The sequence below is a fragment of the Aegilops tauschii genome, chromosome 7, assembly GCF_002575655.3.
Source record: "Aegilops tauschii subsp. strangulata cultivar AL8/78 chromosome 7, Aet v6.0, whole genome shotgun sequence".
Lineage (NCBI taxonomy): Eukaryota > Viridiplantae > Streptophyta > Magnoliopsida > Poales > Poaceae > Aegilops > Aegilops tauschii.
Window position 1 is genome coordinate 533535886 of NC_053041.3, and position 72089 is coordinate 533607974.

Below are 72089 nucleotides of genomic sequence, written 5' to 3' on the forward strand. Positions count from 1 at the left end.
CAAGCAACTAACGCTAGGCTATCACGGCTATTACACATATTACATCCATTGGGCATCAAAGTTCGCCACCAGTGCAAATATAGGGAACAAAGCAGCATATCATATACACTGGTTGTCAAAGTTGGCGACCAGCGCAAATAAACGCCGCAGCAAAACAAATCCAGAACTGAAACCACTTCAGAAGATCTCAAGAAACAATATCCTGGGTACCCATAATGCTGGCAAGATGCTTAGCAAGCTTATTAACTTTCTCTTGTTTGGCGCTTAAATCCTCCAGCGCTTGCTGTTGCACCAGAAAATATGCATCTGACTTCTGCAGGGACTTCCTCAGTCCTTCAGCTTCCTGTCGCAGCACATCTGATCGATGTCTTTCAACTTGAAGTTGAGACTCAAGAAGACGAACTGATTCAGGCAGCGAGTTCGAAGAGCTTGTGCCAGCAGTAGTGGCCAGTAACTCGAACACTACATCAAGATAGGACTTTTGGGTTCCCTCACTGTCGTCAAGATAGTTTTTATCAGCTTTCTTGGAGACCAACAGGGATGTCTCACTATCTTGAACCTTATCTGCATTACTTCCTTTACCATTGGATAACGCGGTACTGTTCTCCAATATTTTGTCCGCATTCTAAAAGAGAAACAAGCAGACACATCACATGTTTACCATGTTGTATATGAAACTCATTTTGGTAAATGAGTTCAGTAGTAAAGTGGACAGGATAACAACATGAAACAAACATATATCTATGTACCATGGTCACTTTATGGTCTATATCATTCTAGTTTTTGTTGCCAAATCAAGATAGAGACACAGTTCAAATAATATTTGTTCAAGACAAAGCAGAATAGACAGAATATAAGTGTGGGTAACTATAGAGCAATAACAACACTTGTAATGTGCATGACATGAGAACATAACTGTTTATTCAATTGAAACTGAAATCAACATAGAGCAGGTTACAACAGCAAACCAGTTAAAGAAACAGGTTTAAAACATACCTGTTGCGCCATTGGAGTTTCAATTCCATCCTTCAAAATTGAAAATAGTTGGTATTAGTAAATACAGTAATGCAAGAGCAAAGGAGTATGAACCATAGCTACAGAACCTGACCTGAGAACAAATATTCTTCTCCTTTAAGCGTTGAGTTGGGATTCGGAGTGGTGGTCCTCATGCTTTGGGCACTGCAGTTCCCTTACTAACTGCTCGTGTTTGGGTGCTCTGTGGTGGAGACGGTGCTGTGTCAACTTGAACTGGGTTACTATCTGCCGGGGTTGGGGTTAGAAGGGGTGTAGCTGGTACTCTGTCCAACTGGGTAGGGGTACAATCTGCGAGAGTCTGGGTTATGTGTGGTGGATCTGGTCCTTGGGCAAGTACAACCATGGTTCTATCTGCATCAACTGGTAGCACTATCTTTTCTGAAGACCGTGTTGTTACTCCCTTAGATACTGCCATCACGCTCTCCAATTCAAATGGCAGATAAACAAGAAAAGTAATTGAAAGTATAGACATTGTATGATAGACAGGTGCAATGGATAGTGGGAATAAAAGAGGGCATGAAATAATTCATATTTATGTTGTCTAACCAAACAGGATAGCATGACACAATTTCACATATATGATGGCTAACTAAACAGGATAGCATGACACAATTTCACATTATGATGGCTAACTAAAAAAGATGGAAAGACATAGTTCAAAATATGAGACTATGTAAACAGGATGACATGACATAACTATATAATGTGTTTATTAAATAGGTTGGCATGCCATAATTCACATACATTCACGGATAGAATGCCATAATTCAAAATATGATGACTGTAAACACTAAACAGGATGAGATGATATAACTATATGATGTCCTTATTAAATGGGTTGCCATGCCATAATTCAGATAGATGATGTGTATGTACTATGTAAACATGATGGCATGATATAATTCAAATATATGATTTATATAGTAAGCAAGTAAGCAGATGGCAATCCATATATGATGTAAAAACTAAGCAATGCAAGACAACATGCATGACATGGGTAATATAACCCTGCCAAGTTTGAGCATAGACCTCAGGGGGGAAATAGGACTGGTCATCAGTCTCTGAATCCTCCTCTGAGGAGCTCTCTGTAACCAGCAAGATGTCTGCTTCAGCAGGTAGCATTGTCTGCTCTGAATACCTTGTTTTCACTCCAGATACTTCCATCACCGCTTCAAATGGCTGATGCACAGGAAGAGTAGTTGAATATACAAACGTTGTCGACAAATGGAACACGTAATACAAAAAAATGATAGCATGATATAATTCACATACATGATGATTGGCTAAAAAGCATGGCATTGCATAATTCACATATATAATGCCTTTGCAACAAGATAGCATTGTATAATTCACATATATAATGTCTTGCAACAAGATGGCAATGCATAATTTACATATATGGTAATTAGACACTGAACAGGTGGCATTCACACAAAGCATGTCTAAACTAATCAAATGACATAGCAATGCGAGACACCATACGCACGATATGAGCAACATAACCCTGCCAAGTTAGAGCATACACCTCGGGGGGGATAGGACTGGTCATCTATCTCTGAATCCTCCTCTGAGGAGCTATCCGTAACCAGCGAGATATGCGCTTCATCAGATAGCATAGTCTGCTCTGAAGACCTTATTTTCACTCCAGAATTTGCCATCACCGTGTCAAATGGCTGATGCACACGAAGAGTAGTTGAATGTACTAACATTGTTGACAAATGTAATATGTAACGAAAAAAAGGATGGCCTGATATAATTTACATATAAGATGACTGGCTAAGCAGGATGGCATTGCAAAATTCACATATATGATGCCTGGCTAAACAAGATGGTGTTGCATAATTCACATAAACGATGAATAAACTAAACAGATGGCATTCGCACAAAGGATGTCTAAACTAAGCAGATGACATATTTGATGTATAAAGTAAGCAATGCAAGACACCATATGCATGATATAACCAACATCAGCATGCCAAGTTAGAGTGAAGACCTCAGGGGGTAAATAGGAGTTGTCTTCTCCTTCTGAATCCCCCTCAGAACAGATATCTTCCTCTCGATTACAATCCAAAATGCGTGGAGGGGGGATACCTTTGCGCCTACCATGGAGCGACGTCTGCATGAAATTTTATTGCCACGCAAGGCTCGTCTCTTTTGCTCTACATGTTCAGTTCCATTGTTTACAATAACTGTCATGCATAGGAATAAAACATAGTGAGATTATGTAAGGAGTGCATGCAGAAATCCAGAGTGATGGTAGCAACCTGTGGATAGACCCAAAACCAATAATAGCAGGCAGATAATGGCTTCAGTTAAAAAATACAGATAATGGCTTCTTTACTGTTTGTTTCCCACCCAACATGAAACTCATAGTAGACACCGGAGATTAACCAGATAGTAGATAGATACTATTGATAGCGGCCCCAATATGTACCCCACAATCATTTAAAAACTCAAGTTTGACCATTAGTTTAGAGCTGACTCAGAGTCTAATCGGTGAACAGGACGATAAAGTAGCATGTAATATTAAGCGATGCATAACGTAAGCAGACACGAAAGAGTGCGACCTCTCTTGCGGACCCGTGTAGTCCTTGAGGTCATATACTCGGTTGATGATGGTAATGCAGTTTTCATGGCTGCCAGCGGCGGGGAAGAAGATCTGAGGCGGCGAAAGACAGTCTGGAGGCCGGATCCCTGCTGTGCTGGACCCTTCTGTCGTTGGAGCAGCTGAGCTGGGGTGGACAACGGCGCAGCAGGAGCGGGACAAACCACGCAAGGTTTTCTTTGACAACTATCTGTAAGAGAAGTAATTCTGTAAGGGATCGTTTGAATTGGAGGATTCCAACAATGCAGGGATAGGACATAGACAGGAATAGGATAGGAATGCACGTGCAAAACAGAGAATTTAAAAACACAGGATTTCTGCCAATCTGGGTGTTTGATTCACAACAATTGGAAGATCACAGGATGCAAAGAAGCATGGTGAGATTAAGTCAAACCACAAGAAAATGTACGGTTATAATGCTATTATGCTACTATCTCTTAGTCTTGTGCTTCATGAATAGGAATTTGAAAAGGAGGACAAGTGAAAATTAAAATTCCTACGTTTTTCTTTCAAGGAGACACTAAAGGAACAAATCCGTGTGCTCAGTGGACAATATATATAACATGTAGAGTAAAAGAGAGATGCAACAAGTGTACAACCTCTTTGGCGAAGCCATGTTGATCTCAGCGTGATTGGGTTGGCCGATGAGGATGCTCCGGCTGACTTTGCTGTCGGAGGAGGGGAAGAAGATCTTAGGCGTCTGGAGATGGAGCCCGAGGTACTGCTCCGCTGTGATGGAGGGTTTCGTCGTTGGAGCAGCTCCGGTGAGTTGTACGACGCCGAGGTTGAAGCAGGACAAGAGAGACAACGAACAACGTTAACTAGAGTGGAATTCTAATAGCATCTCCAATACATGACGTAAAATACATAACCACAAAGTGCTAGATGTAAAATACATCAGCCGCTCATCTCTGAACTTAACTGTCGAAACTGAACTTAACTGTCGAAACTGAACTAAACTGTCGAAACTGAACTAATTAACTGTCGAAACTGAATTTTGCTCTCGAAACTGAATTTTGCTGTCGAAACTGAACGCACTAGCAAGGTGAGGCTACACGTCGGTCGACTGACTTTTTCATCTCTGGTCAGTCGATTTTGCAGCCGTTGGATACGAAATCAAGGGCCTGTGGTTCATCTTCAACCTCCACCCTCTGAGCCGCCAGCCACCACCGGCCAAACAGCAGCCCCCCGCCGCCCGCGGCCGGCGGTGCGCCGCCCCGCCCGCCGGTCCGCCGCCGCCCCGGCCATCCCTCTAGGCCCCTCCGTGCCGAGCTTTTTCTCCGGCGATCCCCACGCCACCGCCCCGCCAACGCCGGCGACCACCACCCGCATCCTGAACCCTAAGAGAGATAGTGGGGTACCTCTCCGGCGAGCCCCCCTCCCCACTGCGGCTGGTTCTTCCTTCACCACGGCGAGCCCCCCCCACCCCCTGAAAATCGACTGACCCAAAAGTCGATTCAGTCAACTGAAGTGTAGCTAAATCGGAGCAGCATCGCAAGCAAGAGCAAGAGCGAGAGCAGCAGCGCGAGCAAGAGCAATAGCAAGAGCAGACCAGGCAGGGGACCGAGAGCAAGAGCAGAGCAGCAGCGCGAGTGAGAGCTAAAGCAGCAGCAGCTCCTACTGATGTGGACGTCGCTGCCGAGGGAGCGACGCCGTGGAGGAAGTGGCCGGCGACGCCGCCGTGGATGGAGCCGCGCCGTGTCGGCTCGGGACCGAGCACCGGCAGCACCGTGAGATCGAATCAAGAAGAAAATGCGGCGATTAGTGTACAACCTCTTTTGTGGCGCCGATTAGGCCGCAGCTTCATCCGAGGAAACGGTGATTATGATGCTCTTCCAGTGGTGCAGGTGAAGACGGCGGTGTGGGAATGGAGGTGGCGTGAAAGACGAGGGGAACGTCGGGGCAGCTCCTTGGAGGTGGAGGACGGGGTGGCTGAACCGGCGGGACGATGAGATCGACGACGGATCCTCATCCGGTACGGTGGATGAGGGACGTCGAGGTGTTGCTGTGGACGACGTCGTCGGGGAAGAGGCTCCGGCTGGGTGGTGGACGGAGCAGGGTGTGGGTTTCATCGCGGGTTTTCGCGGCCTCGGTGTACGAATGGGTGGGCGGATGGGATGGCAGTGGGGAACCATGGCTTAGAGACGCGCTTGTCTAAAATGTGGGGTAAGTTACGAAAGTACCCCCACCGATTTGAGGCGGTTCTTTCGGTTCAGGAGTAGCACGGGCATTTCGCGTGTCGGGATTTCACAGGAGGTGGGAGTTTTCGCGCGCGTTGTAATTTCGGAATAGCAAGGCGCGGGTTGAGATGGAGGGAGTTGTCGGAGCACAACGAGACAAAGATATATCTTAAATATTTCGGGCTAACAAGGCGCGGGTTGAAATTTCCGGACAAGCCTAACGTGTACTGTACCAAATCAATGCGCACTACAAATGTCATTCAAAACTTTGAATTCATGTTATGTTCAATTAAAATATTTCGCTACGTGTATAATGCATGCAACCTACTACTCAAATGAACGTTTTAGTGCATTCCAAACGTATATACTACCGCTTCAATATGAACTAAATTTGAATTCGTTTCTCTATTTGAATAAGATCTACAGTAATGATTGTTGTGAAGTCAAAGCATTTGAATTCGTTTCTCTGTTTTAATAAGATCTACAATCATCATTATTGTCAAGTTAAACCATCGTTTGTGTATTATCTTCACAGCACACCACATGATTAGTCTCGAGTTACATATGAACTATGTGTACTATATGAACTCGAACTAGATTTTTTGAATCCACTTTATTTTGATTTCAAATCACATTACATTTCTAGCTCTAGCTAGATCTTCATAATCTAAACCATGTCTCATATGTATAATGTGTTTATCACATTATGTATGGTGCCCCGCCCCCTACGCCTACAAGTATTTAGATGTGAGTTGCAAACATCACACATTACCACAAATTCAAATAAAATGTGAGAATGTTCGATATATAGTATTGTTTAGATTGTTCGATATTTAGTTGTAAGCTGCAAACGCCACACATTATCAGAAATTCAAATAAAATGTGAGATTGTTTGATGTATAGTATGGTTTAGATTGTTCGGCATTTAGCTGTGAGTTGCAAACGCCATGCATTATCACATTATGGTATAACATGTGCACAGCACGTGTATCACCGCTATATTCATGCATGCAATGTTTAAAACACTATGATCTCCTATTCAAATATATGAATCCGCTTTCATATCAAATTATGATCTTTGTTAGTCTCTTACACCCACACAATCCTTTAACCTTTGTAGCTACCACTAACTTTCTCTCGTGCATGCACACGCCCTCCTCGCCCTCCCCCTCCCTCGGCATTCTATCCACCGGGCACATTCCTTTTTTTTCTTTAGGTCGTTCTCCCAGAGTCTCCACAACTCCTTTCCGACACACACCGATCGATAAACCTCTCCAGCGATGCCTGCCTACAACATACACACACACCTTCAATCTCCTCCTTTATGTGTCCTTGCCTCGTGTCTCTCATACGGTCAGACACACGTGTAAACTCTCGCCCCTCTTTTCATCGATCTCACAACCGCACACTCCTCCCCCTATCTAGCTAGTAGTTGGGCCTCTCGCACCACCTTCTAGCTCCATTCTCTCTGTCTATCCGTCTCGCTGGGCCTTATTTGCCTCTAACAAATGGACGTACACCGACCGATCTCTCGCTATACATATAGCTAGCTAGGTCCTTATAACTCGTTTTTACCCACACGTCAATCGATCTACCTCATTAGTTGTGTCTCTCCCTTCCTCCGACAAACAACAATTGATCTACCGATCTAGTTAGGTTTGCTTACCAAACACATTGTTCCCCTTCATCATCCATGGATGCGTCCCGACAGATCTATCACGCACAGGCACACACAGAAACACATCCCCACTCTTATTGATAACATTGGAGTTCCACCCTCAGTTTGTCTAGTAGGCCTCTCCCACCATCTTCGAGAAGCAACTCCATCACCCATCCAGCACTCTACCCCTCTCCCTCCCTCTCCCTCACTCTCTCTCTCCTCTCTCTCTGTCCCATCATATTTCCCGTCCTTCAGTTATGTATGGATGTCAACCGATATCCCTCAAGACATAGCTGGGTCTCTCCTTCTTAACACATATACGAGTCGTTCTACCTCTATAGTTAGGCCTCTGCCTACCCCTCCCCCCACCCCCTCCCCCCCACACACACCGATACATCGAGCGCTCTAGTCATGTCTCCCTGCCACACACAAACTTGACATGTGCCCTCTAACGTTCCGGTAGGCCAGTCGCCCTATATCTTTGACTTGCACACACACACAATTTCGATGGCTCTCTTCATCGATCTCGCACCCACCCACTTGATCCTCTCTTCGACTCTATCGATAGCTATGACCCCTCCCTCTCTTCTCGTGGATTGCCCGACCCTCTATGTATGATATGGATAGGCCTCCATTTCACACACATTGCATGCAAAATTTTGTTTGAGATGTCATCGACACATATTCCCACAAATAATTCACGAAATCAACCCCCCACCCCACCCCCACCCCAAAACAAAAAACACTCACGAACGCGGTTTGTATCTCTCACACACACCCACGTAAGTGGGGGACGTGCACGAAGAGAAGAGGTGCATGCACGGCGCACGTACTCCCGTCTCTTTCCCAACCACACCCGCGCGGTACACGGTGGAGCTCATTTCTGTACGAAAAAGGCAGCCCACGTGGTAATTTGGCACGTGTACTGGTTGTCCACTTGGTGGAGGGAGGATCGTCTACCACGGGTGAACAAACAAATTGCGACTTGGCGTGTTATGTTAAAAAAAGAGGCAAACCATGTGGGGCCTACCTTAGAGGCAAGGCTCTATACACTGGAGTACTTTTGATGTGTCCCGTCAACTCGCAGAATGAGGAGAAGCTTGCTTAGTACGCCGTCTCCCCCGCCCACGGGCGCGGTGGCTTGCAGGATGAGGTGAAGCTTGCTCTGCCTTACGCCCGCTCCCTCGCCCATGCGCGCGGTGGCTCGCAGGACGAGGAGAAAAATTTACTACTCCCTCCGTTTACTCCTCGTCCCTACTACCTTGGTTATAGAGATTATATCATATTGTTTGGAATATATATGTCCTTTAGTAGATTTCAATATGAACTACTAGTACATACTCCAAACACTGATGTATATAGACGTATTTTAGAGTGTAGATTCACTCATTTTGCTCCGTATGTAGCACTATCCCTCGCCCCACGACCCTCGCCCACGTGGTGGACGTGCAACAATTCATTCGGTCTCATATAGCCAGAACGATATATACTGCACTACCATTATTGCTCGACTTCCCGAAGAGGTGAAGAGCCAATCGCAAGGTTAATATTTTCGAGATGCCAAGCGCAAGGTTATAGGAGAACGAGTAGTAGGTGCCGCGTCATTTATAAATAAAGTTTTTTTTTCTTCAGTGGCACGTACGCAATATGATAGGTTCATATGGAGAGAAAAGGAAACCGCTCCACTATATACATAGTCAGGACGGGCCAGCCTACACGGTTGCTTGCTGGGGTTGCTCTCTTCACACTCTCTCGCACAAAACGACTGTGGCCACATCTCTAACATCCCGGCGGATCACGTCCGCTTGGGGAAGGGGTGGATGCTTAGTGTAGATGCGGTGGCCGTCGCCGACGGCGAAAACTCACTGTCGGCACGTCCCGATCAGGGGTCCCCGCCGTTCTCTCTCACAAAGCCGGTGAGGTTGCCTTCGTCCCTTGCTCACTGCCGCGACATGGGCAGTTGCCACCTCTCGCCGCCCTCCTCAAGGTTGTGCTACGTCCCTCAGGTACAACTCCCTTTACAGCCGGCTTGCACCACTGCTCCAGCTGCCCACATCACTCCCTGTGAATATTTATCTACTTCTTTGCCCCGCACATACCTCTACTGGCTTCTACGTACTGTATTTGTGATGAGTTTATGTCTGATCAACTAGTCCCAGTAATCTTATTCTAATCACGCTTCTTCAATTTCTTTGCCACAGGGATGCTCATCTCGATTTTGGTGAAACTGCACAAAATGATCCGATGGTCAAAAGGTTGTAAACTTCATTTATTAGGAAGTTCGAACGTTGCCAGCAAATTGAAGCCTGGTCAGGGTTCACGGTTCAAGGGCTAGGGACTGCATGGATCGTTTTTTTCTTTAGCTGCCTCTGTTCCAAAATAAGTGTCAACTTTAGTAGTAGTACAACTTTGTACTAAAGTTTGCACAAAGTTGAGACACTTATTTTGGAACGGAGGGAGTACATATTTGCTATGATCTGTTAATCATTGAGATGCAATAGCATGCATGTTAGTCTCCTTTGTATTTGATGAAATGTTGCAACGGGCAACCTTGGACGCAAGATACATGTAACAGAAGCTGGAAGCTTCATAGCATTGTACAAATTTATCTCGCTGATAAATTACAGTGCGTACTATACAAGTACTTCCTCCGTTCCTAAATATAAGTCTTTGTAGAGATTTCACCATGAACCACATGTGGATGTATATAGATGCATTTTAAGTGTAGATTCATTCATTTTGTTCCGTATGTAGTGGAATCTCTACAAAGACTTATCTACTAGTAATAGCTAGCCCCCACTACTAGGAATTCTCTATCCTCTCCTTGAGCCACATCATCAAAATTGATGTAGCTGTTAGATGAAGTAAATCAGTCCATAATAGCCGTCTGATCTAGACGTTGAGAGGCTCCGCACTAAGCCACATGCAAGCATGCAGAAATACCATGGCACATGCATGTGAGTGGGTTTTAAATCACATCAACATGTCTGCATGCAAGCATGCACCGGTAGCATGCATGTAAGTGAGCTTTTAAGTCCCATTAACATGTCAAAAAGAAAAATATAATCCCATTATGCAGTAGGAGTTGGCTGATCTTTTTTCCTTACGTGGGATGATCTAAATGATGATGGGAGTTTATTTAGTTTGGCTACCACATTTGTCATGCGGTTATAGAGTTTTTTTTAGTTCTATGAAATCAATAATTTTGCGCAGAGAGATATACCACTGTTCCGCGGCAACGCGCGGGGACTCATCTAGTAATATTTAGGAACGGAGGGAGTACTATGTAAAGAGTTAGGTGTCGCACGGTGATAGTGTGAGGTGGGCCATGTAATCACTGAGCCTGCGTGGTTTCACTGCTCTTGCACGCCTCCGCTGTAAGAATGGAGAAAATTGTAATCTAGTAGTAGTACCTCCTTTCGCCGAAAGCGTGGGACATCCAGCAGTCCTACCACCTCAGTAATAAAGACCAATGAGCCGTCAAATCACATAGACCCAGCAGTAAGTTGGACGGACGAAGCAACCATCACTCTTGCGCCAGTGAGAGGTCGCATCCGCTCTGCCCGGGCATGAATGCGGCACCGATTCTTTCGAGCGGCGCTGACCGTTACGGGCGGGAAGCGCGCGCGGGCGATGGAGGGGCTTTGGGTGGGCCAGGCTGGTCAGGAGCGGGCTTGGCAGTTGTCCACATGTCCCTACCGGACACGCCCGGAAATGAGAGGATGCACCGACTCTCGCGGCTAAAATCGTACACTACACAACATCTCTCTGTAGGAGTAGGTCGATTTGTCGCTCTCTCTAACACACACATGTTGTTAAACACACACACACACACACACACGCACGCACGCACCTGGTCCCGTTGCACCTTCTAACGTGACTTATTACACCTAGACGGAGGGAGTAGTAAGTATACGAGATACGGTGGCACACTGACTTAAGTCGAATACAAGTGCCCAAAATTTGTGTGCATGTTATAATAAGGATTCACTTAAAATAGTACGTGAGCGAATAGAGGGATCAATTGGACAGTGTTCCCGAGCAGTAGCGAGATGTGTGAGGTAAGATACATTGCTGGCGCTTTTAATTTTTCTTATTAATTTGTTTGTTTCACCCTCTGACTGGTGGGACCCAACGCACTACGTGGAGAGAGGTAAGGTGACTAAGGCTGCATTATTTCTGCACCACTGTGGATAGTCTTACCACCAAAGCCACATGACACGATTATGATTGAAATCCCAATGACTCCCACACACACAAAAAAAACACGGCATGCTTGTCACACGAATGCAGGAATGTATAAAAGGTTATTTCCCTCTCGTTGAACATAACGGGAGGGTTGTGTAGCTGGTTAGCCTGTTCGCTCATCAAACTTGAGGTCTCGGGTTCGATAACTACACTTGAGCATAATTTGTGCCAGGAGGATTCTTTGACTGGTCAAAATGTTTTCTAGGGTTTGCACGCTTCACACTCTCTCTCCAGTATATATATACACGCTGGAGCCTCAGCGCTTGTAGTTGCTCTCTTCACACTCTCTCGCCCTCTCTCACTGGAGCCTCAGCGCTTGTAGTTGCTCTCTTCACACTCTCTCGCCCTCTCCAGATCTAAACAAGACTTCGTTGGCCTCTCTCACCCCTCACTGCTGCTCAAAGAGCCGGCAGGATCCGTCCGCCAGGAAGGGAAGGAGGCTTAACGCTGTCGCCGTCGGCGAGGGACTACCGGCGCAGCTATTCACTTTCCACCCAGCGGTGGCGCGGGAGGGCCTCCGACCCCTTCTTCTTCGCCGTCGTCCCATCGCCCACCGAACCACGCCCCAAGAACCTTAAGGTATAATTTACTTACTCCACATGCATTGCTCTAGCTGCATGTATACCATGAATCTAGGACGTGGTTCAAAGAGGAAAGGAGTGGGGGAAAGTAGTGGGAAAAGTTGTATATAGCATGAATCTAGGACGTGGTTCAAAGAGGAAATGAAGGGGGAAAGTTATATAGCATGAATCTAGGACGTGGTTCAAAGAGGAAAGGAATGGGGGAAAGTAGTGGGGAAAGTTGTATCGCATAAATCTAGGACGTGGTTCAAAGAGGAAAGGAAGGGGCAAAAGTACTAGTTCAAAAAGGAAAGGAAGGGACAAGGCTGTAGAGTTTGAGCAGGACTAGATTTGCTGCGCTCACATAGGGAAAGGTGTCTAAAGATAACAAAACTGGGACCAACACAAATATGCTCCTTGGTTGTTTGTTCTTTGTTGCAACAGACTATGCATGACCACAGTACATCGGTAGATGCACATGGTGTTGGTGCATCCACTGTCCCGTGCAACTCATTAGCTGTTGTTAATCTAAGGCCCTGTTTGGTTAAAAACTCCCTAGTCCCTACCTGCTTGGTTCCAGGGACTAAACATGGACTAGATGTTATTAAATGACATGCTAAAAGACCATGTTACCCCTAGTAATGAACTAATAGAGACAAGGTGCGATGCGTGGCAGGGGCAACTGTTAGAAAAAGTCCCAAAAAGACTCCCTCGGGGTCTTCTTTCTTTAGTCCCAAATGCCCACTTTTAGTCCCTAAAAGTCCCTCTTGTTTGGTTTAGATGGGACTGACACGGAGTTTTTTTAGTCCCTACAACAAAATGTCCCTGTAAACAAACACCCTCTAATAATGCCGCTGGAAAATTGATGCAATGCCACAGTTAAAAGCAAATTACATGTTTTTTAACGAATTTTATTGTTAATATAATCTCTATGTTAAAATTAATCAATGCCACCGTTTGAGAAATGCTACTGTCTTGCTTTCTTTCCCATTTAGATAAGGTAGATGCTTCTTTTTGTTGGCTTCTCTGTCATCCACCGTTATTGACCACTAATTGTTTCCTTTGCACCTCTGTGTAAACAGGGTTATCTACTTCACCTCGTTGCCATTGTGACCTTTTGTTGCACTGCACAAAACACTTTTGTTTTAAGAGTGTTTTGTGCAGTTCAACCAAAATGTCACACCGACAACGTTGCTTGATTGCTTGATCTTAGTGGAACTGCACAAGAGGAGATCTTACTTCCTATCCGTTAAGGCGAATTTGGTTCAGATCTTCTTCTTGTGAGTTGTTTGAATTCCGCATCATGAGAGGTCAGTACTAGCCTTCTTTCACATGATTCTGCAGTGTGCTTTCATATGTTGTGCTATTTGTACGATAATGTTGCTTGATTTTAGTGAACTGCACAAATGGAGACAAGACTTCCAATCTGTATGTGCACCGTAATATCCCATTGAGGTAAGACAAGGATATTTCACAACGAGCAGTTGAAGGATGGTTACATTACTCCCCACAAGACCAAACTAACTTCAGCTCAGAAGGACTGACAAATCTCCATTTTTTTGCTGTGATGCGCGAGTACAATGTTGTTCTAGGATTCTTTCTGGCGAGTTCCATTTTTCTAAAAGTGTGCTCTACATGGACCATGTATGTGCCTGTTGAAACTGTCAATTCATAGTACAGTTTGCTTTATACTAATCACTTTTTTGTATTTGTGCAAACAGGGGTGCTCAGCTTGATTTCAATGGGAACTGCACAAAATGTTCATGAATACATCGAATCATTCATTTCCACCACAAGAAAGGAGGTGCCAATAAGTTCATGGCGTTGCAACATATAAGGGCGAAATCATACAAGCTACGCGCGAATTTGGTTGATTTTGGTGGAACTGCACAAAAAGAACAGCTGGTTTATTTAGCACGAGGAGCCATGTCAATGTCCGAACTGATGGCAAACCCTGCCCATTCCACAATCGTAGGCATTTGATATTTTGGAATGGGACAACCTTGTCAAATTTTGCTCATTGATTTTAGCAAGACATGCGTTTGATATTTTTGAATGGGACGCCCTTTGCTGTCAGCAGCGTCGATCAATTTTTTCTTTATTCTTTAGTTGTGAAGTAAATATTGCCTCTGACATGTGAGTAGCTGAGATGCATAATCATCGATTGTTTTGAATGTTCTCTATGAATTGCCAGGCCTGTGTGTTTGATTGCAATGTACAGAAACGCTAAAACGCTGCTCAAACTCTTTGTACTCCTTCTGTTCCTTTTTACTTCGCACATTGTGAAAGTGCATACTTTTTTGTATAAGATTGGTCAAAGTAGAGATACTTTGACTACAGACAAAACTTGTATGCAGACTAGAAAGGACCGGAGGGAGTACATGTGAAACTGCTGCAAACGAGGTGATCACCCTGGGAATAATGCTAGTACGTATTGTTTTGCATGTTCATCCAATGCCAGTGATACAGGAATTCGAACTAATCGAAATAAACTCATTCATACACGGTCGGATTTCATATAAACATGCCGTATTTCATTACATTTCATACATTCTTCAACTAAAAAGGGGTGCGCTGGAGGTATAATTAATTAACCGAAGCTACCCACCTATGTCCCGCTGAGCCGAACAGAAGCTTCAGTGACTTAACTACAGGTGGAGTTGCGTAACTAACATGTGGCCTGTTGGGCCCACGTGTCAGTCAGCCAACTGCACCAGCAGTTAAGTAGAAGCAGCGTTCTTCTCCAGCGCAGCTCTCCGACTCCACGTCGCCTCCAAGAAGCTAACCGGCCGTCAATGGTCAACCCGCCTAGCTTGGCTTCAACCGGAGGGTAGCAGCGATGGCCTTACTTGGACCCGAGCGGCGGGGACCTACCGTGTTCTACTCTTCCTTGTTTTCTGTGTGGCTCGGCCTCGTTGGCAGCGTGGCGGGGCCTCGGCGGAGCCAGCGATGTCCTCTGTCTCGTTGCCGGCGGGCGGTGCCTCAGCGGAGCGGTGGAAATCCTCCCCCACGTTGCCGGCAGGGTGGGGCCTCGGCTGAGCCGGCGATGTCCTCTGCCTCGTTGTTGGCAGGGCGGGGCCTCGGCGGAGCCGACGGTGTCCTCTGCCTCGTTGTTGGCGCCGCGGGGCCTCGGAGGAGCAGGGCCTCGTCGACGCCAGCGGAGCGGGGACTCGTCGGAGCCGGCATTGTCCTCTGCCTCGTCCTCGGTCTCGCCAAACAGCGCCTCGTCCGCTTCATCGCCCTCTTTGCTAGCCTCTTTGTAGGCGGCCGCAGCCTCCGCCACCCGCATGCGGTACCGCCAGCGCTCGAGGCGGCCCTTGCGGGCGGAGCGGTACGAGTCGAGCAGCGCCTCCTGCTCCGCCCGCTCCGTGGCGATCTGCTCCTCCGCCTGCAGGTGCTCCTGGAGGAGATGGTGGTTGTAGGCGGCGTCGGCCTGCGCCTCCCGGAACTGCTCCTCACGCATCTGCCTCACCCTGTCCATATATTGGGCATGGGCCTCGCCGATGGTCATGGTGCAATGCACCGGCGAGGATGGCGCGGAGGAGGGGGTTGGCGCCGGATCGTCGACTACCATGTTCTCCATTGGGACGTCGTCGTCCTCCGGCTGCCTGCCGGCCAGCCGGTCGGCAGCAATGGCTGCCATCTCCATGTGGTCCGTCGTCCGCCCGTCCCGAAGAGCGCTGGAACGTGAGGAAGCCATGGTGGGCAGTAGTGGTGTGGACAGGAGAAAGGGAACGGATGCGGATGACTGTGGCTATGGCCGGTGCAGCAGTTTATATAGCAATGGTGGGCAGGCGGAGGGACGGACGTGTGGCGCCGGAGTAGCCACCTCGGCAACCGCGTATCATTAATGTAGGCGGCAGATGGACGGACGAACGACACTTGTGTTGTTTGAAGGCGGAGCAATCGCCTGCACCGGGAAGCGGGGCGGGCGGCGCTGACTGTTTCGGGCGGAAAGCACGCGCGGGCGAGGAGATGACTTTACTTGGAGAGGATGACAATGGGGACCCACCAGGTCCATAGCCTCACGTACGCAAGTGCCTCCTTATTATATATATATATAACTATAATTTATTTTGCTTCCTCCTGGTTTCCTGACATCACGGTCCCACACCATTGTCAACCTATGTAGTAGTCAATAAACGAGAGAATTGCACAAGAAGCGGCCGACAGCTGGGACCAAGCAGCTCGAGCAGTATTTGTGTTTTTGAGGTGTGAGCACTACAGAGTTTTTCGATGTTTAGCCCAGATATTAATTTTTCTCCTCTGAACAACAACGAAAACATCGCTGCAGGTATTAACTGGGCGGGCTGTGGCCCGTCTAGCCCAGGCCAGATATCTAGCCTAGATATTAATTTTTTTCAAGCTGAAAATGGCTAGCCCAGCTATACTTTTTTTAGGAATACCCAGGCAAGGTCAAGTTGTTATTCTCCGCCCCGCTGGGCTGCAAATCTTTCCTAGGAGGGATGCATTAGGCTTAATAAGAAAATGGGCTTTAAGAAATAATAAATGGGATGTAATTATAAAAACTGGGCAGTAACTATAAAAAAATGCACCAAACACGTGATTACTTTATAAAATATTATTTTTGGATATTGGAAATTTTAATTTCATTAATTGTTGCGAGCGCAATGTTTTGTTGGATTTTTACGTAATATAAATTTATATTGAAATTGTATTTAATCTGACTAGAAATTTTGGGATAAAAATATTTCGGATCCCATCAAAATGTGGGAAATTTTATTGAATTCTGTTTTAAACGGTTGGTTGAAATGGGCTGTACATTTAACAAACTTTAAATGGGTTGTAGTAAATTCCATTAGAATTCAAAAATGGGCTACACATTCTTACAAATCTCAAATGGGCTATAAGTTCTCTGCCACACACTTCTGGCCTTACTAAGTTGACGCGTCCCCTAAAAAACCGAGTTGGCGCGTATGCAAGGCTTTGTCAACTTATAGTCAACACACAGTTCTAGCAGCAGTGGCCATTGGATGTCCATCCAACGGATGCCATGCTTCTTCTTCAATCTCGGATATTCTAGCTTCACCCGCCCAAAAAATGATTCCTCCCCCTGACATCTGGGGCGCACCGTTTCGAAAGCTGACCTGTGGGCCTACTAAGCTGATCTGCATGCATTCAAAAAAAAGTTGACGTACCAAGGGCTTTGTCAACTTAGTCAATATAAACGATTCTAGCTGCAGTGACCGTACGATGTCCATCCAACGGCCGTCGTGCTTCTTCAACCTCTGATCTTCTTGCTCCAGCCGCCCAAAGCAGCGCCGGTCGTGCCGCCTGCTCCTGCCTCCCGTGGCCGGCTGTGCTGTCGCGGAGGCCTCACCGCCCCCTACTACTCCAACCGCTGGCCAGGCCATCCCTCCACTCACCCACACCCCTTGTTATTATGCGGCAACGGCAGCCTCACACCGCAGTCGAACCAGTGAACGCTCGTACTCCTCTCCGCGTGGGCATCCACTGCCGCGTCTTGCTCGGCTCCGCGTCGTCCCCTTCCTAGGTCTCGCCGTCGTCCACCGCCTTGGTGCTCTCGGCGCGGCGTGGTCAATGTGGTCAACGACCGACTTCCATCGAAAGAGTACTGTACGTGGAGAGGCTGACAGCTGGGTCCACGGCAACCGCAAGGAAGTGCCTCCTTATTACGCGGAAAATAATTATTCCTCCACCTAACAACGGGGACCCACCGGACGGGCCACCAGTATTTTGCGAAAAAAATCGTTTCCCCCTGACTGCTGGGACCCACCGGACGGGCCACCGTATTTCGCGAAAAAACGTTCCCCCCACTGTCAGCTCGGACCCACCGGAAGTGCCTCCTTATTACGCACAAAAAAAACGAATACTCCCCCGGCTAGCTGGGACCCAGCTTGGTGGGAGGCTGACTTGTAGGCCTACTAAGTTGATGGGGACGAAGGGCTTTGTCAACTTAGTCAATATGAACGATTCTAGCTCCAGTGACCGTACGATGTCCATCCAACGGCCGTAGTGCTTCTTCAACCTCTGGTCTTCTTGCTCCAGCCGCCCAAAGCAGCGCCGGTCGTGCTGCATGCTCCTGCCTCCCATGGCCGGCTGTGCTGCCGCAGAGGCCTCATCGCCCCCTACTATTCTCACCGCTGGCCAGGCCCTGCGGCGACGGCAGCCGAACCAGTGAACCCTCGTACTCCTCTCCGCGCGGGCTTCCATTGCCGCGTCTTCCCCGGCTCCGCGTCGTCCCCATCCTAGGCCTCGCCGTCGTCCACCGCCGTGGTGCTCTCCGCGCGGCGTGGTCAACGTCGTCAAGGAACGACTTCCATCGGAAGAGTACTGTACGTGGAGAGGCTGACAGCTGGGTCCACGGCCACAGCCCAGTTTTTTTGTGATTTGCCAAGTAAGTCGCTTTGTCAGGCCTGTTGGGCTGCAAATTTTCAAGACAAGGAGAGCTTTCATTCGGCTGGCCGAGAAAATGGTCCATCAGTAATGAGAAATGGGTTGTACATTTTTAAAACACATCAAACCGGCAATTAGTTTCAAATATCTTTTTTTCATTTCAAGATTTTAAATTACATTAATTTTTATGCGTGGAGAATTTGTTGGATTTTATATTGATATACATTTATTTTTAAAATCAGTTTGAATGTGAGTCGAAATTTCGGGATTAAAAACAGTTCGGACCACACCGAAATATGCAAAATTTCGTATAATTTTTTAACCGTGGCCACAATATGGGCTGTAATGCTAACAAAAAGAATATGGGCTCCAAAAAAAACCTTAAGAATTAGCAAATGGGCTGTAAATTATTAGAAATAATGGCAGATGGGCTGTATGCTGTTTTCCACAGATTTGAGGCTTCCCTAAAAAAAGGTTGACGCACAAGCACTGACTGTTGGATGTCCATCCAACGGCCGTCGTGCTTCTTCAATCTCTGCTCTTCCTGCTCCAGCCGCTCAAACAAGCGCCGGCGGGACTGCCTGCTCCCTCCTCCTCGTGGCCGGCTGTGCTGCCGCGCAGGCCTCACCGCCCCACCGTACTCCCATCGCTGGCCTAGCCATCCCTCTACTCACCCACACCTGCTATTATTCTCCGGCGATGGCAGACGAACCAGTAAACCCTCGTACAGTCGTACTCCCCTCCGCGTGGGAAACAACTGCCGAGTCTTCCCTGCCTCCGTGTCGTCCCCTTCCTAGGCCTCGCCGTCGTCCACCGTCGTGGTGCTCTCGGCGCGGCGTGGTCAATGTGGTCAACGACCGACTTCCATCGGAAGAGCACTGTGCGTGGAGACGCTGACAGCTGGGTCCACGGCCGCAGCAAGGAAGTGCCTCCTTATTACGCGCAAAATAATTATTCCTCCACCTGACAGCGGGGACCCACCGGACGGGCCACCGTATTTCGCGAAAAAAACGTTTCCCCCCTGACTGCTGGGACCCACCAGCTACACCTCCGCACGCAAGGAAGTGCGTCCGGGCAAAAAAAAACAAAATAATTCGCCCCCTGACTGCTGGGACCCACCAGCTACATCTTCGCACGCAAGGAAGTGCCTGACAGTCAGGACCCACCTGGTCGAAGCGTATGTAGCGTTGTCATTCTGGTCGCGAACGTGTACGTACATATATACTGGTGGATGTAGAGGCGCGCACGTGTCGTAGTAGAGGCGCGCACGTAGCATGTACACGTACGTACAGCAGCAGGGTGCAAGAAAGAAAATACGGCCACGTATGTGTACATACGGGCGGGGTCTCGAACGCCTACTCGCGCATACGTACGGTGAGGGCTCGTTGATATGGCTGGGTCGAAACGGAGAAACAGCGTCGTCGTCGTGTTCATGGGGAGGCAACGGAATGCGTCGTGTTCATGGGGAGGCAACGGAATGCGTTGTGTTCATCGGGAGGCAACGGAACGCCTGGGAGCCAACCGGCTGGGTCGGAACGGAATGCGTGGTCGTGTTCATCGGGAGGGCTTGGACGGAACATGCAATAGAAACGAGGCCTGGCGTACCGCACAATGGAGGAAACGGACCTCCTACGTTCGAAACGGGGTCCTGTTGATCGGGAGGGGTGTGGCGTACCGCAAAACGGAGGAAACGGACCTCCTACGGTCGAAACGGGGGTCCTATTGATCGGGAGGGGTGTGGCGTACCGCAAAACGGACGAAACGGACCTCCTACGGTCGAAACGGGGGTCCTGTTGATCGGGAGGGGTGTGGCATACCGCAAAACGGACGAAACGGACCTCCTACGGTCGAAACGGGGGTCCTGTTCATCGGGAGGGGTGTGGCGTACCGCAAAACGGGACTCCACGGGATACTGTTCATTTCCACCGTCGACCTCCTGCAGCCTCCACGGGCTACCGTCGACCTCCTGCAGCCTCCACGGGCTCCTGTTCATCCAGCCTCCACGGCGCGCTACTCCATCGGCTACTCACGGGCACCCCTCCACCGTCTACTGTTCATCCAGCCCTCCACACCACGGGGTCCTGTTCAACCACCCCTCCACCATCTACTATTCATCCAGCCTTCCACCACACCACGGGCACCCCTCCCGCTCATTGTTCATCCACCCCCCCCCCCCCGCAGCGCTCACTGTTCTTCCCAGAGGCAGCATCGATCGGCTCCAGTTAGCAGCAGTAGCGAAGGAATCGCTCGATCGGGTTCAGTTAACAGCCATCGATCGATCGCTCGGGTTCAGTAACGTGTAGCCTGCAGTGCAATCGCTCGGGTTCAGTTAGAGCCCAATGCCTCGCTCGGGTTCAGTTAGAGCCAACGCCTCGCACACACGCGCGTACGTGTACAAGAGAAACGCACATCGCTCAGCCCCGACCTCCCACCGTAACCGGGTTTTGTCACAATTATCGTCATAGAAGTGTCATATGTATGACAGATTTTTTTTTCGTTCGGCCCAAAATGTCACGGATGTGTCTTTTTTGTAGTGTTCTTATCCGCCAAATACTTGGGGCAGTTCCGCTTCCAGTGACCAGTCCCTTTGCAGTAGAAGCACTGAGTCTCAGGCTTAGGTCCAGACTTGGGCTTCTTCCCTTGAGCAGCAACTTGCCTGTTGTTCTTCTTGAAGTTCCCCTTCTTCCCTTTGCCTTTTTTTCTTCTTGAAACTAGTGGTCTTATTAACCATCAACACTTGATGCTCCTTCTTGATTTCTACCTCCGCAGCCTTTAGCATCGCGAAGAGCTCGGGAATTGTCTTTTCCATCCCTTGCATATTATAGTTCATCACGAAGCCTTTATAGCTTGGTGGCAGTGATTGAAGAACTCTGTCAATGACACTATCATCAGGAAGATTAACACCCAGCTGAGTCAAGTGGTTATGGTACCCAGACATTCTGAGTATGTGTTCACTGACAGAACTATTCTCCTCCATCTTGCAGCTATAGAACTTGTTGGAGACTTCATATCTCTCAACTCGGGCATTTGCTTGAAATATTAACTTCAACTCCTGGAACATCTCATACGCTCCATGACGTTCAAAACGTTGTTGAAGTCTTGATTCTAAGCCGTAAAGCATGGCACACTGAACTATCGACTAGTAATCAACTTTGCTCTGCCAGACGTTCATAATGTCTGGAGTTGCTCCTGCAGCGGGTCTTGCACCTAGCGGTGCTTCCAGGACGTAATTCTTCTGTGCAGCAATGACGATAATCCTCAAGTTACGGACCCAGTCCGTGTAGTTGCTACCATCATCTTTCAACTTAGCTTTCTCTAGGAACGCATTAAAATTCAAGGGAACGGTAGCACGGGCCATTAATCTACAACAACTTAGATATGCAAAAACTATCAGGGTACTAAGTTCATGATAAATTAAAGTTCAATTAATCATATTACTTAAGAACCCCCACTTAGATAGACATCCCTCTAGTCACCTAAATGATCATGTGATCCATATCAACTAAACCATGTCCGATCATCACGTGAGATGCAGTAGTTTTCAATGGTGAACATCACTATGTTGATCAAATCTACTATATGCTTCACGTTTGACCTTTCCTCAGTGTTCCGAGGCCATATCTGCATATGCTAGGCTCGTCAAGTTTAACCCGAGTATTCTGCGTGTGCAAAACTGGCTTGCACCCGTTGTATGTGAACGTAGAGCTTATCACACCCGATCATCACGTGGTGTCTCGGCACGACGAACTGTGGCAACGGTGCATACTCAGGGAGAACACTTATACCTTGAAATTTAGTGAGAGATCATCTTATAATGCTACTGCCGTACTAAGCAAAATAAGATGCATAAAGGATAAACATCACATGCAATCAAAATATGTGACATGATATTGCCATCATCATCTTGTGCCTTTGATCTCCATCTCCAAAGCACCGTCATGATCTCCATCGTCACCGGCTTGACACCTTGATCTCCATCGTAGCGTCGTTGTCGTATCGCCAACTATTGCTTCCACGACTATCGCTACCGCTTAGTGATAAAGTAAAGCAATTACATGGCGATTGCATTTCGTACAATAAAGCGACAACCATAAGGCTCCTGCTAGTTGCCGATAACTTTTACAAAACATGATCATCTCATACAACAATTTATATCTTATCCCATCTTGACCATATCACATCACAACATGCCCTGCAAAAACAAGTTAGACGTCTTCTACTTTGTTGTTGCAAGTTGTACGTGGTTGCTACGGGCTTCTAGCAAGAACCGTTCTTACCTACACATCAAAACCACAACGATTTTTCGTCAAGTGTGCTGTTTTAACCTTCAACAAGGACCGGCCGTAGACAAACTCGATTCAACTAAAGTTGGAGAAACAGACACCCGCTAGCCACCTGTGTGTGAAGCACGTCGATAGAACCAGTCTAATGAACGCGGTCATGTAATGTCAGTCCGGGCCGCTTCATCCAACAATACCGCCGAATCAAAGTAATACATTGGTGGTAAGCAGTATGACTATTATCGCTCACAACTCTTTGTGTTCTACTCGTGCATATCATCTACACATAAACCTGGCTCGGATGCCACTGTTGGGGAACATTGTAGCATGCAATTCCAAAAAAATTCCTACGATCACAAAAGATCTATCTAGGAGATGCATAGCAACGAGATGGGGAGAGTGTGTCCACGTACCCTCGTAGACAGAAAGCGGAAGCATTATGTCAACGCGGTTGATGTAGTCGAACGTCTTCACGATCCAACTGATCCAAGTACCGAACGTACGGCACCTCCGTGTTCAGCACACGTTCAGCTCGATGACGTCCCTTGAACTCTTGATCCAGCAGAGGGTCGAGGGAGAGTTCCGTCAGCAGGACGGTGTGGCGACGGTGATGGTGATGTGATCCGCGCAGGGCTTCGCCTAAGCACTACGACGCTATGACCGGAGGAGTAAACTGTGGAGGGGGCCACCGCACACGGCTAAGAGAAATCATGGTATGCCTTTGGGGTGCGCCCCGCCCCCGTATATAAAGGAGGGGAGGAGGAGGTGGCCGGCCCAAGGGGGGGCGCGCCAAGGGGGGAGTCCTACTTGGACTCCCAGTCCAAGTAGGATTCGCCCCCCCCCCTCCTTCCAACGGAGGGGGGAAAGGGGAAAGGGGAAGAGGGAGAAGGAAAGGGGGCCCGCGCCCCCCACCCCTTGTCCAATTCGGATTGGGCTTGGGGGGCGCCACCTCCTGTGGCAGCCTCCCTCTCTCCACTATGGCCCAATAGGCCCATTAACTTTCCCGGGGGGTTCCGGTAGCCTCCCGATACTCCGATAAATCCCCGAACCTTATCGGAACCATTCCGGTGTCCGTATATAACCTTCCAATATATCAACCTTTACCTCTCGACCATTTCGAGACTCCTCGTCATGTCGGTGATCTCATCCGAGACTCCAAACAAACTTCGGTCACCAAAAGACATAACTCATAATACAAATCGTCATCGAATGTTAAGCGTGCGGACCCTACGGGTTCGACAACTATGTAGAAATGACCGAGACACATCTCCGGTCAATAACCAATAGCGGAACCTGGATGCTCATATTGGTTCCTACATATTCTACGAAGATCTTTATCGGTCAAACCGCATAACAACATACGTTATTCCCTTTGTCGTCGGTATGTTACTTGCCCGAGATTCGATCGCCGGTATCATCATACCTAGTTCAATCTTGTTACCGGCAAGTCTCTTTACTCGTTCCATAATGCATCATCCCGCAACTAACTCATTAGTCACATTGCTTGCAAGGCTTATAGTGATGTGCATTACCGAGAGGGCCCGGAGATACCTATCTGATACTCGGAGTGACAAATCCTAATCTCGATCTATGCCAACTCAACAAACACCTTCGGAGACACCTGTAGAGCATCTTTATAATCACCCAGTTACATTGTGACATTTGATAGCACACAAGGTGTTCCTCCGGTATTCGGGAGTTGCATAATCTCATAGTCAGAGGAATATGTATAAGTCATGAAGAAAGCAATAGAAGTAAAACTTAACGATCATTATGCTAAGCTAACAGATGGGTCTTGTCCATCACATCATTCTCTAATGATGTGACCTCGTTCATCAAATGACAACACATGTCTATGGTTAGGAAACTTAACCATCTTTGATTAACGAGCTAGTCAAGTAGAGGCATACTAGGGACACTCTGTTTTGTCTATGTATTCACACATGTACTAAGTTTCTCGTTAATACAATTCTATCATGAATAATAAACATTTATCATGATATAATGAAATATAAATAACAACTTTATTATTGCCTCTAGGGCATATTTCCTTCAGGGGCACTTACCCCCCTGCTGTTTGGTTGCCGTTTTTGTGCTTAGGGTGTGAGCAGATGCAAACTTCAGCTGTTTGGTTGCAAACATCGTCTGTGTTCTGCTCACCCCATTCAAATGTGGTGTCCTTACCACCACATGATCAGCACAACAGCAAGCAGAAATGAGATCAAACAAAGCAAGAAACCAAATGAGATCAAACAAAGCAAGCAACAAAAATGACAGCAAACTACTTAGATTAACAGCAAGGGCATTCTCCTTCCCTGCTCCACGCCAGGGTGCTGCTTCTGGCCAAAATATTAACAAGTTCACAGCACAAGTACCATAAGTTCTAGCGATAGACAATAACAAGTTCAACACTAATAGCTTAGTTAACTACATTGCATGCTCAATGTCACCAACGCAGTTGTGCCTGGTGCAACAAAACCTGCATATGACCAAGGAGTCGTGGTTGTAGATTTGGACCTTCAGGCCGAGTCCTGAGATGCGCACAATGACGAGGTTGCCGTGGACGATCCGGCGGAGGCGGCAGAAGTAGTTCTAGCCCCGACCAAGCACCATGTGCCCCTCGAAGTTCTGGTCCTGCACCCAGAACACGCACCGCTTGTTCGTCGACAAGCTGACCACGCACGGGAGCCGCTTGATGACCAGCCACTCGTTCATCACCTCCACGAACTTGCGAGGGATGATGAGCATGGCGAGGTCCTCGTTGTCCTTGATCTGCTGGTAGAAGCGCAATGGCTCCCGGGCCCCCTCCTTATGGCCGGTCCTCGGAGATCGTCCCCTTGAACGAGGCAGGCTCATGAAGGCGACCCTGCCAGGCAGGTCCACCCTCTTGAGCCACCTATTCGTGGGGATGAGATCCTCGGCGCCCTCAAATCCGGTCACCACCTGAGCTCCTCCACCCGCCATGTCCCAGTCACTCTTCAATATCTTGTCAGGTAAGGTGACAAGTATTAGAGATGCTTGCAAAATGAACAACCACTAATCAGTGGCATTAGCTCTTCTGCAAATGCCGCTGATACGTCTCCAACGTATCTATAATTTTTGATTGTTCCATGCTGCTATATTATCAATCTTGGATGTTTTATAATCATTTTATATCATTTTTTGGTACTAACCTATTGGCATAGTGCCAAGTGCCAGTTGCTGTTTTCTGCATGTTTTTTACATCGCAGGAAATCAATATCAGACGGAGTCCAAATGCAACGAAACTTTACGGAGATTTTTTTGGACGAGAAGGAACGTAATGGGCCCTAGCTGCGCTTGGGGGTGCCTCAAGGAGGGCACAACCCACTAGGGCGCGCCAGGAGGCCCAGGCGCGCCCTGGTGGGTTGTGCCCACCTCGGGTGCCCCCCGGACCGCCTCTTTGCTCTATAAATACCCCAATATTTCCAGAACCCTAAAAGCGTCAACGAAATATTCATCCAGCCGCCGCAGAGTCCAGAACCACCAGATCCAATCTAGACACCATCTCGGATGGGGTTCACCACCTCCATTGGTGCCTCTCCGATGATGCGTGAGTAGTTCTTTGTAGACCTTCGGGTCCGTAGTTAGTAGCTAGATGGCTTCCTCCCTCTCTCGATGTATTCTCAATACAATGGTCTCTTGGAGATTCATATGATGTAATTCTTTTGCGGTGTGTTTGTTGTGATCGATGAACTTTGAGTTTATGATCAGATCTATCTTTTTATATCCATGAAAGTATTTGAGTTTCTTTGATCTCTTTTATGCATGATTACTTATAGCCTCGTATTTCTTCTCCGATATTTGGGTTTTGTTTGGCCAACTTGATCTATTTATCTTGCAATGGGAAGAGATGCTTTATAGTGGGTTCGATCTTACGGTGCTTGATCCCAGTGACAGAAAGGGAACCGACACGTATGTATCGTTGCTACTAAGGATAAGATGATGGGGTCTATCTCTACATAGATAGATATTGTCTACATCATGTCATCGTTCTTATTGCATTACTCCGCTTCTCCATGAACTTAATACACTAGATGCATGCTGGATAGCGGTCAATGTGTGGAGTAATAGTAGTAGATGCAGGTAGGAGTCGGTCTACTGGTCTTGGACGTGATGCCTATGTAATGATCATTGCCTGGATATCGTCATGAGTATTTGAAGTTTTGTCAATTTCCCAACAGTAATTTGTTCACCCACCGTTTGCTATTTTTCTCGAGAGAAGCCACTATTGAAACCTACGGCCCCTGGGTCTCCTTCTCATATTATTTGCCTTTGCGATCTATTTTTTCTTGCATTTATTTTTAGATCTATTAAACTAAAAATACAAAAATACCTTGCTACAATTTATTTATTATTTATTTTATTTGGCGTTTGATCTATCAATTTATTACAACTTTCTCCCGTCCGCGCACCAATTTCTGGCGCCGTTACCCGAAAGGGATTGACAACCCCTTTAACATGTCGGGTTGCGAGTGGTTGTTATTTGTGTGCAGGGGCTGTTTACGTTGTGTTGCTTGGTTCTCCTACTGGTTTGATAACCTTGGTTTCATATCTGAGGGAAATACCTACCGCCGCTGTGTTGCATCATCCCTTCCTCTTTGGGGAAATACCGACGTAGCTTCAAGCGACATCAGTCGCTGATCAGTTGCACTAGCACTACAGCAAATGGCACTTATCAGAGACATTTTCCCAAGAGCAAATGCCACTAATCGGTGCACAAACTCTTTGCCAAATGCCACTTAGAAATGGCACTTGCTCTTGGGCAAATGCCACTTATCAATGCCATTTGCTCTTGGGCAAGTGCCACTGATCAATGGCACTTGCTCAACTCAAGAGCAAGTGCCACTGATCAGGGGACTTGCCCAAGAGCAAGTGGCACTGATGAGTGGTAGTTGCCCATGAGCAAATGCCACTGATCAGTGGCATCTGGTCTTCTGCAACTGCCACTCATCAGTGCACTATCCTAAGCATGGAAACATCTAAAAATAGCACCCGTGTGCACCCATGCACATTTGGCAGCATCCTAAAATGGTCCTACTACATGCACGTATAACAATCTAGAGCATGCAACACAAACCCTAGCTTGAACATGTATGTAGCAACATGAACAACAACATGAGCATGATCCTAGCTTGAACATGAACATGCCATTTGCATGAACACAGATCCTAGCAAGACCCTAGCATGATCACAGATCCTAGCAAAGCACACTAGCATTGGGGATTCTAGCATGAACACACATCCTAGCATGAACACACATCCTAGGAAAGCACTAGCAGAAGAACATTATCCTAGAACACACACTGTAGCAAACAAGAACAGGTCGGTCGGATTCGATTCGATTGGGATCGCATCGAATCGGATCTACTCGAATCCTATCTAATCCTATCGAATCCACTAAGTACTAGCACGTGCCTAAGAAAGAAACCCCTAATCTACATCTACGAGCAAGCATTGAGGATTTTTTGACTCACCGGAGCTTGCGCAGTCGCAGCGAACCGAGGCCGGGGTGAAAACCCCGGCGGGAAGGAGAGAGGTGGCGGAGCAGAGGAGGAGCTGGCCCTGGCGACGGCCGGCGGCATCGGCCCCGTGCTCATGCGGAGGTCGAGGAGGACGGCGCGCCGTCGGGAGAAAACCATTGGACGGGGTTCAAGAAAACCCCCTGCCCAATAGGGTCCCAAGAAGCGGCGGCTCCGTGGACGGCGCCGAGCCCAGGACCACGAGGTCCGGAATCGGCGGCGGAGCGGGAACGGCCGGCACCGCATTGGCCAGCCCTCGTGGTGGCCGGCAGCAGATGGGGGACGGTGCTCGCAGCGCCGACGCCAGGTCCCTGCACGAGTTCTGGAGCCCGACCACCTAGCGCTCTTGGATCCTGGCCATGCGCTCGTCGACGGGGCCAGAGGACGGCGCGGCGGTGGGCGAGGCGGAGCCATCGGAGAAGATGAGAGGGAGGGGCGTTGAGGCAGAGAGGAGCGGTGGGAACAGTGCGCGCGGGGCGGTGACAAGAGAGTGAGGGGAGTTATGAGACATCCCCTCCTTCTCCCGCGCTGCCCGAGGCGTGCAGCCTCCTCGCACGCGTGGCCACGCCGGGCCAGGCTCGCGAAAAACTTTCCGCTAGGCCAGGCTGAGGCATGCTTTAAGATTTATGCGGGCCACGAATCGCATGCAGCCCAGCCAACAAACAGGCCACGCACATCCTGTGCGGGCCTGGTTGGGCTGCATGCGGGCAACCAAACGCGCCTAAGAGTGGTTGCCTCAACCAGCCTCGTAGCTGTCCGTCACGCTGGGCCTTCTGGTGCGAAAAGACATTTATGATTCGTAAATGATAAATAAAAATAGGCAGTTAGACCGTTTATTGAAATGACAACAGCTGAAGGTCAACGTTTTCTGAGACCTTTTCATATTTCCAGAGCAATTTATCCGAAACTAAGTTACAGAATTCAGACAGAGCATGTCTGGAAGTGTCGTATTCCATTTTTCTCTTATTCGGAGCATACAATGTACACTGATTTATCTACTAGTACCTCCGTTCCTAAATATTTATAAGTCTTTTTAGATATTTCACTATGGACTATATATAAAATAAAATGAATGAATCTATGCTCTAAAATATATCTATATACATTCGTATATAACTCATATCATTTAGGAACGGAGGAAGTATATCGAACTTGCAGAAATACGAATGTAGCGACACCAGCTTGCCGACATACATTTTTCTCTCTCTTTCTTTGTGTTTTGACAGCTTGGCCGCCCTTTGTTGCTACTGTCTGCTGGAAGCTTGCTTCTAAGTTCTAAGCGAGAGGGGACAGGTTTGGTGCAGCTATGTGTTCCATATTGAAAATTGTGATTGGTTTGCTAATTAGTACTTCCTCCGTTTTAAAATAAGTGTCTTAAACTTAGTATAAATTTGTATTAAAGTTAGTATAAAGTTGAGACACTTATTTTAAAACGGAGAAAGTAGGAGATTACAAGAACTCCTTACCGTCATGATTGTTGTACCTTTTCGCAAAAACACAAAAACAAAGAAGAAGATGATGATTGTTGTACCCAGTGAACATGAAAAAACAAGCATGAAAGCGCTAGCAAAGCCACAATACCCTGAAGAAAAGGCTAATCCACGACATGCTGTTTGAAGATAAAATTACTCCCTTCATTCCTAAATATTTGTCTTTCTAGAGATTTTAACAAGTGACTACATACGAAGCAAAATGAGTAAATATACACTTTAAAATATGTCTATATACATCTGTATGTGATAGTTCATTTAAAATCTCTAAAAAGGCGAATATTTAGGAACGGAGGGAGTAATTCACAGTAGAATATACTACCGTTTATGTCATACACACACTAATAATAACTTGGTAATTCAGCAGGGTTTCAACAACATAACAAACTTGGTAATCCAGCAGGAGTTTAAGGAATTCAACAGGGTTTCAACAACATAACAAAATTGGAAATTCAGCAGGGTCTCAACAGCATAACAGACCACGACAGTACCAAGGGAGTGCTACTAGTGAGCATCCGACAGATTACTGCTGCACACCATTACAGCAGCATACACACACATACACATAACAGAACGGAGGAGAGGCGAAAGCATCAAGTGAAGGCCGTCACTCAGTCAGTGGCGACCCAGCGGCCTGTTTCTGCGGCCTGATCCAGTCCTGCAGCACCATGGTCACCCTGTCGTGCTGCCTCACGGAGGAGCCGTGCAGGAGAGGGGCGGCGCGGGCGAGGACGCGGTTGTAGTGGACGTACTCCTTCTGCCGGAACCTCTCCTGTTCGGGCGGCGTCATCTCGTCCCACTGGGCGTGCAGCTTCTCCGACAGGCTCCAGTCGATGTTGTACCTGGTTGCGCCGAAGCACGTCTGGCTCAGGACACGCCTCGCCAGGGTCTGCAGGTCGGGCACGCGAGCCCCGTGCGTCGACCACCATTCAACTGCAAATGTCGAGTGAAGCGCGGTAAGAAGGTGCGTAATTCATGTAGTATGATATGAATGGATGAATGAAATGGTGATCATCTCAGTGGGTGTAAATGTTTGGGTTTGAAAGTTGAAGTGAAAATGGAGGAAGAGAAGGCTCCTGTACAGTTTAAGCAGACCATATACCCCAGTTTGCAACTTGCAACTAACTAAGCAGCTATGTTGACAAGCTTAGGCTGATGCAGAGAACTTGATTATTCTACACGTTCATCTGTAAACCTTTTAACTTCTCTACTACTCCCTCTGTCCCATAATGCAAAAACGTCTTACATATGGAACGGCGGGAGTATTTATTTAAACAACCATGTCGACAAGTTAGGCTAATGCAGAGGAGTTGAACTTTGAATAGAAGTGCACTTATGACATGATATATTTGTGCCATGTTCACATGCTAACTAAATATGTTGGCGCACTGTATGTTACGGTGCACAAATGCACATACCAGATTTTGTGGAGGACCTCAGACACTATTCCAGCTTACTCTAAAGATTGGAAAAAATCAAGTACATATGACACATAAAGGCACTACCGTCAGTGGCTTGTTAGGGAGTGGTCATTTTGCAATAGGTTAGGGTGTAGCTTACCTTGTGGTAATTCCATGATTTGCTGCATTGCTGGATCTGTGTCGAAATAGCCCAACTTCTTTTCATACACTTCCAATTGTGCAGACGCTTTTCTGGCATTGTAATGAGCCTTGTCCAGTTGGATTGTGCATGCCGCGATGCCGCTGCTGATCTCAGCATCAGGCTGGAATCCAGCTGTGTAAAACAACCTTGGGTTTAGCATCTGACCAGCAGCATGGAGGGGACTATGCAAGTAACCATCCCATATCCTGTCAATCATACACCAATAGAAGTCACTTTCATATCCGACACTGAGAGATATCTCTTCTTTTGCTCTGTCCATGGCTTCATACAAGATACCCATCGCACAGATATCAGATTCCAGTTTATACAACACACTGACAAGTGGTTTTGTAACCTTCACGACTTCAGCAGCAGCATGCCAAAATTCATCGTCTGTCTTTACTATGCTCTGGATATGCTCAAACAAATCAAGACAAGCCCAACCAGAGGGAACCCACTTAGGCGAGCTGAACATCTGCACCAGACCTACTCTTGCAGAAACTAACCTCTCTAATGTGATGAACACTGCCACAAATCTCAGATAAGAACTGCTCAAAATCTCCACCTGAACATATCTTCCTTTCAGTTTCATTGGCAGTGCATGGCCATATAAAAACCTTGTAATTTCCCTTGCCTTCATTAGGACTTCACTGACATGCTCGAGCGCTGCTATTTTCTCAAGCAGAAGGTTGATGCAATGGTCAGCACATAGCACGAAGAAAAAACTGTCATATTTATTTAGCACATACTGCCGTGCCATCTGCATATGGGGTGACACGTCATTCATGACAATCTGAACAATGTTATGGGCACCGACATCATCAACCACGCGAGAAAGCATTGACTCTAGCTCATCCAAGTCCTCAGTGATTTCAGAGACGTCAATGGATGTGAGGAACTGCGTACCTTTGCTGCAGTGCACCAGGACACTTACGAAGCTTTTGTCACACTTGCTCTTCCAACTATCAACAATTACAGTGCAGCCACTTGTTTGCCACTCTTGCTTGAGTTCCTTTGCGCGGTTCTCAGTTTCTCTTAGTTGCTCCTGCAGAACAGCTTCGTACGTAGGCTCAGGTGCAGGTTTGGAGAAGAACTTGCCTATTGATTTTGCTGACGGAGAATCGAAGTAATCACTTGCCTCAACCTTGGGTTTCAGTTGACAAGAATTATATGTGATTTCCTTGGGCTGCCTCAAATACGGTAGAAAATGAAGAAAGCAGCGGTTATTGGATACAGTTGGTTGTAGCTGTGGTTGCTGGACTTGAGCAGATGGAAGGGCTGGGCTTGTGTGAGGAACCTCATCATGTTCATGCTTCCGTGTCTTCATTTTTCTGAGCATCCAAGCTTTCTCTTCTTGCGATCCACAAGTGAACTCCTTAAGCTTGTGCTGGCATTGCCCCTGATGTCTGCTAAATGGTGCTCTAGGCGGTTGTAACTCAAAACCACCTTAACGCAGTAATTGCAGCTCACTCTGCAACCTTCCTCATCAATGGTTTTGCCATGCCTTTCTTTTCCACGGCTACTTGTCTGAGGATATTGTACAGAAAAAACCTGAAGGAAAGCAATGAGAGATACTTCAGTAATGCAAAAATTAAAATGTCAAATTCCCAAAACATGAGTGCAACATTTCACCAATGATTAGATTTCATCTGCTTCCTCTTAATGACAGCACATGATGTATGCTAGTGATGAATTTACCACATGTCAACAGAGAAGACTGTGATCCAACTAAACACTGTACCTTAGAAGTTTATAAACACAGTATTACTGGATGAAACAGTTTGTTCTGTATTTTTTTTCCCAATAAAGAACAGTTTGTCTGTATAACTCTTCAAGAAGAACACATAAAGACTGCACGATGATCTTACAAAGCCAGTAACATACCCCCTCTGACACCCTCCTCTCCCCCGCCGCTTGATCTCCCTCCTCCGGCCAACTCCTCCACAACAAAGAGCAGATCCGGAACCCTCTCGCCACCCATCCCGAAGTCCAGCGGCGCCGTCACCAGGGTCGGAGCCGCCGTCGACCTCCACGCCTGACTTCATCCCAGCTCGCTCGCTCCCGTACGGCCCCCTCGGCCGCACCGGGGCGCCCCAGCCGGCCGCCCTCGGCCTACCCTGCCTCGCCCCTCCCCCTCGCCGCCGCTGGAGGGTGCCGTCTGGGCAAAGTCTGGGCGGCACGGGCGGCAGCGGGGCCTCAACTGTCTTTGGCGGCGCTGGTTCTCGGGGCTCCGACGGGGGCCTCGTGATCCCGTGCGGTGCTAGGCGTGCTGCCCGACGGGGGTCTGTGCAGCGCTCGGGCGACGGCTCCGGCCGCGAGGGGCGCGGTGGTGCGCGGATCGGGGTGTGTGCACCGCTCAGCGGCTGTGCTGATTGCGCCCGGTTTCCTTTAGTACTGTATATCTGTTTTTCGCTCGGTGTTTCCTAATTAATCAAGAAACTTATCTTTTTAATGAATGCAGAAATCCCGTCATTCGGAAAAACAATACCCCTCTGAAACAAATGGCGTGCAGTGACTTTTTTCCTGATACTAAAATTAAAAAAAGTTCATAGTTTTAGCAATTCCTTCAAATCGGCTCAAACCCCTTTCAAAATCTAACATTACGCTGCCCAATTCACAAAAACAGACAAAACCTAAAATGGAGAAAAGGGAATTCTTCGGGCATGCTCCAATGCACACCCTCTGTGTAGAAGAAAGCCGCAAATGACTTTGACTGTTTGCCATTTCTGGACATTGACGAGACGACGGGTTTTAGTTGAGGAAAGGACATTCACTGATGGGTGGGTGAACAAATTTTGTTGGAGAACAACATTTCATTCTTTTTACCATGATATGCTTTTAATAGTTAGATCAGCAATTATTTCTGAAATCGCGGTCACCAGAAAAGGCAACAGAAACTTCGGTGGATTATTGGGGCAAACCTTGATGAACCAAGCATGGTTCGAAAGAGAATCCTACGGGGGTGGATGTGTACTAGAGAGACATTGGAAAACAAACAAAGATAGGCTGGAAAAAATGTAAAACCCAAGTGAGATGGGTGTTGTGTTGGATACATATTCCCTTGATTGGTTACTTCGGAGAACTTCATCGGCATAAACACAAAATTCCAAAGAACACCTTGGGATAATCCTAGTTCTTAATGCTGCATTTGAACAATGAGATTTCAAAAAAAGCCTGAGAAATATGCATTTAGTTCTAATATACTCCCTAGAAAAACAGAAATGGTATCAATAAAAAACCTTTTATGCTCCTAGTGAATAAATTGCTTTTACTTACCTTTGACTTTAGATCTCGTCTTCTTCGTTCCAAGTGGGGCAATGGTTGTGGTGCGCTGGAAAAGGGTGAATGGTGCGGCGCGTCTGGGCCTTGCTATAATCCTAGTTGAATATCTTAACGCACTTACTGCACTTGAACAATGAGATTTCCATGGAAGCCTGGGAAATATGCATTTAGTTCTAATATGCTCCCTAGAAAATACAAAAGATGGTATGAATAGAATCCTTTATGCTCCTAGAGAATAAATTATTTTTTCTTACCTTTGACTTTGGATCTCGCCGTCTTCGTCCAAGATGTAAAAAGAGGATGGCCTGGGCAGCGACTGTGGTGCGTCGGGAAAGGGCGGATGGTGCAGTGCGTCAGTGCCTTAGAATACCACAATCTCACCTAAGAGGAAACACATAGATGATGGATTTACGAGGCCAAACATATCTAGAGAGTGGAAGTGGCGGCGGTGGATGGAGGAGAAGATAGTTAGATCTGGACAATGTTCATGGTTGCCGGTGGAGGAGAAGATAGTTAGGTCTAAGGAGTGGTGGCGGCGGCGACGGATGGAGGAGAATATGGTTAGATCTAGACAATATTGATGGTTGCAGGTGGAGGAGAAGATAGGTGGGTCTAGATAATGTTGATGGTTGTGTCGTGTGGGAGGGGATGGCTTTATAGTCGCGCGGTTTGGGACTAGGGGTGCGACCACGATCCGCGTGATGTGGGGTGCGGGCCGTCAGATTGGAGATGGGTGGCGGAGAATGGGGTAAAGGAGGTGGCGCGGATAGGTGACATGGCGGGGTAGGCGTGTTTCTTTTCTAAGGGTGAGGTAGGGTGCGGGGATGCGAGGAAGGCGCGTGCGTCTCGGGTAGGTGGATGCCAGTTGGGACCGGGCGTTTTTTGGACGGATTGCTTTTGGGCACGGCGTTGCTCGCTATCGCAAGTTTTGGATGGATATCTGGTCGATGGGCCCATGAGGTGTGTGGTCGTGACGAGACTAGTGCGAAGGCGTAAACTCAGATTATTGCTAGGACAATTTGGAAAGCGTATTTCTATGTTTTCCACGGTCAATTGATACGAGGGGTGCTTCTTTCAGGTATTGTATAACACGCCTCAACAAAAAAAAGTACTCCCTTTGTTCAACTATTATCTAGTTGTAGCTCAGCAGCGGCTGTCACGCCACATAACACCTCGACTTGCCCCCCAGGGTCTCGGGGAGTTAGCGACATAGCCGCCGACGTTTGATGGCAATGACGCCCCTCCTCTCCTTGTTGTGTTGTGTTTCGTGGTCACTACCACACTCTAGCTTTTTCTTTCTGATCAACGTGGCGCTCAGTGGTGGCAGAGAGGAGGGAGGAGGTGGCAAGAGCGAGGAAGGAACTGGGGTTTTGGGGCAAGATGGAAATGACTTTGTCTGTTTGCCATTTCCGGAGATAGACGAGACTAGGGGCTTTAATAGTTGGAGGGACATCTACAGGTAGGTGGGTGGGTGGAACAATTTTCTTTGGGAGAAATAGCCTTTCTATCGGCATTCTGGGAACAAGGGTACCCAGACTTGCCTGCCTGCGGCCCATGGTGTGGCTCCATCGACGGCCTGGTACGGCCCATCCACAACACCTTCAAGACAAGACCCTCGCAAGGGGCCAAGCCTCGCGAGGCGGGCAACATCAAGACCTCCGGGGGGAGCGGCCTGAAGGAAATATGCCCTTGAGGCAATAATAAAGTTGTTATTTTATATTTCCTTATATCATGATAAATATTTATTATTCATGCTGGAATTGTATTAACCGGAAACTTGATAGATGTGTGGATACATAAACAAAACACCGTGTCCCTAGTAAGCCTCTACTAGACTAACTTGTTAATCAAAGATGGTTAAGTTTCCTAACCATAGATATATGTTGACATTTGATGAATGGGATCACATCATTAGGAGAATGATGTGATGGACAAGACCCATCCGTTAGCTTAGCATAATGATCGTTCAGTTTTATTGCTATAGCTTTCTTCATGTCATATACATATATTCCTTTGACTATGAGATTATGCAACTCCCGGATACCGGAGGAATGCCTTGTGTGCTATCAAACGTTACAACGTAACTGTATGATTATAAAGATGCTCTACAGGTATCTTTGAAGGTGTTTGTTGGGTTGGCATAGATCGAGATTAGGATTTGTCACTCCGAGTACCGGAGAGGTATCTCTGGGCCCTCTCGGTAATGCACATTGATACATCTCCAACGTATCTATAATTTGTTATTGTTCCATGCTATATTATATTCTGTTTTGGATGTTTAATGAGCTTTATTATACACTTTTATATTATTTTTGGGACTAACCTATTAACCGGAGGCCCAACCCAAATTGCTGTTTTTTGCCTATTTCAGTGTTTCGCAGAAAAAGAATATCAAACGGAGTCCAAACGGAATGAAACCTTCGGGAACGTGATTTTCGGAACAAACGTGATCCAGAGGACTTGGAGTCCACATAAAGAAATCAACGAGGAGAGAACGAGGCAGGGGGCACGCCTACCCCCCCAGGCGTGCCCTCCACCCTCGTGGGGCCCACATTGCTCCACCGACGTACTTCGTCCTCCTATATATACCTACGTACCCCCAAACCATCAGGGGCATCCACGAAAACCTAATTCCACTGCCGCAACCTTCTGTACCCGTGAGATCCCATCTTGGGGCCTTTTTCGGCGCTCCGCAGTAGGGGGCATTGATCACGGAGGGCTTCTACATTGTGACGCCCGGATATTTAAGCGACAGTAATTCCCTGTTAGTCATGCCGTGTCACCTTAGTTACTGTTGCTAATCTCGCGTTAGTTCAAAACCAATTCAAATTCAAAATCAAGTCAAACATTTAAAGTTTTCAAAAGTCAAAACTAAATGTTGTAAAGGTGTTAAATAAATCATGGGTAATAATGGTGGAGAAACCTAAATTTAATAAAATGTTTAAGTGTTCAAATAATTAAAATAGAGGTTTAAATATTAAAATAAATGCCTTTTGAATTTTATAAAATATTAAACTATTTTAATTTGGGTTGTGAATTAATGTGGCAATAGTATATTTTAAAGTATTAATTTAAGTGCTAGTGATAATTTTTATAAAACTAAAATAAAAGAAAACTAAAAGTAAAACGGTAAAAGAAAAATAAATAAAAAGAAAAGAAACAAAACAGAAAAATAACTAACAAAAAAAAAAGAAAAGAACCCTCAGGCTCCGGCCCAGCAGGCCTGCAGCCCAACCGGGCCACCAGGCCGGCCACTCCCCATATCCCCCTCTCACCCGAAACCCTAACCCCCCCACGCACACCACTCCCCCACTCGCGCCCCCACTCTCCCCCTCCCTCCCCCGATCCAGATCGGATCGGGCTCGACGCCGCCGCCTCGCCCTCGTCCGTCGCCGCCCGGAGCACGACCTCGCCGGCGCCTCCTCCGCGCCGGACTGCCTCCATGTCGCCGTCGTCCCCATCAACCACCCCGACCACCGCTGCCCCGAACCCTACTAACCCGCCGTGAGCCGCGCCCCTCCTCTCTCTCCCTCGCCCCGTGCTCGTCCCCTCGCCTCGCTCTGCCGCTCCACTCGCCGCGGCCACCCGCACGCACGACCGTCCCTCCTCCCTGCGCTCACCTCGCCCCCTGCACCGCCCCACGCTCCGCCGCGCCGCACCCGCCCCTCCATCCTGTGCTCGCCCGCGACCGCCGTCGCCTCTGCCACTTTGCCCCGCGGCCACTTCCTCCGCCCCGCCTCCGCCCGCCGTGGCCCTCGTGCCCCGTTGCGGCAACCCCCGCCATGGCCACGGCCCCGCCCTGCCCCGGGCAGGCTACGGGCGCCCGTCGCCCACGCCCACGCCCGCGCCGCACACGCGCGCCGCGCCCGCGCCCGCCTGTGGCCCCTGGGCCACTGCCAGGTGGGGCCCCGCGCCCCTGAGCCACTGCCCCTGGGCCCGAACCCCCTATGGGCCACAGACAGGTGGGCCCCGCGCCTAGAACGTAATTAAAAAAAAAGGAAAAAGGGGAATTAAAAAGAATAATAATATATAAATAAATAAAGAAAGAAAATAAAAATAAAATAAAATAAAAATAATTAATTAATTAATTAGTTAATTAACCCTGTTTAGATTAATCTAATTTAATTAATTAGTTAACCCTAATTACCCTAATCAGTCTATGACATGTGGGACCCACATGTCAGATGACTGCTGACGTCAGCATGATGTCATGCTGATGTCATCGCAACACTGTTTCGGATAATGTATATATTAAATAATTAAATAAATTCCAGAAATTAATAAATTCTTTTAAAATCAATATAAAATAAACCGTTGCTCAGATGAAAATACTTTGTACATGAAAGTTGCTCAGAACGACGAGACGAATCCGGATACGCAGCCCATTTGTCCACCACACATCCCTAGCATAGCAAACAGGCAACTTTCCCCCTCCGGTTCGTCTGTCCGAAAATGCGGAACACCGGGGATACTTTCCCGGATGTTTCCCCCCTTCGCCGGTATCACTTACCACTACGTTAGGTCACCCCTAGCACCGCATATTGCCGTGTCTTGCTTTGTGTTACATTTGATTGCTCTGTTATTTATTGTGTTCCCCCTCCGTCACTTCTTTTCGGTAGACTCTGAGACCGGTGCCGATGTCCGTGAGTTCGACTACACCGAAGATGACCCCTCCTTCTTGCCAGAACAACCAGGCAAGCCCCCCCCCTTGATCACCAGATATCGCCTATTCTTCTCTATACTGCTTGCATTAGAGTAGTGTAGCATGTTACTGCTTTCCGTTAATCCTATCCTGATGCATAGCCTGTCATTGTTGCTACAGTTGTTACCCTTACCTGCTGTCCTACTGCTTAGTATAGGATGCTAGTGTTCCATCAGTGGCCCTACACTATTGTCCGTCTGGCATGCTATACTACTGGGCCGTGATCACTTCGGGAGGTGATCACGGGTATATGCTATATACTTTATATATATGACACATGTGGTGACTAAAGTCGGGTCGGCTCGTTGAGTACCCGCAGGTGATTCTGATGAGGGGGCTGAAAGGACTGGTGGCTCCATCCCGGTAGAGGTGGGCCTGGGTTCCTGACGGCCCCCGACTGTTACTTTATGGCGGAGCGACAGGGCAGGTTGAGACCACTAGGAGAGAGGTGGGCCTGGCCCTGGTCGGCGTTCGAGATCTTGGTATTTGATCTGAGTCTGGCCATTTGGTCTATACAGACTAACCAACTAAGCGGGAACAGTTATGGGCACTCGACGTCGTGGTATCAGCCGAAGCTCTTCTTGACGTCAGCGACGGAGCGGCGCGCGCCGGATTGGACTGGAACGCCTGCTAGGCTAGGTCTGCTTCCGGCCGCGTACGCAACGTGCAGGTGTGCAATGGGCGATGGGCCCAGACCCCTGCGCGCATAGGATTTAGACCGGCGTGCTGACCTCTCTGTTGAGCCTAGGTGGGGCTGCGACGTGTTGATCTTCCGAGGCCGGGCATGACCCAGAAAAGTGTGCCCGGCCAAATGGGATCGAGCGTGTTGGGTTATGTGGTGCACCCCTGCAGGGAAGTTTATCTATTCGAATAGTCGTGTCCCTCGGTAAAAGGACGACCCGGAGTTGTACCTTGACCTTATGACAACTAGAACTGGATACTTAATAAAACACACCCTTCCAAGTGCCAGATACAACCCGGTGATCGCTCTCTAACAGGGCGACGAGGAGGGGATCGCCTGGTAGGATTTATGCTATGTGATGCTACTTGGAGGACTTCAATCTACTCTCTTCTACATGCTGCAAGATGGAGGCTGCCAGAAGCGTAGTCTTCGACAGGATTAACTATCCCCCTCTTATTCTGACATTCTGCAGTTCAGTCCACCGATATGGCCTTTTACACATATACCCATGCATATGTAGTGTAGATCCTTGCTTGCGAGTACTTTGGATGAGTACTCACGGTTGCTTTTCTCCCTCTTTTTCCCTCTCTATACCTGGTTGTCGCAACCAGATGCTGGAGTCCAGGAGCTAGAGATCCCGAGGATGATTCTACATGGAGTTCGGCTTCAAGGAGTAGTTAGGAGGTCCCAGGTAGGAGGCCTTGCCTTTTCGATCGTTGCTACTTTTGTGCTAGCCTTCTTAAGGCAAACTTGTTTAACTTATGTTTGTACTCAGATATTGTTGCTTCCGTTGACTCGTCTATGATCGAGCACTTGTATTCGAGCCCTCGAGGCCCCTGGCTTGTATTATGATGCTTGTATGACTTAATTATGTTGTAGAGTTGTGTTGTGATATCTTCCCGTGAGTCCCTGATCTTGATCGTACACATTTGCGTGCATGATTAGTGTACGGTCAAATCGGGGGCGTCACATACATCAACACCATAGCCTCTTCGATGATGTGTGAGTAGTTTACCTCAGACCTTCGGGTCCATAGTTATTAGCTAGATGGCTTCTTCTCTCTCTTTGGATCTCAATACAAAGTTCTCCTCGATTCTCTTGGAGATCTATTCGATGTAATCTTCTTTTGTGGTGTGTTTGTCGAGACCGATGAATTGTGGGTTTATGATCAAGTTTATCTATGAACAATATTTGAATCTCCTCTGAATTCTTTTATGTATGATTGGTTATCATTGCAAGTCTCTTCGAATTATCAGTTTGGTTTGGCCTACTAGATTGATCTTTCTTGCAATGGGAGAAGTGTTTAGCTTTGGGTTCAATCTTGCGGTGCTCGATCCCAGTGACAGAAAGGGAAACAACACGTATTGTATTGTTGCCATCGAGGATAACAAGATGGGGTTTATATCATATTGCATGAGTTTATCCCTCTACATCATGTCATCTTGCTTAAAGCGTTACTCCGTTCTTATGAACTTAATACTCTAGAAGCATGCTGGATAGCGGTCGATGTGTGGAGTAATAGTAGTAGATGCAGAATCGTTTCGGTCTACTTGTCGCGGACATGATGCCTATATACATGATCATGCCTAGATATTCTCATAACTATGCTCAATTCTATCAATTGCTCGAGAGTAATTTGTTCACCCACCGTAATACTGATGCTCTTGAGAGAAGCCACTAGTGAAACCTATGGCCCCCGGGTCTATTTTCCATCATATTAATCTTCCAACTTAGCTATTTCTATTGCCGTTTATTTTACTTTGCATATTTATCATAAAAATACCAAAAATATTATCTTATCATATCTATCAGATCTTACTCTCGTAAGTGACCGTGAAGGGATTGACAACCCCTTTATTGCGTTGGTTGCGAGGTTCTTATTTGTTTGTGTAGGTGCGTGGGACTCGAGCGTGGTCTCCTACTGGATTGATACCTTGGTTCTCAAAAACTGAGGGAAATACTTACGCTACTTTACTGCATCACCCTTTCCTCTTCAAGGGAAAACCAACGCAGTGCTCAAGAGGTAGCAAGAAGGATTTCTGGCGCCGTTGCCGGGGAGATTCGCGCCAAGTCAAGTCAAGTCAAGACATACGAAGTATCCATCACAAACTCTTATCCCTCGCATTACATTATTTGCCATTTGCCTCTCGTTTTCCTCTCCCCACTTCACCCTTGCCGTTTTTTCGCCCTCTCTTTTCCGTTAGCCTCTTTTTTGCTTGCTTCTTGTTTGCTCGTGTATTGGATTGCTTGCTTGTCATGATGGCTCAAGATAATACTAAATTGTGTGACTTTACCTATACCAACAACAATGATTTTCTTAGCACTCCGATTGCTCCTCTTACCGATGCTGAATCTTGCGAAATTAATGCTGCTTTGTTGAATCTTGTCATGAAAGATCAATTCGCCGGCCTTCCAAGTGAAGATGCCGCTACCCATCTAAATAGCTTCGTTGATTTGTGTGATATGCAAAATAAGAAAGATGTGGACAATGATATTGTTAAATTGAAGCTATTTCCTTTTTCGCTTAGAGATCGCGCTAAAGTTTGGTTTTCATCTTTGCCTAAAAATAGTATTGATTCATGGAATAAGTGCAAAGATGCTTTTATCTCTAAGTATTTTCCTCCTGCTAAAATCATCTCTCTTAGAAACGATATCATGAATTTTAAGCAACTTGATCATGAACATGTTGCACAAGCTTGGGAGAGGATGAAATTAATGATACGTGATTGCCCTACACATGGTTTGAAACTTTGGATGATTATACAAAAAATTTATGCCGGATTGAATTTTGCTTCTAGAAATCTTTTAGATTTGGCCGTGGGAGGCACTTTTATGGAAATCACTTTAGGAGAAGCTACTAAACACCTAGATAATATTATGGTTAATTATTCTCAATGGCACACCGAAAGATCTACTAATAAAAAAGTGCATGCGATAGAAGAAATTAATGTTTTGAGTGGAAAGATGCATGTACTTATGAAATTATTTGCTACTAAAAGTGTTTCATCTGATCCTAATGATATGCCTTTGTCTACTTTGATTGAGAATAATAATGAATCTATGGATGTGAATTTGTTGGTAGGAATAATTTTGGTAACAACGCGTATAGAGGAAACTTTAATCCTAGGTCGTATCCTAGTAATTCCTCTAATAATTATGGTAATTCCTACAACAATTCTTATGGAAATTTTAATAAGATGCCGTCTGAATTTGAGATTAGTGTTAAGGAGTTTATGAATTCACAAAAGAATTTCAATGCTTTGGTTGAAGAAAAATTGCTTAAGGTTGATGAATTGGCTAGGAACGTTGATAGAATTCCTCTTGATGTTGATTCTTTGAAACTTAGATCTATTCCACCTAAGCATGATATCAATGAGTCTCTCAAATCCATGAGAATTTCCATTGATGAGTGCAAAGAAAGAACCGCTAGGATGCGTGCTAAGAAAGATTGCTTTGTGAAAGCGTGTTCATCTAGTTTCTATGAAAATAAAGATGAAGATCTAAAAGTTATTGATGTGTCTCCTATTAAATCTTTGTTTTGCAATATGAATCTTAATAATGATGGGACTGAATATGAGCCACCTTTACCTAGAAGGCGTCCCAAAAATTCGGAGTCTTTAGATCTTGATGCGAAATTCGGTAAAAGTGGGATTGAAGAAGTCAAAACTTTAGATATCAATGAACCCACTATTTTGGATCTCAAGGAATTTAATTATGATAATTGATCTTTGATAGATTGTATTTCCTTGTTGCAATCCGTGCTAAATTCTCCTCATGCTTGTAGCCAAAATAAAGCTTTTACTAAACATATCGTTGATGCTTTGATGCAATCTTATGAAGAAAAAATTGAGTTGGAAGTTTCTATCCCTAGAAAACTTTATGATGAGTGGGAACCTACTATTAAAATTAAAATTAAATATCATGAATGCTATCCTTTGTGTGATTTGGGTGCTAGTGTTTCCACGATTCTAAAAACTTCATGTGATTTGTTAGGTTTCCGCGAATTTGATGATTGTTCTTTAAACTTGCACCTTGCGGATTCCACCATTAAGAAACCTATGGGAAGAATTAATGATGTTCTTATTGTTGCAAATAGTAACTATATGACCGTAGATTTCATTGTTCTTGATATAGATTGCAATCCTTCATGTCCTATTATTCTTGGTAGATCTTTCCTTAGAACGATTGGTGCAATTATTGATATGAAGGAAGGGAATATTAGATTCCAATTTCCGTTAAGGAAAGGCATGGAACACTTCCCTAGAAAGAAGATTAAATTACCTTATCAATCCATTATGAGAGCCACTTATGGATTTCCTACCAAAGATGGCAATACCTAGATCTATCATTGCTTTTATGCCTAGCTAGGGGCGTTAAACGATAGCGCTTGTTGGGAGGCAACCCAATTTTATTTTAGTTTTTTGCTTTTTGCTTCTGTTTAGGAATAAATATTTGACCTAGCCTCTGGTTAGATTTGTTTTTATGTTTTAATTAGTGTTTGTGCCAAGTTAAACCTATAGGATCTTCTTGGATGATAGTTATTTGATCTTGCTGAAAATTCCAGAAACTTTCTGTTCACGAAAACAATTGTTAAAAATCACCAGAACGTGATAAAATACTGATTCCAATTGCAGTAGATCAATAAACAAATTTTATAGGTCGTCCTATTTTGGTAGATTTTTTGAGTTCCAGAAGTTTGCGTTAGTTACAGATTACTACAGACTGTTCTGTTTTTGAAAGATTCTGTTTTTCATGTGTTGTTTGCTTATTTTGATGAATCTATGGCTAGTAAAATAGTTTATAAACCATATAGAAGTTGGAATACAGTAGGTTTAATACCAATATAAATAAATAATGAGTTCGTTACAGTACCTTGAAGTGGTGTTTTGTTTTCTTTCGCTAACGGAGCTCACGAGATTTTCTGCTAAGTTTTGTGTTGTGAAGTTTTCAAGTTTTGGGTAAAAGATTTGATGGATTATGGAACAAGGAGTGGCAAGAGCCTAAGCTTGGGGATGCCCATGGCACCCCAAGATAATCTAAGGACACCAAAAAGGCAAAGCTTGGGGATGCCCCGGAAGGCATCCCCTCTTTCGTCTTCGTCCATCGGTAACTTTACTTGGAGCTATATTTTTATTCACCACATGATATGTGTTTTGCTTGGAGCGTCTTGTATAATTTGAGTCTTTGCTTTTTAGTTTACCACAATCATCCTTGCTGTACACACCTTTTGAGAGAGACACACATGATTCAGAATTTATTAGAATACTCTATGTGCTTCACTTATATCTTTTGAGCTATATAGTTTTGCTCTAGTGCTTCACTTATATCTTTTAGAGCACGGTGGTGGATTTGTTTTATAGAAACTATTGTTCTCTCATGCTTCACTTATATTATTTTTAGAGTCCTACAAAACAGCATGGTAATTTGCTTTAATTATGATAGGCATCCAAGATTAGTAAAATAAAATAAAAATTCTTATGAGTGCGTTGAATACTATGAGAAGTTTGACGCTTGAGAATTGTTTTGAGATATAAAGATGGTGATATTAGAGTCATGTTAGTTGAGTAGTTGTGAATTTGAGAAATACTTGTGTTAAAGTTTGTGATTCCCGTAGCATGCACGTATGGTGAACCGTTATGTGATGAATTCGGAGCATGATTTATTTATTGATTGTCTTCCTTATGAGTGGCGGTCGGGGACGAGCGACGGTCTTTTCCTACCAATCTACCCCCCTAGGAGCATGCGTGTAATACTTTGCTTTGATAACTCGTAGATTTTTGCAACAAGTATATGAGTTCTTTATGACTAATGTTGAGTCCATGGATTATACGCACTCTCTTCCTTCCACCATTGCTAGCCTCTCTAATACCGCGCACTTTTCACTGGTATCATACACCAACCATATAACTTCCTCAAAACAGCCACCATACCTACCTACCATGGCATTTCCATAGCCATTCCGAGATATATTGCCATGCAACTTACCACCGTTCCGTTTACTATGACACGCTTCATCATTGTCATATTGCTTTGCATGATCATGTAGTTGACATTGTATTTGTGGCAAAGCCACCATTCATAATTCTTTCATACATGTCACTCTTGATTCATTGCATATCCCGGTACACCGCCGGAGGCATCCACATAGAGTCATATTTTGTTCTAAGTTTGAGTTGTAATTCTTGAGTTGTAAAGAAAATAAAAGTATGATGATCATCATTATTAGAGCACTGTCCCAAGTAAGGAAAGGATGATGCAGACTATGATTCCCCCATAAGTCGGGATGAGACTCTAGTCTAAATAAAAAAAGAAAAAAAAGAGGCCATAAAAAAGGCCCAAATAAAAAAATGAGAGAAAAAGAGAGAAGGGACAATGCTGCTATCATTTTTCCACACTTGTGCTTCAAAGTAGCACCATGATCTTCATGATAGAGAGTCTCCTATGATATCACTTTCATATACTAGTGGGAAATTTTCATTATAGAACTTGGCTTGTATATTCCAATGATGGGCTTCCTCAAAATGCCCTAGGTCTTCGTGATCAAGCAAGTTGGATGCACACCCACTTAGTTTCTTTTGTTGAGATTTCATATACTTATAGCTCTAGTGCATCCGTTGCATGGCAATCCCTACTCACTCACATTGATATCTATTAATGGGGATCTCCATAGCCCGTTGATACGCCTAGTTGATGTGAGACTATCTTCTCCTTTTTTGTCTTCTCCACAACCACCATTCTATTCCACATATAGTGTTATGTCCATGGCTCACGCTCATGTATTGCGTGAAGATTGAAAAGTTTGAGAACACCAAAAGTATGAAACAATTGCTTGGCTTGTCATCGGGGTTATGCATGATTAAATACTTTGTGTGATGAAGATAGAGCATAGCCAGACTATATGATTTTGTAGGGATAACTTTCTTTGGCCATGTTATTTGAGAAGACATAATTACTTAGTTAGTATGCTTGAATTATTATTATTATGTCAATATTAAACTTTTATCTTGAATCATTCGAATATGAACATTCATACCACAATTAAGAGAATTACACTGAAAATTATGCCAAGTAGCATTCCACATCAAAAATTCCGTTTTTATCATTTACCTACTCGAGGACGAGCAGGAATTAAGCTTGGGGATGCTTGATACGTCTCCAACGTATCTATAATTTTTTGTTGTTCCATGCTATATTATATTCTGTTTTGGATGTTTAATGGGCTTTATTATACACTTTTATATTATTTTTGGGACTAACCTATTAACCGGAGGCCCAGCCCAAATTGCTGTTTTTTGCCTATTTCAGTGTTTCGCAGAAAAAGAATATCAAACGGAGTCCAAACGGAATCAAACCTTCGGGAACGTGATTTTTGGAACAAACGTGATGCATAGGACTTGGAGTCCACGTAAAGAAATCAATGAGGAGAGCATGAGGCAGGGGGGGCGCGCCTACCCCCCAGGCGCGCCCTCCACCCTCATGGGGCCCACGTTGCTCCACCGACGTACTTCTTCCTCCTATATATACCTACGTACCCCAAACCATCAGGGGCATCCACGAAAACCTAATTCCACCGCCACAACCTTCTGTACCCGTGAGATCCCATCTTGGGGCCTTTTCCGGCGCTCCGCCGGAGGGGGCATTGATCATGGAGGGCTTCTACATCAACACCATAGCCTCTCCGATGATGTGTGAGTAGTTTACCTCAAACCTTCGGGTCCATAGTTATTAGCTAGATGGCTTCTTCTCTCTCTTTGGATCTCAATACAAAGTTCTCCTCGATTCTCTTGGAGATCTATTCGATGTAATCTTCTTTTGCGGTGTGTTTGTCGAGACCGATGAATTGTGGGTTTATGATCAAGTTTATCTATGAACAATATTTGAATCTCCTCTGAATTCTTTTATGTATGATTGGTTATCTTTGCAAGTCTCTTCGAATTATCAGTTTGGTTTGGCCTACTAGATTGATCTTTCTTGCAATGGGAGAAGTGTTTAGCTTTGGGTTCAATCTTGCGGTGCTCGATCCCAGTGACAGAAAGGGAAATGACACATATTGTATTGTTGCCATCGAGGATAACAAGATGGGGTTTATATCATATTGCATGAGTTTATCCCTCTACATCATGTCATCTTGCTTAAAGCGTTACTCGGTTCTTATGAACTTAATACTCTAGAAGCATGCTAGATAGCGGTTGATGTGTGGAGTAATAGCAGTAGATGCAGAATCGTTTCGGTCTACTTATCGCGGACGTGATGCCTATATACATGATCATACCTAGATATTCTCATAACTATGCTCAATTCTATCAATTGCTCGACAGTAATTTGTTCACCCACCGTAATACTTATGCTCTTGAGAGAAGCCACTAGTGAAACCTATGGCCCCCGGGTCTATTTTCCATCATATTAATCTTCCAACACTTAGCTATTTCTATTGCCGTTTATTTTACTTTGCATCTTTATCATAAAAATACCAAAAATATTATCTTAGCATATCTATCAGATCTCACTCTCGTAAGTGACCGTGATGGGACTGACAACCCCTTTATTGCGTTGGTTGCGAGGTTCTTATTTGTTTGTGTAGGTGCGTGGGAGTAATAGTAGTAGATGCAGAATCGTTTCGGTCTACTTGTCGCGGACGTGATGCCTATATACATGATCATACCTAGATATTCTCATAACTATGCTCAATTCTATCAATTGCTCGACAGTAATTTGTTCACCCACCGTAATACTTATGCTCTTGAGAGAAGCCACTAGTGAAACCTATGGCCCCCGGGTCTATTTTCCATCATATTAATCTTCCAACACTTAGCTATTTCTATTGCCGTTTATTTTACTTTGCATCTTTATCATAAAAATACCAAAAATATTATCTTAGCATATCTACCAGATCTCACTCTCGTAAGTGACCGTGATGGGACTGACAACCCCTTTATTGCGTTGGTTGTGAGGTTCTTATTTGTTTGTGTAGGTGCGTGGGACTCGAGGGTGGTCTCCTACTGGATTGATACCTTGGTTCTCAAAAACTGAGGGAAATACTTATGCTACTTTACTGCATCGCCCTTTCCTCTTCAAGGGAAAACCAACGCAGTGCTCAAGAGGTAGCACACATCATAATAAGCCTTGCAAGCAATGTGACTAATGAGTTAGTTGCAGGATGATGCATTACGGAACGAGTAAACAGACTTGCCGGTAAGGAGATTGAACTAGGTATGAAGATACCAACGATCAAATCTCGGGCAAGTAACATACTGATGACAAAGGGAATAACGTATGTTGTCATTACGGTACGACCGATAAAGATCTTCGTAGAATATGTGGGAACCAATATGAGCATCCAGTTTCCGCTGTTGGTTATTGACCGGAGAGGTGTCTCAATCATGTCTACATAGTTCTCGAACCCGTAGGGTCCGCACGCTTAACGTTCGATGATGATTTTGTATTATATGAGTTATGTGATTTGGTGACCGAATGCTGTTTGGAGTCCCGGGTGAGATCACGTACATGACGAGGAGTCTCGAAATGGCTGAGAGGTAAAGATTCATATATAGGACGACAATATTCGGACACCGGAAGTGTTCCGGGGGTACCGGGTACGTATCGGGTCACCGAAAGGGTTCCGGGCACCCCCACGGCAAAGATATGGGCCTTATTGGGCCTAGGGCGGGACAGACCAGCCCCTTGTGGGCTGGTGCGCCCCCATATGGGCCGATCTAAGTGGAGAATGGAAAAGGGGAAGAGGAAAGGAAATAGAGGGAATAGGATTCCCCCTTCCTTTCCCCTCTCCCCTCTTTCCTCCCCCCCTCCGGAGATAAGGAAAGGGTGAGGCCGAATTGGAGGAGGGGGGTGCCTAGAACACACACCAACAATTGTTAGCCATGTGCGGCGCCCCCCTCCATAGTTTACGCCTCCGGTCATATTCACGTAGTGCTTAAGCGAAGCCCTGCACGGATTACTTCACCATCACCGTCGCCACGCCATCGTGCTGATGGAACTCTCCCTCGACACTTTGCTGGATCAAGAGTTCGAGGGATGTCATCGAGCTGAACGTGTGCAGAACTCGAAGGTGTCGTACGTTCGGTGCTTGATCGGTCGGAACGAGAAGAAGTTCGACTATATCAACCGCGTAAACAAACACTTCCGCTTTAGTCTACGAGGGTACGTGGACACACTCTCCCCCTCTCGTTGCTATGCATCTCCTAGATAGATCTTGCGTGATCGTAGGATTTTTTTTTGAAATTGCATGGTACGTTCCCCAACAGTGGCATCTGAGCCAGGTCTATCCGTAGATGATATGCATGAGTAGAACACAAAGAGTTGTGGGCGATAATAGTCATACTGCTTACCACCAACGTCTTATTTTGATTCGACCGTATTGTTGGATGAAGCGGCCCAGACCAACCTTACATGAACACATTCATGAGACCGGTTCCACCGACAGACATGCAACTTGTTTTGCATAAAGGTGGCTGGCGGGTGTCTGTTTCTCCAACTTTAGTTGAATCGAATTTGACTACGGCCGGTCCTTGTTGGAGGTTAAAACAGCACACTTGACGAAAAATCGTTGTGGTTTTGATGCGTAGGTAAGAACGGTTCTTACTAGAAGCCCGTAGCAGCCACGTAAAACTTGCAACAACAAAGTAGAGGACGTCTAACTTGTTTTTGCAGGACATGTTGTGATGTGATATGGTCAAGACATGATGTGAGATATGTTATTGTGTGAGATGATCATGTTTTGTAAAAGTTACCGTCAACTGGCACGAGCTTTATGGTTGTCGCTTTATTGTATGAAATGTAATCTCCATGTAATTGCTTTACTTTATCACTATGTGTTAGCGATAGTCATAGAAGCAATAGTTGTGAGACGACAACGACGCTACGATGGAGATCAAGGTGTCAAGCCGGTGAAAATGGAGATCATGACGGTGCTTTGGAGATGGAGATCAAAGGCACAAGATGATGATGGCCATATCATGTCACATATTTTGATAGCATGTGATGTTTATCTTTTATGTATCTTATTTTGCTTAGTACGACGGTAGCATTATAAGATGATCCCTCACTAAATTTCTTGGTATAAGTGTTCTCCCTGAGTATAAGTTCATCTCTTGTATCCAATTCTTGTCTCTAAGTCTGGGATTGGTACCTGTAGGTTGCTAGTAGTGTTGATTACTCCTTGTAGTTGATGCTAGTTGGTTTATTTGGTGGAAGATCATATGTTCAGATCCTATATGCATATTAATACTCCTCTGATTATGAACATGAATATGCTTTGTGAGTAGTTACGTTTGTTCTTGAGGACATGGGAGAAGTCTTGCTATTAGTAGTCATGTGAATTTGGTATTCGTTTGATATTTTGATGAGATGTATGTTGTCTCTCCTCTAGTGGTGTTATGTGAACATCGACTACATGACACTTCACCATTATTTGGGCCTAGAGGAAGGCATTGGGAAGTAATAAGTAGATGATGGGTTGCTAGAGTGACAGAAGCTTAAACCCTAGTTTATGCGTTGCTTCGTAAGGGGCTGATTTGGATCCATATGTTTCATGCTATGGTTAGGTTTACCTTAATACTTCTTTTGTAGTTGCGGATGCTTGCAATAGGAGTTAATCATAGGTGGGATGCTTGTCCAAGTAAGGACAGCACCCAAGCACCGGTCCACCCACATATCAAATTATCAAAGTACCGAACGCGAATCATATGAACGTGATGAAAACTGGCTTGACGATAATTCCCATGTGTCCTCGGGAGCGCTTTTCTCTATATAAGAGTTTGTCCAGGCTTGTCCTTTGCTACAAAAAGGATTGGGCCTCCTTGCTGCACTTTATTTACTTTTGTTACTTGTTGCTCGTTACAAATTATCTTATCACAAAACTATCTGTTACCTATAATTTCAGTGCTTGCAGAGAATACCTTGCTGAAAACCGCTTATCATTTCCTTCTGCTCCTCGTTGGGTTCGACACTCTTACTTATCGAAAGGACTACGATAGATCCCCTATACTTGTGGGTCATCACCTCTTCTCACCGGCAGGTTTGAAATCATAGTTGAGCTCTTTAATAGCCCAATATGCCTTATGTTCTAGTTCGAGATGTAAGTGACATGCTTTTCCATAAACCATTTTATACGGAGACATGCCCATAGGATTTTTATATGCAGTTCTATAGGCCCATAATGCATCATCAAGTTTCTTGGACCAATTCTTTCTAGATCTATTAACAGTCTTTTGCAAAATTAATTTGAGCTCTCTATTACTCAATTCTACTTGACCACTAGACTGTGGGTGATAAGGAGATGCAATTCTATGATTAACATCATACTTAGCAAGCATTTTATGAAAAGCACCATGAATAAAATGTGGACCACCATCAGTCATTGAATATCTAGGGACTCCAAACCTCGGAAAAATAACTTCTTTAAGCATCTTAATAGAGGTGTTATGATCAGCACTACTAGTTGGAATAGCTTCTACCCACTTAGTAACATAATCATTAGCAACTAAAATATGAGTATATCCATTAGAGGCAGGAAACGGTCCCATATAATCAAAGCCCCAAACATCGAATGGTTCAATAACAAGTGAATAATTCATAGGCATTTCCTGACGTCTACTAATATTACCAATTCGTTGACATTCATCACAAGATAAGACAAACTTACGGGCATCTTTGAAGAGGGTAGGCCAATAAAAACCGGATTGCAATACCTTATGTGCAGTTCTATCTCTAGCGTGGTGTCCTCCATAAGCCTTGGAGTGACACTTGCATAGGATCTGTTCCTGTTCATGCTCAGGTACACAACGCCTAATAACACCATCTACTCCTTCTTTATAAAGATGTGGGTCATCCCAGAAGTAATGTCTTAAATCATAGAAAAACTTTTTCTTTTGCTGGTATGTGAAACTAGGTGGTATAAATTTAGCAACAATGTTTAGCACAATCAGCATACCATGGAGCAGTACGAGAAGCATTTATGACATTTAATTGTTCATCAGGAAAGCTATCATCAATAGGTAGTGGGTCATCAAGAACATTTTTTAACCTAGACAAGTTATCTGCAACGGGGTTCTCAGCTCCCTTTCTATCAATAATATGTAAATCAAATTCTTGTAGCAAGAGAACCCATCTAATAAGTCTAGATTTAGCATCTTTCTTTTCCATAAGATATTTAATAGCAGCATGATCAGTGTGAATAGTTACTCTAGAATCAACAATATAAGGTCTGAACTTATCACAAGCAAATACAACTGCTAAGAATTCTTTTTCAGTAGTCGCATAATTTCTCTGGGCATTGTCTAGAGTTTTACTAGCATATTGGATAACATTTAATTTCTTATCAACTCTTTCCCTAGAACAACACCTACAGCATAATCGCTAGCATCACACATAATTTCAAAGGGTAAATTCCAGTCAGGTGGCTGAACGATAGGTGCAGAAATTAATGCTTTCTTAAGTATTTCAAATGCTTCTACACAATCATCATCAAAGACAAAAGGTATATCTTTTTGTAAGAGATTAGTCAGAGGCCGAGAAATTTTTGAGAAGTCCTTAATGAACCTCCTATAAAAACCGGCATGACCAAGGAAACTTCTTATACCTTTGATGTCCTTAGGACACGACATCTTTTCAATAGCATCAACTTTAGCTTTATCAACTTCAATACCTCTTTCAGAAATTTTATGCCCCAAAACAATGCCTTCATTAACCATAAAGTGGCACTTCTCCCAATTCAAGACAAGATTAGTTTCTTCACATCTCTGCAAAACTCGATCAAGGTTGCTCAAGCAATCATCAAAAGAGGATCCATAAACGGAGAAATCGTCCATGAAAACCTCACATATCTTTTCCCAAAAGTCAGAGAATATAGCCATCATGCATCTTTGAAAGGTAGCAGGTGCATTACATAAACCAAAAGGCATACGCCTATAAGCAAAAGTACCGAAAGGGCAAGTAAAAGTGTTCTTTGCTTGATCATCAGTTGACACAGGTATTTGAGAGAAACTAGAGTAACCATCTAGAAAGCAAAAATGTGTATGTTTGGATAATCTTTCTAGCATTTGATCAATAAAAGGAAAGGGGTAATGATCTTTTTTAGTAGCCTTATTTAATTTGCGGAAATCAATTACCATCCTATAACCTGTAATAATTCTTTGCGGAATCAATTCATCTTTATCATTAGGAACGACAGTAATACCTCCCTTCTTAGGGACACAATGGACAGGACTTACCCACTGACTATCAGCAACGGGATAAATTATACCTGCCTCAAGGAGCTTTAGTATTTCCTTTCTTACCACTTCTTTCATCTTAGGATTCAGCCGTCGTTGATGATCAATAACTGGTTTGGCATCTTTCTCCAAGTTTATTTTGTGTTGACATAGAGTGGGACTAATGCCCTTAAGATCATCAAGAGTATATCCAATAGCAGCACGGTGCTTCTTCAGAGTTTTCAATAATTTCTCTTCTTCATGCTCTGAAAGGTTAGCACTAATAATAACAGGATATATCTTCTTTTCATCAAGCATATTTAAGAGTATCAGGTAATGGTTTAAGCTCAAACACGGGATCACCCTTGGGTGGAGGAGGATCCCCTAGGATTTCAACAGGCAAGTTGTGTTTCAGAATAGGTCCCTGTTTAAAGAATACTTCATCTATTTCCCTTCTTTCATTCATAAACATATCATTTTCATGGTCTAGCAAATATTGTTCTAAAGGATCACTAGGAGGTACGGCAATAGAAGCAAGACCAGTAATTTCATCTTTACTAGGCAATTCCTCATCAAGAGGTTGTCTACGAAATTTAGAGAATTAAACTCATGAGACATATCATCCAAACCAATAGTAACAACATCCTTTTTGCAGTCTATCTTAGCATTAACAGTATTCAAGAAGGGTCTACCAAATATAATGGGACAAAAGATATCTTGAGGGGAACCAAGAACAAGAAAATCAGTAGGATACTTAGCTTTCCCACACAAGACTTCAACATCTCTAACAATACCAATTGGTGAAATTGTATCTCTATTGGCAAGCTTAATGGTGACATCAATTTCTTCTAACTCAGCAGGTGCAATGTCATGCATAATTTCTTTGTATAAGGAAATAGGTATTGCACTAGCACTAGCACCCATATCACACAAGCCATGATAACAATGATCTCCTATTTTAACAGAAATAACAGGCATGCCTACCACGGGTCTATGTTTATCTTTAGCACTAGGTTTAGCAATTCTAGCAGTCTCATCACAGAAGTAAATAACATGCCCATCGATATTATCAGCCAAGAGATCTTTAACAATAGCAATATTAGGTTCAACTTTAACATGCTCAGGAGGTGTATAAGTTCTAATATTGCTTTTATGAACCACAGTTGAAGCTTTAGCATGATCCTTTATCCTAACAGGGAAAGGTGGTTTCTCAACATAAGAAGTAGGAACAATAGGATCATTATAAGTGATAGTCTTTTCTTCAACTTTAATAGGTGCAACTACTTTTACTTCAACGGGAGGATTATATTTAAACCACTTCTCCTTAGGGACATCAACATGAGTAGCAAAGGATTCACATAAAGAAGCTACTATCTCAGAGTCAAGTCCATATTTAGTGCTAAATTCACGGAAAGCATCGGTATCCATAAAAGATTTAACACAATCAAACTTAGGTGTTATACCTGACTCCTTACCTTCGTCGAGGTCCCAATCTTCAGAGTTGCGTTTAATTCTTTCCAATAAATCCCATTTGAATTCAATAGTCTTCATCATAAAAGAGCCAGCACAAGAAGTATCGAGCATGGAGCGATTATTGTGAGAAAGCCGAGCATAAATTTTTTGAATAATCATTTCTCTTGAGAGCTCATGATTGGGGCATGAATATAACATTGACTTAAGCCTCCCCCAAGCTTGAGCGATGCTTTCTCCTTCGCGAGGCCAAAAATTATATATATAATTACGATCACGATGAACAAGATGCATAGGATAAAACTTCTAATGAAATTCCAATTTCAATCGCTTATAGTCCCATGATCCCATATCATCACATAGCCTATACCATATCAATGCATCTCCCTTCAAAGATAAAGGGAAGACCTTCTTCTTGATAACATCATCGGGCATACCTGCAAGCTTAAATAATCCACAAACTTCATCCACATAGATTAGGTGTAAATCGGGATGCAATGTTCCATCTCCTGCAAAAGGATTAGCTAGCAGTTTCTCTATCATACCCGAAGGAATTTAAAAGTAGACATTTTCATTTTCAGTAGGTTCAGTAGGTTGAGGAGCAACTATATGCTCTACCGGTCGGGGTGAAGATACCCCGAACAAGCCCCTCAAAGGATTACTTTCCATAGTAACAAGTGACAGTAAATTTCAGCACACTATATAAATTTTTCCTTACCAAATTCCACCTACCAAAGGCGCTTCACTCCCCGGCAATGGCGCCAGAAAAGAGTCTTGATGACCCACAAGTATAGGGGATCTATCGTAGTCCTTTCGATAAGTAAGAGTGTCGAACCCAACGAGGAGCAGAAGGAAATGGTAAGCGGTTTTCAGCAAGGTATTCTCTGCAAGCACTGAAATTATCGGTAACAGATAGTTTTGTGATAAGGTAATTTGTAACGAGCAACAAGTAACAAAAGTAAATAAAGTGCAGCAAGATGGCCCAATCCTTTTTGTAGCAAAGGACAAGCCTGGACAAACTCTTATATAGAGAAAAGCGCTCCCGAGGACACATGGGAATTATCGTCAAGCTAGTTTTCATCACGTTCATATGATTCACGTTCGGTACTTTGATAACTTGATATGTGGGTGGACCGGTGCTTGGGTGCTGTACTTACTTGGACGAGCATCCCACTTATGATTAACTCCTATTGCAAGCATCCGCAACTACAAAAGAAGTATTAAGGTAAACCTAACCATAGCATGAAACATATGGATCCAAATCAGCCCCTTACGAAGCAACGCATAAACTAGGGTTTAAGCTTCTGTCACTCTAGCAACCCATCATCTACTTATTACTTCCCAATGCCTTCCTCTAGGCCCAAAAAATGGTGAAGTGTCATGTAGTCGACGTTCACATAACACCACTAGAGGAGAGACAACATACATCTCATCAAAATATCGAACGAATACCAAATTCACATGACTACTAATAGCAAGACTTCTCCCATGTCCTCAGGAACAAATGTAACTACTCACAAAGCATATTCATGTTCATAATCAGAGGAGTATTAATATGCATAATGGATCTGAACATATGATCTGCCACCAAGTAAACCAACTAGCATCAACTACAAGGAGTAATCAACACTACTAGCAACCCACAGGTACCAATCTCAGACTTAGAGACAAGAATTGGATACAAGAGATGAACTAGGGTTTGAGAGGAGATGGTGCTGGTGAAGATTTTGATGGCGATTGGCCCCCTCCCGATGAGAGGAGCGTTGGTGATGACGATGGCGATGATTTCCCCCTCCCGGAGGGAAGTGTCGCCGGCAGAACAGCTCCGCCAGAGCCCTAGATTGGTTCCGCCAAGGTTCCGCCTCGTGGCGGCAGAGTCTCGTCCCGAAAGCTTTCTTATGATTTTTTCTCAGACGAAAGACTTCATATAGCAGAAGATGGGCACCGGAGGGCCACCAGGGGGCCCACGAGGCAGGGGCGCGCCCAGGGGGGTAGGGCACGCCCCCACCCTCGTGGCCAGGGTGTGGGCCCCCTCTGGTATTTTCTTCGCTCAGTATTTTTTTATTATTTACAAAAATAACTTCCGTGGAGTTTCAGGACTTTTGGAGTTGTGCAGAATAGGTCTCCAATATTTGCTCCTTTTCCAGCCCGGAATTCCAGCTGCCGGCATTCTCCCTCTTTATGCAAACCTTGTAAAATAAGAGAGAATAGGCATAAGTATTGTGACATAATGTGTAATAACAACCCATAATGCAATAAATATCGATATAAAAGCATGATGCAAAATGGACGTATCAATGTCTATCTAAGTGGGAGTTCTTAAGTAATATGATTAATTGAACTTGAATTTATCATGAACTTAGTCCTGATAGTTTTTGCATATCTATGTTGTAGATCAATGGCCCGTGCTACCGTTCCCTTGAATTTTGTTCCTAGAGAAAGCTAAGTTGAAAGATGATGGTAGCAACTACATGGACTGGGTCCGTAACATGAGGATTATTCTCATTGTTGCACAACAGAATTATGTCCTTGATGCACCGATAGGTGTGAGGCCTGCTGCAGGAGGAACTCCGGACGTTATGAACGTCTGGCAAACTAGATCTGATGACTACTCGATAGTTCAGTGTGCCATGCTCTACGGCTTAGAATCGGGACTTCAAAGACGTTTTGAACGTCATGGAGCATATGAGATGTTCCAGGAGTTGAAGTTAATATTTCAAGCAAATGCCCGAGTTGAGAGATATGAAGTCTCCAACAAGTTCTATAGCTGCAAGATGGAGGAGAATAGTTCTGTCAGTGAACACATACTCAGAATGTCTGGGTACCATAACCACTTGACTCAGCTGGGAGTTAATCTTCCTGATGATAGTGTCATTGACAGAGTTCTTCAATCACTGCCACCAAGCTATAAAGGCTTCGTGATGAACTATAATATGCAAGGGATGAACAAGACGATTCCCGAGCTCTTCGCAATGCTTAAGGCTGCGGAGGTAGAAATCAAGAAGGAGCATCAAGTGTTGATGGTTAACAAGACCACTAGTTTCCAGAAAAAGGGCAAAGGGAAGAAGGGGAACTTCAACAAGAATAGCAAACAAGTTGCTGCTCCTGGGAAGAAGCCCAAGTCTGGACCTAAGCCTGAAACTGAGTGCTTCTACTGCAAAGGGACTGGTCACTGGAAGCGGAACTGCCCCAAGTATTTGGCGGATAAGAAGGATGGCAAAGTGAACAAAGGTATATTTGATATACATGTTATTGATGTGTACATTACTAATGCTCGTAGTAGCGCCTGGGTATTTGATACTGGTTCTGTTGCTCATATTTGCAACTCGAAACAGGGGCTATGGATTAAACGAAGATTGGCTAAGGACGAGGTGACGATGCGCGTCGGAAATGGTTCCAAGGTCAATGTGATCGCCGTCGGCACGCTACCTCTACATCTACCTTCGGGATTAGTTTTAGACCTGAATAATTGTTATTTGGTGCGAGCGTTGAGCATGAACATTATATCTGGATCTTGTTTGATGCGAGACGGTTATTCATTTAAATCAGAGAATAATGGTTGTTCTATTTATATGAGTAATATCTTTGATGGTCATGCACCCTTGATGAGTGGTCTATTTTTGTTGAATCTCGATCGTAGTGATACACATATTCATAATATTGATGCCAAAAGAAGCAAAGTTAGTAATGATAGTGCAACTTATTTGTGGCACTACCGTTTAGGTCATATTGGTGTAAAGCGCATGAAGAAACTCCATGCAGATGGACTTTTGGAATCACTTGATGCTTGCAAACCATGCCTCATGGGCAAGATGACTAAGACTCCGTTCTTCGGAACAATGGAGCGAGCCACTGACTTATTGGAAATAATACATACCGATGCATGTTGTCAGATGAGTGTTGAGGCTCGCGGCGGGTATCGTTATTTTCTGACCTTCACAGATGATTTGAGCAGATATGGGTATATCTACTTAATGAAACATAAGTCTGAAACATTTGAAAAGTTCAAAGAATTTCAGAGTGAAGTGGAAAATCATCGTAAAAAGAAAATAAAGTTTCTACGATCTGATCGTGGAGGCGAATATTTGAGTTACGAGTTTGGTCTTCATTTGAAACAATGTGGAATAGTTTCGCAACTCACGTCACCTGGAACACCACATCATAATGGTGTGTCTGAACGTCGTAACCGTACTTTATTAGATATGGTGCGATCTATGATGTCTCTTACCGATTTACCACTATCGTTTTGGGGTTATGCATTAGAGACAACTGCATTCACGTTAAATAGGGCACCATCTAAATCCGTTGAGATGACACCATATGAACTATGCTTTGGCAAGAAACCTAAGCTGTCGTTTCTCAAAGTTTGGGGTTGCGATACTTATGTGAAAAAGCTTCGGCCTGATAAGCTCGAACCCAAATCGGAGAAATGCATCTTCGTAGGATACCCAAAATAAACTGTTGGGTACACCTTCTATCACAGATTCGAAGGCAAGATATTTGTTGCTAAGAATGGATCCTTTCTGGAGAAAGAGTTTCTCTCAAAAGAAGTGAATGGGAGGAAAGTAGAACTTGATGAGGTAATTGTACCTTCTCTCGAATTGGAAAGTAGTTCATCACATAAATCAGTTCAAGTGATGCCTACACCAATTAGTGAGGAAGTTAATGATGATGATCATGAAACTTCAGATCAAGTTACTACCGAACCTCGTAGGTCAACCAGAGTACGTTCCGCACCAGAGTGGTACGGTAATCCTATTCTGGAAGTCATGTTGCTAGACCATGATGAACCTACGAACTATGAGGAAGCAATGATGAGCCCAGATTCTGCGAAATGGCTTGAGGCCATGAAATCTGAGATGGGATCCATGTATGAGAACAAAGTGTGGACATTGGTTGACTTGCCCGATGATCGGCAAGCCATAGAGAATAAATGGATCTTCAAGAAGAAGACTGACGTTGATGGTAATGTTACTGTCCATAAAGCTTGACTTGCTGCAAAAGGTTTTCGACAAGTTCAAGGAGTTGACTACGATGAGACTTTCTCACCTGTAGCGATGCTTAAGTCTGTCCGAATCATGTTAGCAATTTCGCATTTTATGATTATGAAATTTGGCAAATGGATGTCAAAACTGCATTCCTTAATGGATTTCTTAAGGAAGAGTTGTATATGATGCAACCAGAAGGTTTTATCGATCCAAAAGGTGCAAACAAAGTGTGCAAGCTCCATCGATCCATTTATGGACTGGTGCAAGCATGTCGGAGTTGGAATACATGCTTTGATAGTGTGATCAAAATATGGTTTTATACAAACTTTTGGAGAAACCTGTATTTACAAGAAAGTGAGTGGGAGCTTTGTAGCATTTCTAATATTATAATGTGGATGACATATTATTGATTGGAAATAATACAGAATTTCTGGATAGCATAAAAGGATGCTTGAATAAGAATTTTTCAATGAAAGACCTCGTTGAAGCTGATTATATGTTGGGCACCAAGATCTATAGAGATAGATCAAGACGCTTAATTGGACTTTCACAAAGCACATACCTTGATAAAGTTTTAAAGAAGTTCAAAATGGATCAGTCAAAGAAAGGGTTCTTGCCTGTGTTACAAGGTGTGAAGTTGAGTCAGACTCAATGCCCGACCACTGCAGAAGATAGAGAGAAAATGAAAGTCATTACCTATGCTTCAGCCATAGGTTCTATCATGCATGCAATGATGTGTACCAGACCTGATGTGTGCCTTGCTATAAGTTTAGCAGGGAGGTACCAAAGTAATCTAGGAGTGGATCACTGGACAGCGGTCAAGAACATCCTGAAATACCTGAAAAGGACTAAGGATATGTTTCTCGTTTATGGAGGTGACAAAGAGCTTGTCGTAAATGGTTACGTCGATGCTATCTTTGACACTGGTCCAGATGACTCTGAGTCTCAATCTGGATACATATTGAAAGTGGGAGCAATTAGCTAGAGCATTGTAGACATAGAAATTGTCAAAATACATACGGATTTGAATGTGGCAGACCCGCTGACTAAACCACTCTCACAAGCAAAATATGATCACACCTTAGTACTCTTTGGGTGTTAATCACATGGCGATGTGAACTAGATTACTGACTCTAGTAAACCCTTTGGGTGTTGCTCACATGGCGATGTGAACTATGGGTGTTAATCACATGGTGATGTGAACTATTGGTGTTAAATCACATGGCGATGTGATCTAGATTATTGACTATAGTGCAAGTGGGAGACTGAAGGAAATATGCCCAAGAGGCAATAATAAAGTTGTTGTTTTATATTTCCTTATATCATGATAAATGATTATTCATGCTAGAATTGTATTAACCGGAAACTTGATACATGTGTAGATACATAAACAAAACATAGTGTCCCTAGTAAGCCTCTACTAGACTAGCTCGTTAATCAAAGATGGTTAAGTTTCCTAACCATAGGCATATGTTGACATATGATGAATGGGATCACATCATTAGGAGAATGATGTGATGGACAAGACCCATCCGTTAGTTTAGCATAATGATCGTTCAGTTTTATTGCTATAGCTTTCTTCATGTCATATACATATTCCTTTGGCTATGAGATTATGCAACTCCCGGATACTGGAGGAATGCCCTGTGTGCGATCAAACGTTACAACGTGACTGGGTGATTATAAAGATGCTCTACAGGTATCTCCGAAGGTGTTTGTTAGGTTGGCATAGATCGAGATTAGGATTTGTCACTCCGAGTACCGGAGAGGTATCTCTGGGCCCTCTCGGTAATGCACATCATAATAAGACTTGCAAGCAATGTGACTAATGAGTTAGTTGCGGGATGATGCATTACGGAATGAGTAAAGAAACTTGCCGGTAACAAGATTGAACTAGGTATGAAGATACCGATGATCAAATCTCGGGCAAGTAACATACCGATGACAAAGGGAATAATGTATGTTGTCATTACAGTATGACCAATAAAGATCTTCGTAGAATATGTGGGAACCAATATGAGCACCCAGGTTCTGCTGTTGGCTATTGACCGGAGAGGTGTCTCGGTCATGTCTACATAGTTCTCGAACCCGTAGGGTCCGCACGCTTAACGTTTGATGACGATTTTGTATTATATGAGTTATGTGATTTTTTGACCGAATGCTGTTCGGAGTCCCGGATGAGATCACGGACATGACGAGGAGTCTCGAAATGGTCGAGAGGTAAAGATTCGTATATAGGACGATAGTATTCAGACATCGGAAGTGTTCCGGGGGTACCGGGTACGTATCGGGTCACCGGAAGGGTTCCGGGCACCCCCCCATCAAAGATATGGGCCTTATTGGGCCTAGGGCGGGACAGACCAGCCCCTTGTGGGCTGGTGCGCCCCCATATGGACCGATCTAAGTGGAGAAAGGAAAAGGGGAAGAGGAAAGGAAATAGAGGGAACAGGATTCCCCCTTCCTTTCCCCTCTCCCCTCTTTCCTTCCCCCCTCCGGAGATAAGGAAAGGGGGAGGCCGAAATTGGAGGAGGCCCCAAGTAGGATTCCTCCTACTTGGGGCGCCCCAAGGCTGCTCCCCTCCCTCTCCCACCTATATATACATGGGGAGGGGCGCCTAGAACACACACCAACAATTGTTAGCCATGTACGGCGCCCCCCTCCACAGTTTACGCCTCCGGTCATATTCACGTAGTGCATAGGCGAAGCCCTGCGCGGATTACTTCACCATCACCGTCACCACGCCGTCGTGCTGATGGAACTCTCCCTCGACACTTTGTTGGATCAAGAGTTCGAGGGACGTCATCGAGCTGAACGTGTGCAGAACTCGGAGGTGCCGTACGTTCGGTGCTTGATCGATCGGAACGAGAAAAAGTTCGACTACATCAACCGCGTAAACAAACACTTCCGCTTTCGGTCCACGAGGGTACGTGGACACACTCTCCCCCTCTCATTGCTATGCATCTCCTATATAGATCTTGCGTGATCATAGGATTTTTTTTGAAATTGCATGCTACGTTCCCCAACACGGCCTCCCCGGGCTGCTGATGTCTACTACGCAACTTTATTCTTGTAGACACATGTTGGGCCTCCAAGTGTAGAGTTCTGTAGGACAGTAGCAATTTTTACTCAAGTGGATGACCTAAGGTTTATCAATCCGTAGGAGGCGTAAGATGAAGATATATAGTCTCTCTCAAACGACCCTGCAACCAAATACAAGATATCTCTTGTGTCCCCAACACACCCAATACAATGGTAATTTGTATAGGTGCACTAGTTCGGCGAAGAGATGGTGATAAAAATGTAATATTGATGGTAGAAATATATTTTTATAATCTGAATAAATAAAAACAGCAAGGTAGCAATTGATAAAAGTGAGCACACACGATATTGTAGTACTTAAAAAATGAGGCCTAGGGTCCGTAATTTCACTAGTGCAATCTCCCAACAATGCTAATATAATTGGATCATATAACCATCCCTCAACGTGCGATGAAGAATCACTCCAAAGTTCCTATCTAGCGAAGAACATAAGAATAAATTGTTTGTAGGGTACGAAACCATCTCAAAGCTATTCTTTCCGATCAATCTATCCTAGAGTTCGTACTAAAATAACAACAAGCTATTCTTTCTGATCGATCTAACCAAGAGTTCGTACTAAAATAACACTAAAGCAAATTCAGATTCATAATACTCAATCCGACACAAAGAACTTCAAAGAGTGCCCCAAGATTTCTACCGGAGAAACAAAGACAAGAACGTGCATCAACCCCTATGCATAGATTACCCCAATGTCACCTCGGGAATCAGCGAGTTGAGTGCCAAAACATATATCAAGTGAATCAATACGATACCCCATTGTCACCACGAGTATTCAATTGCAAGACATATATCAAGTGTTCTCAAATCCATAAAAGTATTCAATCCGATAACAACGAAATCTCAAAGGAAAAAACTCAATTCATCACAACAAGATAGAGAGGGGAAAACACCATATGATTCAACTATATTAACAAAGCCCGCGATACATCAAGATCGTGACATCTCAAGAACACAAGAGAGAGAGAGATTAAACACATAGCTACTGGTACAAACCTCAGCCCCGATGGTGGACTACTCCCTCCTCATCATGGCGGCCGCCGGGATGATGAAGATGGCCACCGATGATGATTTTCCCCCTCCGGCAGGGTGCTGGAAAGGGTCTAGATTCGTTTTTGGTGGCTACAGAGCCTTGCGGCGGCGGAACTTGATGTATGGCGGATTTATAGGAACCACCGCACTGTTAAGTGGGGTCCAAGTGAACAAAGTCGGAGTGACTGAAGTGATGCTCAACCAAATCCTAAGTCTTCGAGCAAAGACAATGAGAGCAAATCTTAAGCTGGATGAGTCAGCTTTATTTGTAGCCCAAGTCAAGCTGCTGCGTGTGTTTGAAATCCGACCGTTGGACACGTGTCAGTTCCTTAGTGACCCAGGGTCATTTTGGACAAATCAGGTCGGGTTGTCTCCTGGCTATAAATAGCCCACCCCTACACCATAAATTGGTGGCTACTCAGAGTTAGTGCACGGCTTTTGTCGTCTGAGAGCAACCCACCTCCGAAGCATTTGAGAGAGCAATCCTTGCGAGAACAAAGCCCAAAACACCCAGAGCCAAAGAGTGTTAGGCATCACTAAAGTCTTTCTGTCTGAGTGATCTGAAACTTGTTAGACTTGAGGACTGTGAATCCTCCAGTCGGTTAGGCGTCGCGTTCTGAGCATCCAAGAGTCATTTTGGATTGCCGGTGAATGAAGTCTGTGAAGGTTTGGAAGTCTACCTTGAAGACTTACCAGAGTGATTGGGCGAGGACTATGTGTTCTTAGCTCAAGGGGAATAAGGCGAAGACGCGGTCTTCTGAGTTGAATCTTAGCCTCCCTAACCAGATGTACAGTTGTCACAGCAACTAGGACTGGTCCAACAAATCCCTGTCCTCACCAAGCAACTGGTTCTATCTCTTACCTCCCTTTACTTACAGTCTGTCTTCGAGAAGTCATTGCCTGCTTGCATGATCTGATTGTCTTCACTGTGCAAAGACTGCTGTTGATTGGCTTCATACTATCTTCCATCCTGATCCATACTACCTAGCTGCTGATAGTCTTTGTGCTTTCACTTCATTGCTTACTTGACTATGGCTTGTCTAGTGTAGTCTACCTTCCGCTGCATATCAATAGGTTTATCTCTTCTGTTTGTCTTCAAAGCCCCTGTGTTTTGAAGACTTTCATAAAAATTGCCTATTCACCCCCCTCTAGTCGATAACTAGCACTTTCACTTTGCATTGGGTCATTACATGTGACCAAGTTACCAGGAAAAATAATAAACTTTTAATGCGGTAATTCTTTTAAAAAAGTGTTCTCAGAAATGAGTTATCATGTGTGAAGATTCATGGCTTTCAAGCCAAATGATCAATCTTATGGCCACATTCATGGCATAGTTTTTTTAAAATGATCTTATATTGCTCATAAGGGTCCATCTTGGAATGGCAAACAATGTTGCCTAAGGGAGTTTTCATTTTCTTTGGATGAAAAATCATTTTTCCATTTTTCGAGTGCCCAAAATGAGTTTTTTTGTGAAGGACCTACCATATAGTTGTTGCAAAATTCGACCAAATCAATTTTCTAAAATACTAGGACATATTTAATGCACAATTGACCAAATGGTTGGGTGTAAAAAGTTTGGATCCACCTCTGGTAAAAAGAAAAATTTCCGTCGATTCAGTTGGAAGCGGGTCAAATTTGAACTGCGGCTGCCTCATAGTTTGCTCTTTATTTTTTTCAAAAATCATTTATAGGTACATAAGTATCTATTTAATCTTGGATTTTTTTTGTGTTTCTCTGATTAAATAGATACTTATGTGTGAATTGGAAAACCTTTGCATTGTGTCATTACATGTGACCAAGTTACCGGGAAAAATAATAAACTTGTAATGCAACAATTTAAAAATAAAGTGGGCACAACCCACTTGGGCGAGCCTGGGCTCCCAGGCGCGCCCTGGTGGGTTGTGCCCCCCTCGGGGCACCCCCCCAGGTGCTGCTCTGGCCCATCCTGGGTGTCCTGGTCCATAAAAAATCTCCAAAAAGTTTCACAGTGTTTGAACTTCGTTTGATATTGATTTCTTGCGATGTAAAAAACAAGCAAAAAACAGCAACTGGCACTGGACACTGGGTCAATAAGTTAGTCCCAAAAAACGATATAAAGTTGCTATAAAATGATTGTAAAACATCCAAGAATGATAATATATCAGCATGAATACTTCATAAATTATAGATACGTTGGAGACGTATCAGCTGCCTCCCGAGGAGCGGAGATTTCTATGTAGGTGCCCACCTCGTGAGGTTGAGGTGACGCAAGCCATGACGACCAAGGCCAGGTGGGCGCAGAGGAGCAGGTTTCCTCTTTGGTGCTAAGGAGGCAAGCGCAGGCGCGGGGTCCCGAGGAATCAGCGAAAGGTTTCCATTCCCGTGCAACAAGACCAAGACCGCCAGAACGGCAGGACGGATGTCATCACCGAGCCCACCGCAGCGTCACGAGTAGAAGCTTTGCAGGCGAAGACCACCTTTCATTAGCATAAGATGTTACTTGTCCCCTTTCAAAATTGGCCATTGTGGGATCCCTTCCCGCCTACATTTTGGGGGAAGAGGACCGAGGCCACTATAAATATAGGTTAGCCACCACCATAGGGGAAGGCCGATCCCTTTCCACCCTCACCAGAGCAGACCTCGCGAGGTTGTTCATCCCTTATACTAGTTCATCCTCAGCCCCTTGTGAGGCTAATCCACCTGAAAGTAGGAGTAGGGTCTTACACTGCAAGGTGGCCCGTGTAACACCCCGAGAATCATGCTACAGTAATCCCCTTTAAATGATGCCTTGTCATCATTGTTACTGTTGCTAATCTCACTTTGATTCTATTCCAGTCCAAATCTCAATTTCAAATTAAAGTAAAAATTCTAAATTGCTCAAACATGAAAACTAAAATGCTCATCATGTGGCAAATATCCTTTTGGCAATATTGGTGGTGAACCAACATTTTTGCAAAGTGTTTAAATGCCCTAAACTAATTAAAACAATGGTTAAAACGTTGCTTAAATGCCTTTTTGTTTTATAAAAATGCTAAGCTAATTTATTTAACTACCAAACTAATTGTGGCAGTAGTCTAAATTATAATAATAATTTAGGTTCAACCTTTGAGTTTTATAAAACTGTTTTGCCTTTTGAAATTAAAAGAAAACAAAGAAGTTTCAAAAAAGAAAAGAAAAGAAAAGCCCCCCACTGGGCAACCGGCCCAGCTGGCCACCAGGCCGACTAGGCCGGCCCACCCCACTCCCCTATACACCCCCTCTGCCCAAACCCAAACCAAAACCTAGCACCCCCACTCCCCCCACTCATTCGCCTGTCCCCTCCCCCTCCTCTCGTTCCCGATCTGGATCGGGAAGGGGAGCGATCCCGACCCCCTTTGCCGTCACCATCTCCACTTGCCGTCGTCGACCACCGCCGCCGCACGAGGACCCGAAGCCGCCTAACGCTGCCCCGCCGTCGCCGCGTCCCCATCCTCATCCCCACCGGACTGCGCCCGCCTTCCCGCCGTCGCGACGCCGCCCCGTCGTCCTCGTCTCCTCCTTGCCGAACGCAACCCCGACTCCTCCCCAAGTCCGCTGCCATTCCCCTACGGCCCCGCCGTGAGCACCTCCCTCCTCCTCCCTCGCCTCCTCTGTGCGCGCGCCCGACGTCACCGTGCGCCCCGGCTGCCCCGCCTGCAGTCGCCGCGGACCGCGGACGCCCACAGCCGTGTCGGCCGTGCCGTCGCCCTCGTCGGCTACCTCTGCACCGCCTCCACTCGCCGGCGGCTGCAGCGCGTCCCTCCTCTGCAACCCCATTGCCGCTTCCCACCGCGACATCCTGCCCCTCGCCGTGCTCCCCCGCACCCCGTATTGCGACCAGCGCCGTCCGCGAGCGAGCCCCGCCGAGCCCGCTCGCTGGCCGCGTCCCTCGCCCAGCGCCAGCCTCGCCGCCCACCTCTGTCCCCGCTTCGCCGCACCACCGCGTCGTTGCTCGCCGTCCGCCCGCGCCCTGTAGCCCCGATCCGGCCAACCGCCCTCGTCCGCGCCCAGCGCCACTCCGCCGTGCCGCGCACTCCGGCGTCCGACGCCCAGTGCCCGCGCCCGCGCCCCCTGGGGCTCCGCCCCTGCCCGTTCGCCCGTAACCTCACATCCGCCCCGCTTAGGCCCTCGGCCTATCGCGGATGGGGCCCACGCCCCTGTCTTAAGAAAAACGAAAAAAAGAAATGTTAATAAAAATAAAATAAATACTAAAATAATTAATTAATTAATTAGTGGTTCAGTTAATTAACTTAATTAATTTTGCCTAATTAACTAATTAGCTAATTAGTTAGTCAGAGGACTCTATGACAGTGGGGCCCCACCCCTAGTTAGCTTAATTTAAACCCCCTTTTAAAATAGGTGACACTAACAGATGGGCCCCATTGACCCTGTTGACTATTCAACTTTGACCCAGTCAACGCTGACTGTACTGCTGACTGGGCATTGACCGGCCCCACACGTCAGGGTATTACCCTTGATGTTTGGACACATAGTTACTATGGTTACTATGACTTTACATTGAACCATGTTACTAAAGACGGGTCGGCCCTGAGGGGTACCCGCGCGAGCTTAATTGCGAGTGATGTGGAGACGGGTTGACCTGGAGGGTGCCCGCGAGATAATTACGAGGCGTGGCCGGGCATTCCTAGCCCTTGCCGCAAGTCCTCAAGACGGGGCAACGGGGTCACATATTTCGTGAGTCTCTGCTTGTTACCGTGCGTTCCTAATCCACTACGATTTGGATATTTGATCCGAGGGGCCTCTGGCCTGATAGCACTAACCATCACGTGGGCATAGTATGGGCGTTCTGCGTCGTATACATCAGTCAAAGCTTAATAGACGTCAGCGACTGAGCGGCGCGCGCCGGGTTGGACTGCGTAAGCACCTGCCTTATTGAAGGAGGTAGCTAGGTCTGCTCACCGGCCGTGTTTGCAACGTGCAGGAGTTCCCGGGGAGATGGCCCATGACCCCTGGGGGCATAGGTTTAGTCCGGCGTGCTGACCTCTCTATTAAGCCTAGGTCGGGTTGCGGCGTATTGTTTGGCCGAGGCCGGGCATGACCTAGGAAAGTGTGTCCGGCCGGAGTTAATCAAGCGTGGTGGGTAAGTTGGTGCACCCCTGCAGGGAAGAAAAGATCTATCGATAGCCTGTCCTATGGTAACGGACACTTGGAGTTGTATCCCGATCGATACAACTAGAACTGGATACTTGAGATGAGACATGGATATGAGAAATGGATAGTATGGCTCTGGGATTGCTTTCTTGCAGGGAGTCGAGAAAGGATCTCTGGCTGAGGTTGATAACACTTCTACTACTTTACTCTATGCTACTCTACTCCCTCCTGTTGCTACAAGATGGTGGTTTCCAGAAGATGCTAGTCTTCGATAGGCTAGGCTTTCCCCTTCTCTTCTGGCATTCTGCAGTCCAGTCCACAGATACAACCCTTTTCATTGATACCGATGCATATGTAGTGTAGATCCTTGCTTGCGAGTACTTTGGATGAGTACTCACGGTTGCTTTGCTCCCCCTTTTCCCCCTTTTCCATTCTTCTCGGATGTCGCAAGCAGATGGTGGAGCCCAGGATCCAGACGCCACCTTCGACAATGACTGCTACTACACTGAGGGTGCCTACTACTACGTGGAGGCCGCCGACGACCAGGAGTAGTTAGGAGGCTCTCAGGCAGGAGGCCTTGCCTTTTCGATCGTAAATGCTTTTGTGTTGGCCTTCTTAAGGCAAACTTGTCTAACTTATGTCTGTACTCAGATATTGTTGCTTCCGCTGACTCTTGTGTTTTCGAGCTTATATATTCAAGCCCTCGAGGCCCCTGGCTTGTAATATAAAGCTTGTATTATTTTAATTTGTGTCTAGAGTTGTGTTGTGATATCTTCCCGTGAGTCCTTGATCTTGATCTACACATTTGCGTGTATGATTAGTGTACAATTGAATCGAGGGCGTCACAAGTTAGTATCAAAGCCGACTGCCTGTAGGTAGCCCCCTTTCCAACTCCTTGGCCAAAGTTGAGTCTAGTCATCCAAAACTGTTTTACTAACTTGGCTGTGTGGCTTATGGGCGCACGTCGCCATTGGGTGGTATTAGGATCTTTCATTCCTCGTCTATACTCTTGGACTCTGATCTCTCATCTATTCGGGTTAAACATTTTACTAACTCTGACATTAGGCTCTCGTACCCACTTCCTCCCGGAGAGCCCCGACATTATCGATGATCGGTTGCTTCGCCAGAAGATTCTGCGGATACTCCTCGATGTTTCCCGAGACCCTGTGCCCACTGCTTTGCAGTTCCTGACCACCGATAAGTCCCCATGGATAACATCCTTGCCGTTTGTACCTTCATCCCCGGTTGCTCTTGTTGTTACAAGTTACCCCTAACACTCTCCGTTGTTCCGAGAATCCTTTGTGCCTTATGCTTGTCAGCTTCTTTTCGCACTATGGATAATTTACTTACCCGGGGTCCGTTCCTCCCCAGTTGTTCACGTGCTTTCCAAAATACTTTGAAATGCTATCTGATCTCCCAAAAATCCTCCACAGCCTTTTACTTTTGATTCACCTTGCCTGCTTGTATTATGGTTAATTCCATATGTCTAGCAATATTTATTAAGAACCTTTGTGTTTGTCATTCTGTTCCTATGAATTCTACGTATATGCGACTACTCGCAATCATCAATTGATCCATAGGAATTTTCTTTCCGGCTCAGACATCATTCCGGATATGAGCTGGTTCTTGCCCAATCAAGATTCGATCGGTGTGCCTCTAAGTCTGTTCAACCTATCCATCTTCGATCGGAGCATCTGATTCTAATACACCGATCTAGAAATCAAATCATCTTGTATTTAAGCATCGAATTATTCAGATGTTACCATAAACCGGTGCCCTTGCATTTCTTATTCTTCTGGTTGAATACTGATACTCACATCAACTCCGTCGTGAATCGCCAGGTCCTTTGTTGGATTTTATCTGACAGTGTCCTTCATATTCTATCACCTTGTGAATAATGCCTTTGGTAAATTTGTATCCTCTGCTTTTGTCAACCATGCTTT

The 72089-nt window shown here is 45.3% G+C and overlaps 1 protein-coding gene across 4 annotated transcripts; it reads right to left on the minus strand.

Moving 5' to 3' along the window:
* Window positions 1-30345: 30345 nt before the first annotated feature.
* LOC109759358 (uncharacterized) lies at window positions 30346-35482 on the minus strand. 4 transcript variants are annotated; one of them, XM_040394545.3, is made up of 4 exons: window positions 35115-35482; window positions 34855-35012; window positions 31537-33129; window positions 30346-30909 (listed from the first exon to the last, which is right to left on the minus strand). In XM_040394545.3, the coding sequence occupies exons 3-4, from the start codon at window positions 32915-32917 to the stop codon at window positions 30584-30586; spliced, it is 1707 nt and encodes a 568-aa protein (XP_040250479.1). In that variant the 5' UTR covers window positions 32918-33129; window positions 34855-35012; window positions 35115-35482; the 3' UTR covers window positions 30346-30583. The 4 variants fall into 4 exon arrangements, with proteins under 4 accessions (XP_040250479.1, XP_045086810.1, XP_073361124.1 ...); XM_045230875.2 differs by having other exon boundaries at window positions 34855-35045; XM_073505023.1 differs by lacking the exon at window positions 34855-35012.
* Window positions 35483-72089: the final 36607 nt, after the last annotated feature.

Bases quoted from the DNA above. Each gene is read 5' to 3' on its own strand.
- LOC109759358 (XM_073505023.1), bottom strand. From the start codon at position 32,917: ATGCTCAGAAAAATGAAGACACGGAAGCATGAACATGATGAGGTTCCT. The intron at 30,910-31,536 runs GTAAGCTACACC...CGACATTTGCAG, and splicing joins AATCATGGAATTACCACAAG to TTGAATGGTGGTCGACGCAC.